Source organism: Megalops cyprinoides, chromosome 3 (assembly GCF_013368585.1).
Source record: "Megalops cyprinoides isolate fMegCyp1 chromosome 3, fMegCyp1.pri, whole genome shotgun sequence".
Taxonomy (NCBI): domain Eukaryota; kingdom Metazoa; phylum Chordata; class Actinopteri; order Elopiformes; family Megalopidae; genus Megalops; species Megalops cyprinoides.
This window is the reverse complement of record NC_050585.1, coordinates 7,014,383-7,086,471: the sequence shown is the minus strand read 5'-3', so window position 1 is coordinate 7,086,471 and position 72,089 is coordinate 7,014,383. Positions and strand designations below refer to the sequence as shown.

The 72,089-nt window shown below is 41.9% G+C and overlaps 1 protein-coding gene across 1 annotated transcript; it reads left to right on the top strand.

Moving 5' to 3' along the window:
• The first annotated feature begins 20,972 nt into the window (after positions 1-20,972).
• kcnj6 (potassium inwardly rectifying channel subfamily J member 6) lies at positions 20,973-70,392 on the top strand. The gene is made up of 3 exons (XM_036524003.1): positions 20,973-21,046; positions 53,686-54,610; positions 69,856-70,392. Exons 2-3 carry the CDS (start codon positions 53,710-53,712, stop codon positions 70,194-70,196), a joined length of 1,242 nt encoding a protein of 413 aa, XP_036379896.1. The 5' UTR covers positions 20,973-21,046; positions 53,686-53,709; the 3' UTR covers positions 70,197-70,392.
• Positions 70,393-72,089: the final 1,697 nt, after the last annotated feature.

Genomic DNA, 72,089 nt, shown 5'->3' with positions numbered 1-72,089 from the left:
TGATATAAAGTGCAACTGAATTTTGACAGGGCCATGTGAATGAAGTAAGTAAGGATCCAATTTTACATGGAAGCCACTGACAGCACTGCCCACAAGGGAATATTGCTCATGAAAATATATGATCTTGGCAAGAGAAGTCATTAACAGCTTGACGACGTTGTCACGGCTCCACGGTGGCTGTTTGCTAAAGAAGTTATTAAGAATTCACAGAGAGCACAGAGGGGGCCTGTATCGAGCAGGGAGGAGAGGGGATCTTCAGAGCGAGGGATGGAGCGGTGCATTGTGGGACGGATTAGCCGAAGACACCTGGGGACTCGCACACTCTCAATTTCAGTCCCGCTGAGGTCCGAAGGCCAGGAAATTTTCCAGGAAATCTGTGAAATACCTCTGTGTCTGAGCAGGCCCAGTCTCAGCGGCGGTCTGTCCATTCTTCATTTTGGACAGGCATTAACATCACCAGGTCTGCGGCCGCAGCGAGTAAGTGCTGAGACTGCAGCCTGTCCCTGAGCTAGAAAAGCTGAGCTCCAAGTGCAAGGGTCAGTCCAGTGGCGCTCGGTTCTGCTTTCGTCCTGCTTTCCTGCAGTTTCGCAGTTCTTTCCCCTCTCTTTCCTTTCTTTGCGTACTCTACAGTCATATATAATTCATGTCTACAGGCTTTAGCCTGGATTGAATCCCATCTGCTCTCCAGCACAGTGCTGAAAACAAAGCCCACGCATCACGCGTGTCTCTGATAAATTCATTCTTTGCATATTGAACATCGTGCATGAATTAACATGCCAATACATACGTATTGATTTGTGAAATTCAGCTGCTTTGTTAGAAGATTTGAATCAGGTGGCACAGTATTGTAGTATTCATCTTATCTGTACAGTTGCGACCTCTGGATATTAAATTTTAAATTTCACTTCGGTTGCCCACAGGAATGCAATGGAAGACTGCCTGTATGTGCTCGTTAAGATTCTAGTGCTCTCAGAAAAGGAAACACAATGATCCCAAAACCTTCCCAAACCTGATTTGTTCAGATAGTAATGTCCACTCAAAAGCAGAGCTCTTTTCTTTTACAGGCACAGCCACTAGGTCAGATTGTGGCTATTTTCTGATGTGTCACCACTTCATGTACACTGGCTGTTTGATGAGACAAGTAACTCCAAGAACCATCCTCTTAGGAAACAGCGATGACCTCTTTTACCAAGAGTAAAGGGGGAAAAAAACCCTTGCAATTAATGAAGAAAAGTGAGAAAAAAGTGAACCTTAATTAAAGTTTGTTACCCACTATCTGTGCCAAGTTTATATTTGAAAAAGACTCTGGGGTGTTTATTCATGACAATTACTAAATATGGCGCAAACTTTGACTGGGGAAAAAGGATGCAGAGGAAGGTATTCCCTCTCCAATACCCTAATGGGGGTTTGATTCCTGTCCATGGGCAGACAAAGGGAAACAGTGTCGTGTCATAGTTGTGGAACTGGTATTATAACTACCGTTGGTTTGTTGGTTTGAATCCCTGTTGGCTCACTGATAACCTTTCCATGCATGGTGCACCATTTGTTTTGTTGTAGGGTGTAGATTACATTACTGGCCTTAGGATCAGAAGGTTGCAGGTTTACAGTCTGATGGTCAATGGTGCAAGGTCCTTAACCTGAATTGCGTGAGCAAAATATCTACCTGTTTTAAGTGGACATGTATGTCAAATGTAAACTGAATGCCTTGAATGAGAGTGGCAGCCAAGCAAACAAGTGATAAAAAAAATTGATTTTCATTTGCTGCTGTCTGTGAGTAAGTCTGACTGAATCATAGTTATGAACAGTGCTGGAGCAAACAGGGCTCTGGTTCATATAGCTGTGGGCTTTTCCCTGGGTCATTAATCCTGACCACCTCAGTGAGGTTACAGTAGATACAGTCAAAAAGAAAGATACTGAGCATGGGTCCCTAATGTGTGAGGACAATTTGACTCACATGTTCATGCGTATTGCTATTAGACTCCCGATACCCTCTTCACCTGATCACAAATGACTTGTTTGGCACATGCTGTAAGTGGTCTGTAAGTATGATAGCCGCCACAAATGGCTCTCTGTCTTCTGTTTAACCCGTCCCAGGAAAGGTCAAATAGAGTGCATATTGGTGTTAAAGGTCTGGGAGAGCTTTTCATCCCTTAATGGAATACTGCATGTTTCTGGAGCTCGTGGATTGTCAGGGTGAGCACCTTGAAGCTGTCTGGAGCAGATAAGGTACCGGTGTGCCGTCAGTTCCTGAATTTCCCCCTCAATGAAAAGCCGCTGCAATTATTAGAGCCGAGCCATTTCCCTCCAGAGTAAGAATAACCTGACACCCGGGCTGGCAGCTTCCTTGTTCTTCATTAGCCGAACTCTCTGTATGGTTTGTTGAGTTTTTTCTTTCCATCATTCACCTGACCCTTGGCTTTTGATGGCTGTTCAAAAATCCCCCCGGTGACCCTGGGTTCCGATCGTATTGGCCTGCTTCTGATTGCGGTGGCCTGGCTGGATTCACACGTCAGGGCAGGGAGCTGCTGGTGGCCGGTGATAGAGGCTGATAGCTGGCAGAGCCAGGTGGGAGCAGGCTCTATCACCCCTGCTGCATCCTGGGAAATGAGTGGGCCACCACTGCCAGCCATCTGGTCCTCACTCTCACACTCCTTCCTGTGGGGGATGCGTGGCACACACACACTCAACACTCGCTCCCCACAGTGTGTGTGTGCGTGTGTGTGTGTGTGTGTGTGCGTGTGTGTGTGTGTGTGTGTGTGTGCTAACACTTACACGACCTCTCCTGCATTTCACATTTCTGCCCACATGCAGTCACTACTCCCCACACCTATATAAAACACACACACGGCTGCATACTCATACATATACATTTACACACATGCACGCAGATTCAAACACAAGCACACACACTTATCTACACAGTCCCTCTTTCATTAAAGTATGAGACAGATGCTCCCACTGATCCCACTGTGGTTACACATGTAATCAAACTTTAATGTATAAGATGCCCCCTTGAAATTTTTATTAAATATACCCGAATAAAAAAATAACATACCTGAAACACAATAGGTGGAATACTCAGTCATGCGTTGTCCTCTTGTAGCACAACTTTGGCTGAATTCTTCCTTTGCCTTCCAAGGATGACCGTCAAACACCACACATAGCAGAAGGATTCACATTTTCATTTGCATGTTTTTGTTTTGTCTCTTAACCAGAGCGACTTACAGATGTGCATTCAATAGAGTTAGGCAAATAGCTGCACTGATACTGAATCATTAGTGCCATCTTTGAAAGGTACCGCCATTTGCCTCAGTGGGTGTAAGTGCTGCCATAGGGCATACAGTGGGGGAAATAAGTATAAGCATTGTCCTGCTGGAAGGTCCGTCCACTTCTCTTCCTCATCATCCTGGTGGATGGCAGCAGATTCACATCAAGAATTTCCCGGTACATGGCTCCATTCATCTTCCTTTCAATAATATGGATTCTGCCAGTACCATGAGAAGAGAAACAGCCCCATACCATGATGCCTCCACCGACAAACTGTTGGTATGGTGTTTTTAGGGTCATATGCAGAGCCATTTCTCCTCCAAACATTGCGTGTGGTATTATTGCCAAAAAGTTTGATTTTTGTCTCATCTAACCAGTAATAATAACCAGTCTTCAATAATGGACTCTTCCGGGGTGAGCGTGCATGGAGGCCATGGCGGTGGAGTGCATTGCCTGTCGTTTTCTCTGTGACAGCTGTACCTGCTGCCTCCAAGTCTTTCTGGAACTCTTTCCAAGCGGTCCTTGGCTCTTGGGCTACTCTTCTGACTAACCTTCTGACTTCCTGGTCAGAAATCATGAGAAGAGCTCCTGTGCATGGCCGGTTGATGGTGGAGTGATGTTCCTTCCACTTGCGGATCATGGCCCCAATGGTGTTTACAGGAACATTTACGAGTTGCGAAATCCATCGGTAACCAGTGCCATTGTTATGTAGCGCAACAATCCCATTGCGAAGGTCTTGGGAGAGCTCTTTGCCTCCACCTCTAGATGTTTCTTGTGTGACAGCTTGGTAACATATGATTTGCATAGTTGCATTCAGAGGTGGGTAAGCCTTTTTCTAACCTATCAACATGCACTAAGCCAGCAGATTCTAATTTGCACAGGTAGGAGGTAGAACTACTTAGTGAAATCAGCTGGTGCCTTGCCTTGCCTTGCTGCACTGCTTTTTCTTAGTGTGTTCAATACTTTTTTCCTGTGTCATTCCACTATATTAAACATAACTTTACTTATGGATTGTAATGTTATGATTTCTTTATCTCTGTGAATTTCTGGAGTTAATACCAATGTCTGGTCAAAGTTTCACGTGAATTGCTGCGTTGGAACTGTGTTTAATAAAAAAAAATGTTGACATGTTGAATACTTATTTTCCCCACTGTACATGCAACCTTAAACTGTCACCTTTTTTACAGCAATCTCCTGCCACCTGGTTTCTATTGCCACAGGTTTGAATTGCCAGAGTCAGCCGATGCTCCCGTGTTGGATGGGGCTTTGGTAGACAGTAACTGATCCATGATATCATCAGGCATTGAGCCTGTGACCCGGCAGTGGCCGGGCAGATGAAATTGGTTTGTGTGCACTTTCTCCTCGATTCCATCTGTACAGCACACAGTGCAATCAGTGAGAGGCACTCATAATTGAACAGCTTCTTTTTGAAAACCAAGAACAGAGAGATTTTTCCTGCACTCATATCCGACACCTGGCTCAGGCTACTCTTCAAAAACATCAGAGAAAAGAGGACTGACAGGCTCTCAATAAAAAACCCCTGAACTATTCACTCCTGCAGCAAAACAGACTTAACCCATGTTTAGAAGTCTTACTGTGGAGTATATTGCAAAAGCATACATTTTCATTATTGTATTAATGTATTTAAGAGGAAAATAGAATGATTATGCAAGCCAAATATGTTAAAGAAAGAGACGAAATGTACAAGAGAACAAAAAAAAATTCCAGACTAAAAAAAAAAGCAAAGCATAAGTGCTAACAAAACAAAGAATTCTGACACAATCATCGCCCCTTTCTCATTCTCTTCATCTGTTATCATTTTGTTCTCACAAAACTCAGTGGTCAGTGTATGAACCAAAAGGTTTTTGATTTGTCACAAATGTACAGCACTCTTCAGAGATGGCCAAGTGAACAAGACTTTAAGCCTTTCCTCTATTCAAATGATTTTGGGCTTGATCATTTATACATGACAAATTTGTTCTTCTATGAACAGTGTAAATCCAAATGAACATAGACACCATCTTTACTTCACTAACTCCTTTACTTGCTATCAATCCCTGTAACTTTCTCTCTGAGAGCTTACAGTTTAGTTGCACACACTGCCGCAATAAATGCTGGTTGTAGACAAGACACTTGGACCTCTGTCAGGGAAGCGTGCAGCAATGAATTTCTCAGGGTGTTCTGCAGGCGGCACGAGTGGGCAATTCATCAGTATGACAGGAGGTTACCGTGGTAATGCTCTTTGCAGTTGAGATCTTTTGTACGTAATCTCTGCTGCATTGGTGGTTGAATTCAACGGTTGAGTGGTTTCTCTGCTCACTAACTCCTGGGTTTTTTTCTGAGAATCGGAGTTGTGTGAAACAGCTGGAAGATAAAGACAAAGAAGACCCAAAAGTGTATGTGTGTGACTGCCTTTTTCTAACTGTGGTATGATGTTAACCTACCAGCCGTGCGTTCTTTATGTTTTTTTGCGATCTTACATTGTTCTGGCAGTTGGAGTTACTTCATCTGAACTGCAATGGTATAGTAATAATTCCATATAGATTTCCTTTTTATTTTTGCTTCTTCCTGTCACTCTCATACAGTTTGTATCAATCTGACATTTTATTGCGGCATTTTAGCAATTTTTTTAATCTTTGGTCATTAGGCCACATATCTTCAGTCAATGTTTTTGCTACTGCAGTTTTTGCTACTACTCTGTACTGAGCGAATTGATCTGAGAAGCTGTTGTGAAGGGTACTTGATTAATTGATTGATTGCTCAGTGGTGGAGCTAAAGAGGTGAATAGGTCATTTACCTTTACCTCAGCTTTTTCTCTGTTTTCACATAGCTTTAAACAGCTGTCCATTTTCCTCTGTTTGGCGATTACATGGTGGGCGGTTCGCTGTGGAAAGTAGCACCACTGATGACACATCACGTAGCGCTCCTAAGCCAACCCTAACCCCCTCACTCATTTGGATGTAATGAACATGTTAGGAATACCACTAAAATAAGAGAAAATAAACCAGATAACACCAAAACATGAAACATTCTGGCCAATTATCATTATATTCTAAAAATACAGTTGTTCTGAAGCACTATGGCTGTGTTGCCCTTCCCTATATCTGTTTGTTATCTCTTTCACTTAGTGTGTCTAATTTACATGTTCAAGACATGTATAACAATTTCCTTAGTAGCACAATTTAACAAGGCATCTCATTTGTAACGTGAAGACAAATAGCTCACTTTTGCCTCCTGATTGATTCTGGCTTCTTCATTGTATTACTTACCTATTGAACTGTCCAGAATGAATCATTTCCAATTTGAAGTTGTTCCTCAACGCTCCTTTTCCTTTTTAGGGGACAGAACTGAATCCTGCATCCTCTCTATTTCTTGTTGAATTTTTTGTGGGGATTCTTTCATTTCAATTGTATGTTATTGCAATATGAACACAACAAACAGCTGTATGGTTGTGGGGGCACAAAAGTAGTCTCTGAATAATGTTCTACAACCAATTTTGATTAAACAGAATACAAATAATTTATTACTAGATGAAAAAAAATGCCTATGCAGTAAAGCTTTCACTTATTCATTCTTCTTGTATTTTGTCACATGCGTGTCCAATGGGCACGGTCATGTTTCTACTTTAAAATTTCTCTGTTCATATTAGCCAAAAGCAGAAAGGAAATACTAGGAAAACCATTTAAACGGCCCTTTAAGAAAAGATAACGTTGATATATATATATATATATATATATATATATATATATATATATATATATATATATGACTCCTTGTCATGTACAGTATGCTTCCTGTACAGTGAGAGTATATATTTGATACAGATACAGAGAACATAAAATACACTGCTAGGGGACGGCAAGTGAACCCATGCATTAATAATTTACACCCATATGTCCTGGTGGCCAAGCAGAGTGCTGCACACAAGGTCATGGTTCACTGAATATTTTCCCTCCAGTTTCCACTTCAAACAGCAGCTGAGGGATGTTTTTGTTGCAGAGACAATGGGAGATTTTCTTTTTTTTGCATTGATGCAATCGGTAGCCTTGCACTGGCCGTCCGGAAATCCACTGCAGCAGAATGCTATGTAGCATGGGCGTTCCTGATCCAGACGCAGGAGAGGTGCACTGCGACCACCCCAGCGCAACAGTAAACACTGTATCGGGGGGCTCTGGGCACGCAGAATGACAGCCTGATGCCAGTGTGTTGAGGAGCTGTCCCCGTTTCATTCAGTGACAATAAAGGGACCAGCCTTCAAAAATAGCTCTCGAACTAGAACATGAAATTGTCATTTGTATCTTTCTTTATTCATGCAGTCTGACTCATTCACACAATGGAGTTCTTGAGCTTGTTCAGTAGAAATTGAAATGTTCAGACATTTTAAAAAAGGAAAGTGAACAACAGAAAGGGGGGAAGCGTGCTGTAAATTGTATTTTGTGTATGTATGTTGTGTTGGCCATGCACAGCATAGCACCTTTGCAGATAATGTCTCTGATATATGTAATCAATCATTAGATACTAGTGGAAACTAAAGTCTTATAAGTTATGCTTTGCTGCACACACACACACACACACACACACACACATACACATAGACCACAAAGACATGCACACACACAATGCACATATTTATTTGAAGACGTGCACAAAGTTAAAATTTATATACATTTATAGTGGCCATCACTGCAATGCAGACAGAAACACGAGTGAAAAGACTGTGTGCCTGTAGGGTTAACATGTGCAAAGCTGCGGAGGTGTTGTTGCAGTCTGAAGGCCAAGATGTCAAGAGCACATCAGGACATAACGGTGGGGGGCGCAGGCTCTACCACACCGCGGGGTTCCCCCACCTGTTTGCAGTGGCCTGTCATTAATCACACATCTACCTACAAGGAAAACTGTAGCATCACATCTGAGGGGTCAACAGGGTAGAACAGGCAGAGCCACATTGGTATGCACAGTAGGTGTGAGGAGGTTCAAGTCTGTGACAAGTTGCATCAATTGCACATTCACTAGGAGCTCACGGGTCCTGATGGATGAGGCCAGGATGGAAATGTCTTTGCCCTCAGCATGGAACGGAGTGTCACTACTGCCGCTTGCTGTACTGGTGTCTGCATCAGGATCTAGTCGCTGGAAAACAACTCGATTCGTCCTCCAGCTCCGCAAAAAAAAAAAAAACTGCCAAAGTTATTTGGAGCCATCTGCACTGATGGCATCCTCTTGATGTGCACTATTAAATGTTATGTAAATTTAGTGGCGGAATACGCCCGCCACCCCCTTGTTCTTCTCACTTATGGGTGAACTAAATATCTGTGTCATACACTCTCCATGGCATTGCACAGTGCAAACAAGAGCAGTCAGCAGGAAATGTGATGAAAACTTCTGCAACCCCTGAATCATCACTGCCCCGAACCTGAGAACGCTGCTACAGCTAAAGGCAACCTATTGCACAGTCACCCAGGGGCTGTCTAAGCTGTGAACACAGGGTGAATGCAGAGGATCTACAGTTATAATCATCCCGTTCTCTCAGCATGAGTAATGTGTGATTGACAGTCTCCTCCTTTGCAATTATACACTATCTGTGCCCGATGATCCCCCAAATTATTGCTGTCTTGTGACTGGCAGCTCCCAGAAAGGTTGAGCTTGCCTGCAATTTGGTGTTTCGTGAAGTCTGAAAGTTTTTCAGACACACTTTGGGGATTTTAACAGTATACTGTGTGTTCTCAGCTGGGGCCTTGTCTACTTTCAAAATTCAATTAGGAAAAAAAAATACATACAATATAAGCACCAACTGTGATGATTCCTCCTGGCACCCATTTATAAACTCCCCTTGCCAGTATCCACTATGGTTGTGACCAGGGCAGGAATTAAGTCAGCTTTTAGATGATTTATGATGTTTTGCCCCCACCCCCACATGAAAAAAAAAAAAAAAATTTATTGGTCCTGCAAAGGGGTGCACAAAACCTGCAAATAACTTGCCTGATTCACAGCAAAACTCAAAGCATAATTTTAGTCCAACATAATTTAACACCATGCAAAAAACTAGCCTCTAAAGTGGTGCTACAGTGGCACAAGCCATAGCAGCCAGTGGCCAATAATACCCAGAGATATAATGGCTTTATATTTGATTATGACTACATAATTAATTAAGTTGACTGTCTGGGGGTATAGTTCCTCCTTAAAAACAGGGCACCGTTGCATCTAAGAAGACTTAAGGTAATTAAGGGGGGACGTATTCCTCCACAGAGATCAGACACTGATGATAACGTATTCGTTTTAACATGTTTGTGCTATTAAAACACTCCATCTAATAATTAGCAGCATCAAACAGTTTGGTTTGTTGTCTTGTGCTGGACTCCGTACAAAATCCCAAAATGAAGTGCAAATGAATTCTTGCCCACAGACTGTCCATGCTTTCCCTGGTCACAAAGCCCCTGTCAGGCTGCTGCTAAATTTTACCCTCCCCCATGGGAAAGATGTGCAAGTTGCTTCCAAGTACAACAAGTCCTCTTCAAAGCATTTCTCTCATTGATGCTCTGGCACCAGGCATCATGAGTCTGATTCAGACTTATTCATCATCTTTGCACCACAAATCCTAATATTTACTCTTTCTGTTTTAATTTTGCCTTTCTACTCCTACTGCCACTTAATTAAGCCTTAAAATGAGTATACATTATTGATTTGCTGAGCACACGTCCCTTCACTGGGTAACTTGTAGAGCAGTGTGTAACTTCTAAGAGCATTGTAACTGTGCCAGGTGGCCTTTTCATGTCTGCTGAATGGTTCGTGCTTTTCAGAGCTGTGTGTTATTATGTGGGACAAGCATACTGTTACTCCAGCATTAACTGGACAAACAAATAAACCTAGCAGCAGGGACAGCTGTCAAAGGGTTATCTCCTACCAGTCCCTTTTTTGGCTGTGGTCATATGCAATTTGGCAGGTTGTGTGTGTCAACACCTTTCTCTGGGAGGGAATGAGCCTCTCTTGTGCTCAGTGGCATCAAGGAGAAAATGAGAATAAAATGCACATCATGGGACATATACTTCAACTCCAGAAGATTTTAGGAAAGCATATTCTGTAAGATTCTATAATCATAATCACTTTATAGTAAGATTATTCTACCTCAGAAAAACAAGGCAATGAAATGCTTGCAATATCAGTAAATTCCAGCCCATGACTTTATTTGCTCAATGTACTCAATAATCACTCAATATGCTTTACATATTTCTGTTGTTTTCTTTTTTGGGGGGAAAGCAAATTCAGGATCAGATAGGATCACCTATGAACAACATAAACAAAATCAGTTCTAATGAATGCATCAAGTCCAAGTGAGAGAGGGAGATTACATTTGATCCAGGAGTAATGCTTTCTAAACAGATTGCCACTTACCAGTCAGACAGAAAATCTATTCAGCAACAATGCCGACACGCCGCTGCAAAAACCAGACCCCATCTTTCGCCCAGGCCTTTGCTGCATTCTAACAAAAGCAGGGAAAGGAATTGTTCTAACCAGCTAACCTGGAGGGTGGTAGCGATTGGCTGCAGTCTCCACAAGGAGAGTGGGATGGAGGGCAACGTTCCTGCGATGCGACTGTGGAGTTCTGTGTCTGAGGGGCTGGCTGCGTGCTGAGGTTGGCCTCCTCATTTCCCTCCTGCAGCCGCTCTCTCTGCAGTGGCTCGGGCGAAGGGCCATCAGGACCGGGCCACTAGCTGAGCCTCCTGCCTCTCTGCTGCCCCACTGCCTGAGCACCACCCACACTACAATGGTGGCAGATGATGCAGGGGTAATAGGACACTGAGACTGGAACCGGATTTTGAGGCACTGTTGTCCTGGGGGGCGGGGGTGGCAGTGGTAGTGTTGTCCCATTCCACTCGTAGCGAAATTACAGACACCTTTTGAACGTGCTGAGTCAGGGCTGCCATGAGAGGAGATGGCAAGAGCCTGCACCGGCCACTGAGGTCCCAATCAAGCTGTGTTTCCTGTATTCTGGGGCGTCTCAATGCTGCTGGCTGGCACAGAACACCCTCACAGGAGCACGAGAGGGCCAGTGCCTGTTCCCTGGTTGTTACATCAACACAGGAATGCTTTGTTGCACGGTGCTAAAGTCCATGCCATAGGAATGGATGAACTGTGTAATACTCAGATTATCAAGTCAATGGAGGGAATGGTACACAAAACAAGCTTATTTGATTTCTGAGCCTGCCTGCTTGTTGTTCCCTTCGGCAAAACCCAAGCTTTCCTGTCCTAGATTTTCCTATTCAATTAGATCACATTTTAATAGAACAATGTGTTCTGTTAAGGCCCTGACATAAACATTTTTATCTCTGCGGCTGTGCAGTTCTTTCTTGACACCTTTCCAGCTTTGTGTATCTCGCTATTTCTTCAGCCTTCTTGCCAGTTCAAAATTTCCATCATTCAGCTGTAGATACATTTTGAATTCACATCCACTCCTGTGCTCTCTGTCAGCTCCAAAGTAAATAAAACCTGGGCAGCCTTAGGAAAGAGTGGCACGCTGATAAACAGGCCATTTACGATCCTTTGACTTGGGAGAATTATTTTCGGCAGTCAGTCCTCGTGCTGTTGAGCCCAGAATTCAGGGATTAATGCTGTCGTCACAGAAGGCCAAAGCTTTTGATTCACTGCAGGCCAGGAAAAATGTGCTGGCAAAGGTGGGTGGATGCCAGACTGTATATGTGTGCTTGCATACATGCATGCGTGCGCGAATGTGTGTGTATGTCTACACTTGTATGTGTCTGCATGTCTGTTCAGGAGGAGTCACGCATGCCTGTCTGTGTGTCTCTGTGTGTCCAGAGTGGGTGTAGATTCTGAAATAATCAGGCTGCTTAAGGTTTGACACATGATGCATTGCAGTCAGAACGATGAGACCAGTTCTTGTCGGGTGAAGGATGGCAAGAGGATGGAAAAACAGCACATTGAGCATTTTCCTTGGCATGTGTAAAACGCAGGAATTGATTTCAGCGCATCTTTTAGCTCACCTCTTCATTTAGTCAATAAACCCCAGGGTCTGAGGCCAACAGCAACAGCTTCACAGATTCCAGTGTGAGATTGCTTTGTGTGAGAATCCCCCATTAAACTGTTAGCAAGCCCATGAAGAGTGCTTGGGCATTCGCTGACAGCATAGGACATTGATGATTCATTACACTTTTAGTATTTATTTTCTGAAGGTGTCAGTAATACAGAGGGTGATTGCAGGACTTGTGGTAATTTTATGCAGAACATACTTCAACATGGCGATGATTGCGATAGTTACATGAATCATTCCTCATCTGAGAGAAAGGCAGCTTTTCTGTCAGCATCAGACGCTCACATATTTGCAAACATGAAGTGTCCACATATTCACGGTAGCAGTGTTGCCAGGGGGTGTGCTGTGAAGTGATTCTGATTACGTTTTTTTCCACGTCAGCTTTGTCCAGTCAGTATTGTTTGCTCCTGTGTTATCAGTGCTGTTGATCTGTGAGACTTGGCCGCCTCGTGGGAGTGCCATGGACCATAGGCTCAGTCAGTGGGTACTCACGAGACCACGTCAAAAGGTGGGGCAACACCGATACACAGGCCATGCATGCAAGACACTGCTGCAGGAGGGAAAAATCAAATGTCTGCATGAGACAAGGCATTTTTTCAAACATGCCATGGTGATCTAGGGGTCTGGCGCAAAGTGTGTGTCCGCTAGTACAAGAACTTACATGACCCCAAATGTGAAATTAAGCTTTTTCTCTGAATCATCACTGAGTCAGCACTTTCCTGTTGGCCAAAATATTTTCTCCATTTGAGCTGCTGTTGATCTTGTGCATAGCCTGCAAGCAAATAGAGTGCTTTATTTCTTATGTTTAATAATGGAATGCACCAGAATGTTAATTAAAGGTTAGAGTTTTGGAGTGTTTATAGAATACTATTCATGTAAATCAATTTCCATTAAAACTGGAAGCACATCTGTTGGTATGGCATTTAATAAGCACATAACTGTATCTGCTGTACATGAGGATATACATAATAATGCTGTAAATTAGTTTTCAGTAATACATTAACCTCATTCAGGCCTTGTTACTTATCATTTGCTGGAAAAAAAAATGCTGATGTTTTTTTTTTTCTTTTTCCTCCAATAATGAATAAAATATAAATCCACCCTACAGTACATGACTACTAGATTGAAGATGAATTATTCATGTCTTTGCTGCCTGTAAAGTTTATTCACAATGATTTTTCTATACATTAAAAAAAGAATTGCACAGGTGGTTTTCTCATTCACACTGTGGTTGTGCTGGAATTGAATGCAGCCATGCTCCTGAAGACTGCCGGGGTATTTACAAGAGACTCAGCCTTAACTGCTAATGGAAGGTATCAGTGTGTGAGTCCATGCTGAAAACATGCTGGCTGAACCTGGGAAATGAGGCATTTTATGGTTGACTGCCTGCCATTTGCACCCAGAGTTGCTTGCATGTTTTCTGGCTCAGCTACAGAGGTCACTCTGTAGGTGGCCATCGGTCTCTGATGTGCACAGCCCACAGATCACACACTTTGACAGACACCCTCCCCATCCCCCCCAACTCCCCAACTCCTCCTCCCCCACAGGGCTGTGTGTGGTACACAAGCTGATTCGCTAGCTCATTCTCTCTGTGAAACCCCAGGGGTTTATTGAGCCAACCTCGTACCTTGACCCAGTGACTCCCTCAGTGATTCCCAGCCACTACGCACACAGTGTGCCTTATTCCAAGTTCAGAGGGGTCGCAGACTGGCCTCTCATACATTCAGGCCTGGGACTGACACGGAGGCATGCATCCGGCTGAGAGCGTTTGCGCACTCACACTGTATTTCAACAGAAGGTACCAAAGCCATTCTTCCATCACTCTCAAGGAAAGCAGCACCTGAATAAGAAAGAAAAAAAGTGTTGTCTCAGCTGTCAACTTGTGGTTACCACCAGCATGGATGTCTACAATTCAGGAAGAGGAATGAGGGTTTCTTGATCAAAGCAGGGAATTTTTAGCAGTGTTTGTGCTGCTGTATTCCTTTGTGACGAGAAGGTATACATGTGCTGCAGGTTCTATCAAACTGATCGAGTGGCTTCTAGCAGACTAATGGGCAGCCTGTACTCGCTATCCCAAAAGCAGCTGTTGGGGATGTGGACAAGCCACGTGCTAATTATGCAGGAGACTATTCATCACTACATTTGTGAACAGGACAAGGATAACAGACTTTCTACTCTTGTACAGTATGTGTGATTGGGAGGGTGTGAGTGTATATAGTACATGGTAACGTTACACTGACGTCATGTTCCATGTAACTGTTTTTGAACTAAAAATTTTACAATGGATTTCTGCATCAACAATATTAAATAATTAAGCCTTAATTAGTTAAATAGTCAGGATTTCCCATGTTTCCCAACTACCGATGTTATAAGAAGGCCAGAATTGGTTACGTGGTTGTAAGATGAAATAATCATGAAGACATAATAATCTGCCAATTAGGATGACCACAGAACATCTGGTAGCCTAACTTCTCTGACAGGGTAAACTTCCCTTGTGTGTACAAGTTGATAATCATTGGATGCAGGTGAACAGAGCAACAAAATGCCACATCTGAGAGTTTCTCCATCTGTAATAAATGCCCTAATTTTCTTCAAAATCAGCGTGTATTTCCCTTAAAGGGTTATTCTGAAGACTACCATAAATCTAATGATACACTGTATAAAGATGTTGAAGAAGGGTGTGTGGTAATAAAAAGACTTACTGCTCTAGCAGGGCCTGACCAGAGTTGGCCCTGTGCCTTTCTGCTCATTAAAAGTGATTGTAGTCATAGCCTGCACAGCCTTGGGACACATTGGCTCCGCATGCCAAGGTTTGTAAAGGCAATCAAAATTATTAGGGTGTTGAACTTCTTCTCTTAGTCTTGAATTACTACAAAAGCAATTCAATAAAAATAGTTGAAGGCTGTGGCCCCTGCAGAAGATGTCTCTGTTACACTGTCTTTGTTGACAGCCAACCTGTAGCGATGTTCATGTTCACATATGCAGCTATTATGGTGTACATCATTTCAGCAAAAAAGCTGTTTCCTGGGAGGATTACATTGATGTTTTGCCTCCACCATAATCAATTTCCATAACAGCCCTGAACAAGCCCTCAAAATGGATTTCTAATTGAAAGCAACAGGCCGCGGACAGGACCTGCTGTGATTTCATGAAGTGCAATTAAGCGGTGATCATAAAAAGGGGGCGTGGCTTTTAGATGTTTCTGCGTCTTCATCAATAGCCATGTGGGCATTTGATCTGATTGATTACTCCAGTCTAGTGGAGTGACAGAGAAGTCTCTATTGCACTTGTTTGTAGTCTGTCCACACCACAACACACAAGCAAATAGCAACATTATTGGCAGAGTAAGTTCAAAAAGACCTCCAAACCTTGTGTACCATTAGGTAAAAAAAAAATAATAACCAGCTTCAGGATATAGGAACCAAAGATAAGATTTAAGATCTTAAGATAAGAAATTAAGTTTATGAGTACCTTTACACAAGCTAGAGCAGCTCAGGAATGTGCAGCTTTAGGAATATTCAGTCAGTCTGATTGATCCAGCACTTGTTTGTCAATGGCAGATGTTGGTCTTTTTGCACAAAGTGAGTCCCTTTAGTGTACCTTTTGGCTATTACACTTCTGTTCAAAAACTCTACCATTCCCCCTCTCCGCTACGGTACTCCAGTCAAACAGGGGCACAGAGTGACTGAATCCCTACAGGCAAAAAATACACATAATGACTGCTGAAGTTTGAAATTAGAGCTCTATTTAAAGTGATGGTGATCCATTCCCCCAGGGCACCAAGAATAGACAGACACAGAGACTGGATGAGTTTAAAGGAACGCCAAGGCAGATGGAAGCCTGCATAGAAGCAAATTCAGTGTAAGATGATGGTGTCTCCTTCGGACAGAACATGTATTTTCAACCCAGAAAGAATGTCTGCACAAGATAGTGTGTTTGTGTCTAAGTGGGAAGTTTGGCAGACTTGGCATTGCAGCAGGCGGAATGTGTTGTTTGTTAATGCATCTCAGGCGGAGTAATCTGGAACTATCTGAAAGACAGAGGTGAACAAAATCAGGCACTCAGGCAAAGAACAGCCTCAGACACAACTAGGAAAACTAGGAAATGTCAAAGTGACAAGGCTGTCTCCTCAGTTTTCACTTTTGGAGTCAGTGACCTCAAAGCTCCACCAAGATCTTTAGCACTAAGACCATACCCTTGCCATACAAATTCTGTACTTTTCCAAGTATATTTTTATACAGACAGAGGGTGTAAAGGTGGGTGTATTAGTACTCTTTTATAGGTTTGAGTGGGTCCGTGTTGCTGCTGTACTTTTTATTGGGGACCTGACGTGAAATATTATCTAGTTCTCCAGCTCTTTTTTGACAATACACCTTTACTGTGCTCTTTTAAATTACACAGAAGTGATGCAGGAGCTGTACTCTACTCTCTACACAAACCTATCACTTCTCCCAGGGGAAGGTGGGAAAATAACGGTTTTGGGTTATGTAACATTTCCAAAATTCATGTCCATATATAATACAATGTGCCTTAGGGGTGCTACCATAGCAACAAATCTAAATTATGAAAATAAACCCCCAAATTATCAATATGGAGTAGTGACCATGGCACTGCACTTGAGATTGCTGGGACTGTGGGTTGGATACAAACCATAAATCAAATATTGTACCCTGGAGCAGTGTTTAATTATTCCCCCAAAACACTGATGCAACATGCAAACTGAATAAATGAATAAACAAGTGAATACAATTTCATTCAGATAATATCAATTTAAGAAATACATCCACAGCTGGGGCTGGTGCACTTTAGACTTTGTATTATCCATTATAATTTAATGCTTCATGCCTATCTTCATTTAGTATGGTCATGATAACATCCATAGTAAGATTTGGTATGTTCTCATTTAGCAGCTAGCAGTAGAGGTGCAGGTTTTTAGGCGTACCAATTCCCCATGCTGCTGTTTCAAGTAAAGATTCTTACTTTTTGATGAACTGCAGGAAACAGACACTGTTGACATATTGCTACCCGAATTAATTGGGAGGGAAAATGTTTTTGACTGTCTTGAAAGCTACTAATTACTTTTTTCTTGTCAGATAATACCCTCAAGCTGCTTTCTGACAAAAGCAAAAGATTAATCATGCAGTTCCCCATGGCCTCTTTGAGACCACAGTTACCACACACAATTCCACTCGTGACATTATTCGAAAAACTACTCGTACAAGGCAAAGTGGGGTTAGCATCTACCCAGTTCATTTCATCCAAAGACCTTCTCCTGAAACTGCTCAGAATCTCTTTTACTAGACTGGACTGGACCTGCAAACACAATTTGCTTCACTAAATTTGGGAAGAGTCAAAGTTGACAAAAATACTGATTGAATCCTAGGTTTGTTTTTATTTTTATTTTATTGCATGCACTTTCCCTTATAATGACATAAACTGAATCCAGGCCTCAATCCAGTTCCTTTTGTGTGGCATGTGATTTCAAGGTTCTTCCATTATGCCGGTGTTGCCTCCAGGTCTGCCAGGCGGTCCCATGGGCTTTATATCACTTGCATCATAGGCGTTGTCTGCCAATGCACGCCTTGTTGCCTCCCTTGGATATGAAAAAGAGTCATTCACAGAACAGCCGCTGCTAATCCATGCATGACTAATGCTGAATTCTAGTTCACTTCTGTTCTGCTAAGGTGTAGGAATTTTCCCCGAGATCTAGGAGGCCAGAAACACTTCTGTATCACATCTCCAACCCACTCCTCCCTTTGAAAACGACAAAAAAAGATTTATCACATTTGCAAGAAAAACTCATTGTGTTTAAGCCTGCTGAATATATTGAACAAAGTCATATCCAGCATCTAGTCTTACAACAGCTTTAATATTGTTAGTGGGAGTCCAATCATGTAAATTACAATTCTGCACAATTAATCAATGATATATGAACCACAGCTAGTAAACCAGTGACTGTTGTAAACAAATGGCATCAACCCCCACCTCCCACACACAGAAAGCCTCTAATTTTGTAAAGATCCTTTAAACACCAATCAGCCAATGAAATGGAACAGATTCTGGACACTGTCTGTCTTCTCATGCTCTTCATGAGTGACTGATGTGCATGTAAACCTATTTTTAGCAGTTGCGTGTATCTTATGTTGTATTAATATGGATAGAGTGTATTGTGAATTGTTGAGAAAAAATATCCAATCATTGCACATGAATATAGACTTGTTATCAGCATTCATATTCTAAAACCTGTTACATTGAAACCTTCAATTTGGATTTTTAAGGCTCTCTCTGCTTTTCATGTATAATAACCACTGCATCCTATATGAGGGTTTACAATGAAACTATATTTAGATATTTGATTGTCATGTTTGTCATTATTTTCCAAATTATATCACTCAGCCATCAAATAAATATGTGGCTACTCATGGGAAGAATTCTATACCCCTATTTTGGCTCAGCAAACTCTTTGTGAATGATGGTTGCTTAGTGTTTAGCTGGGAGTTTTCCACCAGCATGCTATGGTTTTTCAGTTTGTGGCTGAACTTTTAGGTTGGTGCTACTTTAACCATCTATTATGTTTCTGATTTTACAAAATAAGACAATTACTAGCAATATAAAAAAGTAATGAGTGACTGTAACTAATTTGCTCAAATGTCAAAAATGCCACTTCAAAAGGCATTTGACTAAAACAATGCAATTTTTTTAAAATAAAGGTGACTATTGATATTTTATTCCCAACATGCACTAAACAAGGGAACAGAAGATGTAGGTATAGAGGGTGTTTATTATTTAGGGGGTATTACTCTGCATTCCCTCATGGTCTAAGTTAGGATTTTCACCTACTTTTTTATTCATTTAATATTTTGGTCATGGAATGCAGTGAGAGAACTTTATATATATATAGAATTTTCCAATATATTGGAAACAGCACCCATTGTTAATACCAATACAAACATCCTCGGTAGGTATGTCAAAACTGCAGCATCTAGTGTACTTTCAGACATACAGAAACAGTGCTAGAAATGCAGAGTGTGTTTATTATCTGGTTGTCAATGGCAGTGTTATGATAAATTCATGAATCCTTAAAGAGTTGTGCTTAATGTCTTCAACCGCACTGAAATCTAAACCTGATCATGCTTTCTTTTATTACACACCAATATTAACAAAGTACTTTTAAAAAAAGGATGATGACGAAACAGAACGCTGATATTGTACCCTTTGTAAACATGTAAATATTCAGATGTTTCAGATTTCAACAGGCTATTAATATTATATAGAAAGCAAGTGACCACTCTCAGTGCTATAATACTGAAAACATCACATCTTGACTCTGCACCATAAATAGAATTATAATCTTTGCCAAAATATGGCAGTACCAAGCCTTTTACCATTTTCATCATCATTTGAGTTGTGCTACTGGACAAGAAAGGTTCCGAAGCACTAATTATTTGCTCCTGTGCAAATAGCATTTTGTTTGTTTTAATCTGCACATCAAAGGATATCATCAATTTTCACAATAAATACATTTTATGCAATTGTTTTTTTTTTTTTTTTCATTTTTGTTCATTTTAACAATAGTAATCAAATGAATGGTTTGACTAAGTAGTTGCTATTGCTGGATATTGAGTTGCTTGAATTTAGCACAATTGTTTGCCACAAACTGTAAACTACTAGAATTAGAAAGGTGGTCTGAAATAAATACTACTTACATATGCTTACAAGAAATGAGAGGAACAATGAAGCTGAGAGAAGGATTCAGTTTCACCTGCCTCTGGAGAATTAAACAGACATCAGTTCACAATGAAAGAGTAAATATTTATGCTGTCATATTTTTACTACAGTGTTTTGTGGCCCATATTGCAGACTACTTGAAGCCTTTCCACAATGTCTGAGAACACATCAGGTTTGCTGAAAACAGGTATATTTCCTGTGGTGCTAACGTTATTCCTCTGATATATTTTATTGCATACAGCGTATTGTGGTATAATTGTGCACTGCTTACTGTACAGTAGTTTGTATATTAAAACGGACTGGAGTTTCAAGATTTCACATGCCTGCAGTCTCTCTTCCTCTCTATCACACACACACACACACACACAGAGAGAAAGAGAGAGAGAAAGAGAGAGAGAGAGAGAGAGAGAGAGAGAGAGAGAGAGAGATTGATCTTCAAAAACACAGTATCTAAAAACTAGGAGTCGTCCTCATTCCTAGCATTGGCACTGTTTCAGATGCACTCCTCGCTGTACGTAGGCTAGTGGCTTGTAGCGTTAGGCAAAAAAACTATATGGTCTTTGAATTCAAACGGATGACGTTTCCTTACGTGATTCTTGCCTTGCGATGTGTCTCCCACGAGAGTATTTCCTCTGCATTAACCTTCCATGCCGCTGTGATGATCTCAGTAACACCTAACAAACCGTCAACTCTGTCCTTACATCCAAGACCACAGGGATCCAGAAGCGCCTTACTCTCCCTCTTTCTCTCTCCCTCTCTCGCACACACACATACACTCTCACTCGCTCTCTCTTGCTCTCTCTCTCTCTTTCTCTCTCTCTCTCTGGTCGAGCTCAACACAAGGGGACATGACAGAATGACAGGAGATGGATTTTTCCACGAGATGTGGGGGAAATGGTGATATTAACAACTCTTATACGTCGCTGTATGTGAATCACCAACCTTCGTGAACCCTGGCGTAACTGTAAAACGGAGGATCATGAATGAATGAGCGCAGCGTCTATCAATTAGGTATGTAAAATTGTTTATCTGGTGTCTCTCTCTTCTCCTCTACACTGTGTGCTTTGCACATCCCATCGATTATATTTAGGGAATATGAAGAATGACTTAAGAACATCTCCAACGAGTGTATTAAGAGTGAAAGACTCAGTTATATAACACTGGCATAGTCTCGCGTTCTGTTTTATTTGCAAATTTGAATTGTGCGATTGCGTGAGGATCGATGGTAATCTAGGGAAATCCAACCATCGTCAACAGTGTAGTGACTATGGGGAAAGGCAACAACCGAAATAATTTTCTTTGAGGGGATAACACAACAAATGATGTGATTTTAAAAGCCTTATCCGCACATTAAATTATACACTGGAGGTACATTTGCAATAGCGCTTATTAAACTGTCGTATACACTTGATGTGTTCCACCTACTGCAAAGACTATGCACTGTAAGGACTGGTAGAAATACACGCAGTACTTATTCTTCAACTAGCTTTATATTGTAGCAACGTCTTGAGCGTTTTTCAGGACCCTGTGGTCTGTGCTTCCATTGTTTCGGTGACCGAAAGCCTGTCAAAGTAACACATTGTCTTGCGTTTTTTAAGAAAAGTTGGCCACCCCACAGCCACGATAACGTCACACTTGTTTATTGTATGACACCGGGTTCCAGTTTGATTAGCTACACGTAGGCCTAATGCGTTCAGCTTATTAAACTGTTTATATTACCAACAGTTAAGTCCGTTGTTAATGTAATGGGGTGCATAGTGCGTGGGGATGTTTAGGATTTTTTATAAACATGTGCTCAATATTTATTATAATTTAAACATACAGCTGCTCAAATAAATTAATGTGGGTGCCGGCTCGGTGAGGTATTTGCTAATGAACTGATACCTATTCTAGTCTGGATAAGAGCTCCCTCCATCTCCATGGCGACCTGGAAATCTCTCATTCAAAACCATGGAGAGTGCGCGCAGCTCACTCGGAGGAAGGGAGTCGGTCCGGTGTCAGGACAAAGCGAAAGATAGAGTGACGTGCACAGCGAAGCCTGAAAACTGCTGTCTGCTCTTGAGACGAAGAGGGGCACGGTCTAAAACATAGTCTTCTCTTCAGAGAAACAAAGCGGGGTGAGTGAACCGCAGGCGTCGACGCTGAGCAAAGCCTGTTGCTTGCCGACACCGTGGATGAAAAGTAGCCATTTGGGTACAGATTAAACAGGCGCACTCCAGGTGTACTCCAGCAATACACTCGCGGTACTTTCACTCCCGAAAGAAACTATCATCTGATAAAACTCAGTTTCTCAACTTACTGAGAGATCCAATAAACGTTCCACTCGCTAGGCTGAGCACATTGTATTGTCTTATTTGTGATAGGACTTCACCACGAGTACGGCAGACTAACAAACCAAGACAAATTCGGTATTTTGTTATAGACTCTGAAACATTGAAACATGCGGAAGTATATGATGTTCCTTACGCTACACTCCGTTTATTTATATGGCATGTACTGTGTTCCCGCAAATTTCAGTCTAACTTGGGATTTGCAGAATTAAAACCAGCTAACGACGGTGGCTTTTTGCATTAAGACACGGCCTCGCTTTGGGCCAAATGCAATGTGGCAAAACGTTCCCAAGAAGACCAATGGACGAACACGCATGATAAAAGCATTTGATTTCTAAACGAATAAATGTTGTCGTGTAAACGGTTATATTGACTTATTTCAATACTGTTCGTCGATGCACCCACAAGCGTGCTATTTACTAGGGAAGTTCTACGTATTCTGACATTTAAAGCCTGAGGTATGACTTCGATGCCAACTACAGAAAACATTTATTTGAACATCATGGGTTTTCAAATGTCCAAAGGAGGGCTAACTAGAGCACTGGCTTCAAAATGTATCTAGAGGTATGGCCTATTTACGGTTCCGCATGAAGATATGAAAGTTAGTGGTATTAATTAGAATTAACCACAATGATGTATGATCATAATTTAGTCAAGTCTGCAGGCCTGGATATCGGTAACCATTGGACAGCTTTTCCTCGATGAGGAAAATGTTAAGAACTGCGTTCACAATTATTTCATGTGTTCTCCTGAAGTTTATAGCCCATATATCTGAATGGACATTAACACATAGAAACATTGAATCTATTTAAATAATAAATCCCTGGTTAAACACACATTATTTTTGAATTTGAATTTGGAGGTAAGCGCCTGCAACGTATCTCTCAACATGCACCTAAGGATCTCTTGCTTTATGAAAAGTAGTTTAAAGCTATATAATTTCGCTAGCCAGTCTGACATAACTACTTTTTCTATAAGCTGTGTTCAGTTTCTTTGCCGCGAGCATCTTCTGTCATTCCTTTTCGCCATAGTTGTATTTGCTCGGAATCATCGTGATTATCCGTATTCATTTAACATTCAGCGTTTTATTTACGTGAAAAGTGGGATGCTCGGGGTGAGCAGAAATCATCATCATGCTCCCTTGATTTTAATTTGTTGCAAAATATTGAATTTGTTGAGTGGATTTGTTCAGTACCTTGGACAGCGAATGTCTTGCCCGGGCCTTCGGCATTTTAGCACTCTCATGCATAAGAACGCCGAAAAGGCTCTGGCCTTTACATGTGTGTATGCCTGTGTGTTTACTTTAGGGAAAGAGAAAGCATTTATTTTGATGTGCGGTAGATGTCTGGTTGTTTTCTACCAGAGGTAACTCCTTGTAATTGTGGATTTTGTAATTATAGAGCAATTCAGTAGAGGTGTCCTGCTGAGTAGGAGTTCAGAAGTTGCTGTAGCCAATTTTCTAGGGTGTTGATTCCTCTGGTCTCAAGAAGGGAGTCGCAGAGCCAGAGGCCTGAGCACTAAAACTGAAAAAGTGTAAATCAAAGCACAGTATGAATGGCATTTAATTTGGCATCGTTATGTTAAACATTTTGGATGAATTACTGACGCTAGTACATTTCATATGAGCACAACCAATGTTTAGCCAGAGCAAGACTCTGTTTTGAACAGACTTAATTGTTAAATGCCTTTGAAATAACTCATGTTTTGTGAACTTATATAGGACAGTTAGAACCAAGTAAATAAAGATTGAACATGAAGTGATCTTAGGGTGTTTATAATTCGAAATAGACAAGAATACTAGACAACAATACTATTTCAAAAAAGAATAACAGCTTTTTATTAAAAATCTAGATTCATCAACATTTCACATGCTGTATCTCAAACTCTAACATGGCCTATAGTTAACTTACAAATGTCTGCTGGAAAAATAATGATGTTTAGATATTTTATACCAAGCGATTACTGTACCTTGTACTGTACAGACAGACACTTTTCTAACTACACCCTCCATATAATGTTTTTTCCCACTATGCAACATGAAAGTCATGTGGTCACAATACTGATGAAGTAAGAGTTCACAATGCATTATTTTATATTTAGAGGCGAGCAGACTGACACACACTGAGTGTGTACATGTCGGTGTGTGTAGTCCCAATTTCCCTGTGGAGTCGTTATGACTGGAGGGTTGTTCTCTTGGGTGGCCGGTGTTGGATCAGGTCTGTGTGGTGTAGTGGTCAGCAGGGGATGGGAAGCAGAGACATAAAAATAAATCAATCAATATGTCTGAGACCCCAGCGGAATGATGCCACTTCATACACATTGTGCATCTGCCATTGTGAGCGCTTGATGGATTGAGCTGCGCGTTACCATGGAGATCATTGCTGCCGAGCTCATATTCCCCTGGTGAAACCAAGGAATTTTTCCCTCAGACAAACCGCCTTAACGCAGCGAGGGATGTTCGAATATTAAACCTCCTGGAGTCACAAAGGTGATTTATGATGTGAGGGGTGAGGGCCAATTTCTGTGATGTTTCTGAGGGAATGAAGTTGTAATCACTGTAGTCACATGAGCCCATATGGACATTTGCAGATATGCCTTGGCTTTCTTTGAAAGTGTATTCTTTTTCACGTGTTAATGTGTACTAAAGGCAAAGGTTTTTCCATTAATTTAATTGCATGACAGTGTATCGTAAAGGACAATTGCATGAGAGTGTATAGCAAGCTTGTCTGAAATGTGCTGTTTTGAGCAAGCATGGCTGGACATTGACACTGTGGTGTTCTTAATGTAGATACATTCAAAGTAGCAAATGAGGTGACACACAACAGCAAGAGGAGTTCAAGCCCTGAGTGGATCATTGAGAGATCAAACACTGAATATTGTGAGTATGAGAATGGCAGTGAAAGCTGAAATCAATTGCCTCTGTGATTGAAAACGGCAGACAATTTCCGGCTTCATTTTTAAGGAGGGAATTAGCTAGTGTGTGTCTTGCTTACAAGCCGGTATAAAGTCCACATCTCATTTAAAAGAAAAAATGGAGGTCAAGCACAGCAGGGCAATGGAGAGTAGAATCATATTACGTTTGCTCATGCTGATTTATGCTCATGTAAAAAAAAAAAAAGAGCAGTGCGATGGAGTAGCACGAGCTAAAATATTGGATGCCTCGTCACACTGTACAGGATCTAGTTACTGCTGAAAGTCATGGCACACAGAGCTGTGTTGCAGTTCCCCATCGTGCTGTGAAGCTCTCCACTTTCCATCCTGGTGCTGGCGCAGTGCATCCCTCTCCATGCCATCAGTGAACGCATAAGTGGATCTGCTTTGAAAGGGAAGCAGGTTTGGGGTTGGCGAGGGCGACAGTCACGCGTCAGCATGTCTTTAAGCAGGTTCACGCTCCGTCATGAACTCGCTGTGCCGCTGCAGTGCAGTGGGCCACGAGCTACCGTAAAGCTACATACCCAGTGGTCTCCTTGCAGCAGTTCAACATGTCAGCGCTCACTGCAATTGTACTTAATTACCGATCTCCTGCAGGCACTCGTAGAAAAGCGCACTTAATATTTAATGGTGCTCCTGCAGAGGGGCCTTGTGACCCACAGAGGGGAGTGGGGAAAAATAAGGAATGTTGTGGACTGAACAATTGGCTTCATAGTGAGAGTATCGTATGCATGTGAGGAATAAAAAAAAAACCGTACAGTGACACTATCAGCAGACACATTCTGATAGATGATACTCAATTTCATTGAAAATTATAATGATGATTCATGTGCGCGCTGTGGTGTGGGTGTGGGTGGAGGGATGTTACATTGATGGTGATGGTGGGCCATCACTCCTCTGTCATGATGAGGTGAAACAGTAGCCTGGACATCCAAAAGCAAACACAGGGAAAGATACACTTGTGTGTAAACATTCTGTAACATCCTGAAAATGGAATACATTCAATATTTCTGCCCCTGTGGTGGACACTGCACTGCAAGTACATTTTTGCAAACAGAAATCTAAAGATATGTGGAAGAGAGGGGCTATGGTTTCTGGGATAGAAAAAAACAGACAAGTATTTGTTGACTGCATTTCGTAACTAACTGCATTTCTGCTTCACACATTCTCCCTGTCTTTCTGCTGAGTCAAACACCTTGTAGGCATATGTTCAGGACAGTTTGAATTTCATTGTATCCAGTGGTTACTGTCCATACCCAGATGAAAGAGGTGAGGGGGAGGCATTCAGTGCAGTACAGTAATTTAGGTGACCCATGAGGAAGCACTGCAGTGTTTTGTTGCAATAAATCCACAAAAAAGAATGGATCAGTTTAACATAGGTGATTTGTGTAATCAATGAGGAAATGCATAAATCTAATCCAATCTAACTCAGTTTGTCAAATTAATATGAATAGCTGTTCCCCTGTACCCAGTGGTGTTGAGGTGCAGGTCGTCTCAGGTGCAGCCACTCTAGGCTCTCTCAGCATTAAGTGCTTTCCCAGCTGGGGCTGCGTAGGGGACCTCTGTGTTTGCTAGTTTTTGACTTCATTGGGTCCAAGCCCCAAGGTGACATCTGGGACTCCACAGTCATCTGAGGCTTGAATCCCAGGGCAGCCAAAAGCAAGCCATCACAGTTTATCACAGAATTCTCATCCCCCTTTAAGCACAGGACATCCTCTACTTCTGTGACTGATATCTGAACAGTTATCATCCATTCACCTTTTGCATGTCCTTCTCTCCCCTTCAACCACTCACCAACTGAGCACGTATTTCCCAGATTGCAAGTTTATCCTGTATAATTAGATGCAGAATTAGAATGTGTAATTTATCTGAGGCCCAAAGCATAACAGGCATAACAAAGCATAGCAGGTCACCTTAAAGTGACTTCCCTCCATAAAATTATGAGGAAAATGGTTTCATTAGTTTGTAGAAACCATGCAGACATTTAAGGTTTTGTAAATAATTATCTTCAATGGTAAATTTGCCTACCTCAGACAGTACATTTAGACCCAGTCGTTTGAGGCGGCTCTTTGAAGTCAGTCACCCAGAGATTGTTTGAAGCTTCACTATAAGCTTAAAATAACCAGTTTAACAAAATGCTCCTGTGCCTCTTATGTCCTAAGGCCCCCATAATGAGGGGAAGGTCGTATCAATTCATTTCATCTCCTTTGATGTGATTTTATCACATTACATTATGAAATCAAGATCAAAGAAACTTACTGCTTCTGCAGAAGTCTATTAAATAGCCTTTTGTTTGTAAGTCAAGTAGTAATAATTCAATTCAAGTGTGTTAAGTCTCTTAATCAGGGTATGTCCAGGAAATCATGGCTATGACAATGTTCAACTTCAGAGGTCATTCCATAGGACATCAGTTAAAAAGGGGCAACCTGAAAAGAAAATATGTAAAGTGCATAGAAGAAAATATTTAGAGGCATTAACAACTGTAGGACTTCAGTACACAACACTATGATATGTAATAAATATCTTCATACTCATCAAATTCCAAATTGATCTTTGTCAACATAGCTACCATACCATGCCTGAACTGGACCCATCTCTCTCATAGGTAAATGCTTCAATTATCCAAGTGTTTGAAATTGCTTATTATAAGGCTTTGCTATCTGGACGTGTGTATTACGTATCAATATGAGGGCAATATATCCACTGTCCCAGCTTATGTGCCTTGGACAGAACGTTCCACCATGATGAAATATATTTTTATATGCGCAAGCTCTCATGGCCTGGATTTGCCAGGTCTGAAGATTGGCCCCTGCTGGCCAGAGATGATTTGCTCTTGAGCCCCTGAAATGGCGGGCTCCTCTGATTGATTACTTCGGTGACAAGTTATTGATTCAGGGGAGTGCTATGGAAATTAACTTGATGTGAAAGGAGAGAGGGGCATTGAAAGGTTAGGTCAGAGACAGGGCCTCTTAACAGACAGACATAACCGCTTTAATGATTTAAAGGTGTAATTACCACATGATTTTCTTCCCTTGGTGAATATATAGGTGGTCATACTTAAAAAATGGCATTGTAATAATGGCCATTCCACAAGAAACGCTTGCAGCGTCAGCATTGTTTCCTCTGAAATCTCAAAGGCTGGAGAGGCAGGGATTCATCGAAGAGTCCGCTGGGAGAGGAGACCAGCTGGGGTCAGGTGCAGACAGCACACCTGAGCCACGGTGAAGAGGGAAATTTTCACTGTTAAAACTGACGGCCCTTTTATTTCTCGACTCCAGAGCCTGCCATCGCTCTGGCAGCGTCTGACACGTTATGGCAGGTGGTGTAATTTATCTTCCCCAGGTTATTAGTTATTAAACTTTCTGTACTTAATAAAACCTGACCTTCCCAGTCTCGTAACAAGGAAGCAGTACAGCAGTTTGGGTTTAGGTAAAAGAAAGGGCTTTAAATTTCTGTTCATTTTTTTTTACCTTTATCTCTCTTTCTCATAATGAAGGATTATAAAGTGCCCATCTCCTCCTACCTACATGTTCCAGCAATTCATGTTCATGAAAGTCTCTTCATTCCCTCAACTGATTAGACATAATGAACCACAGCTTTAGGTATTTCTCTCATAGTCTCTGATACTCTCTTTGTATCTCCAGTAAAGGTAAGCCATATATGTTTCAATAGTTTTATGTGCTGTCAGTTTTTTACATGTAGTTACATAAAACATTCATTCTTTCATTTGTTTATTTTTTTGCCAAATTCATAAAAAAGCTATGTTTGATATACAGTCTGTGTCTGCATGCCAGTAGAATTATGCTGTATTTGATGCACACATACATTTCTTTATTTAAATTTACAAATATTAAAAAGGTGTGAAAACACACATGAGAGATATATACTCAACAATTTAATCGTCATTCTTTCTGCAGGCAAACATCACATCTGTTTATGCCGTGACATCACCGTCACTTGCAGAATATGATGTGCCCAGTGATCTGCTTAGTTAGTGGTAGAAACATGGTACGGAATCATTGAATGCCATTTCTCAGTCGAATTTAAAGTCTGTAATGCCAACTTTACATTGAGGTCTTTGAAAATCGAAATGAGCGGTCCCCATTCTATGGTTCACAGGGCTTTTGAAAGGCTGCTTGAATCTTTAGAAAGCAAATTAGCCTCCCTTCAAATATGCAGTGCTTGAAAGGTTGTGCTTTTTGCTGCATCTTGAAAATTTTGTGTGCGATGAACAGGCTGTACCGCAGGCTTGACTGAGGAGGCCATTTTTAAAGTGCACAGTAGGGCAGCACTGCCCACATCTCTGGGAGAAAGTGAAAGAAGGGGGCAAGAGATGATTTCAGCACAGCAAAGGTGAGAAGATAGTTAAGTCCTTATTAACGTGCAATGTAATTCTACAGTGTAGAGAGAAATGAATAGGTGAAATTGTATTCTACATTAAAGACCAATGCATTTGTCTATAGTCTCGAAGTGCTCAATTCCTGTTCATGGCATACAATTTGACTCTTTTCTCATTCACTGTATTTAGACTGCAGCTGCACCATATACTATGTAACAAATAGTACTCTACCTCTGGACACTGGTTTCAAGGATTCAGTTGTTCCCACTGGACAGCAGAAGGTATCTTATTCTGAGGATCAGTCTAAGCATTTGCAAGCTAGATTTGTGATGACATTATAACATGACACATATACTGTAAATGTGTGATCTGACATCAGTAAGCATGTGTGTCCCTTTGGAAGGTGACACGAAAGCTGAGCATCTGTCATTTGTTGCATTTTCTAGCAGCATTTGTTTGGTTGCCTTATGACTGGTATAGCCGGTAGAGGAATTACAGAACATTATATATGCAGTATAACAGTATATGCATATCTCTGAGATAAAACTTTTATGGTGCTTGGTTATGTGGGGAGATTCTTCAACTAAAGTAGCCCAGAGAAAGATTGTTTCCACTGTTCCTGCACAGCACTGTTGTGTATTTTGGGGTTTTTTTCTACTCTTGGTTTGAGAAGACGGGGAAAATTGGCTTCAGGCATTTTTCTAGGCAGCAAGCCATCAGTCGGACAATGGCCTAAATACAACAGCCTGCTGCAGAGACAGCGGAGATGACTGTTTCCAGTTCAGTTTCTTAATTATTTCATTGAAAGTGATTCAATGTTTGTCATTATCAGCACAATTGCAGAGTCCTTAAACATGAGAATTACGCATCTTCTCTTCCATTACGGATAATTATTGTACCCTTTTTTTTAGGCTGACGTAATTAAGTGGGTTCATTTTGCCTCTTTTAGCAACAAGAACAAGTTCTGAGGGGGGCTTACAACAGAATCCGTGTGTGGTGTCGATCCGCTCGGGGAGCACAGTATCTGCACGGCTGGAATAAAGACCTGCACTCCTTGTGCAGCACATATGCGTTCTTATTATACAGAGTCAGCCGTGGACATCTGCACCGCTTCAATCTGAAAACAATAAAGTTGCTCCCTCTGCACACAACAGCTATGGAAATGTGGTCATTTATATTGGACGGAGCATCTGGTTATATCTTTGGAGAGGCTTCATGAATATTTGGATTTTTTTTTCATGCTGTCCATTTGGAGAATCTTCTAATGCAGTAATGCAGCATTGCCAATGCTACCTCTGCATTTGATTCAGCGCGAGTATGAATTTAAAATGCTTGTAACAAACCGTGAAAAAGCGGTGCTTGTTTATTCAGATAGGGAAGACATTTAGAAGCCCGCTATTAAGCAGCCAAATTGTCCAGCTGTAGAAAGCGTGCCGTTCTGTAGCTTTGATGGAGGGACGCTGGCGCACACACACTCTCACGCACGGGCACGCGCACACACACACACACACACACACACACATATATTTACACACATACTGTACACTCACACACAGATTTCATACCTGCATCTGCACACATACTAAACACACAAACGAACACACATTTTACTCAGACACACACACTGACCAGCATTTAAATATCTTGATGCAGAACATGCACGCGGCGTACACATAAAATAATGGAATATGAGGATTGTGACTCAGCGTTGGTTTCCAGCTTCAAAGAGGGAGAGAAGCACAGGTGACGTCAGCATCAGGCTCAGGTGAAGGCCCCGTAGAGAGGGAGGGGGAGCTAATTAATTACATCAACAAATGTTTACACATCTGTCTGTGCGATATGACCGTAAAGTTCTCCTCTACAGTCAGAAGCAAGCAGGCCTGTCTCTGTGCTAGCTGAAAATTTCCTGCTCTTTCAGGACAAAGCTATGAGTACTGTGCAAAATACCAGTTGTAGTACTACTAGGGACTTCAGTTGCATGGTGCACAGAGACACACAATCACTAATATTTTCAGGAAAACATTCTTTGTCTGCACATTGGAAGGGAAAGTTCATTAACCATATAAAATGGGATGTTACTGTTTTATACTTTTCTTTTATATAGTGTCAGTGTCAAAGAATACAATGTTGTTCAGCAGCGCAAATTGGTTCTGGATTAAAAAAAAAAAAAGCTAGCACAATTTCAGAATTATGTCAAGGCAAAATGTCTCCACCATTGATCATAATAAAGTGGATTTGTCTGTTTTGTTTTGTTTAGAGGTACATATTAGATATTATGGGAGCAGTTTAGCTGGCAGAGTGAAAATATGATACTGACAGCATAAATACAAACACACTGTACTGTAGCTTCACACCCCAAATGTTAATTGCACTCAAAAGATAAAGTCTCTTTCAAAAAGTGATCATAATGTCATATTACTGTGAGCAATGCATATGCAGATTCTTGTGGAATTCCTGTCCTTTTGAATTTGTTCCTGCTAAAAACATAAACCAAACTCTGCTCTCTCCTGGGGGTTCGACAAATTGTGGTGGACCACTTGCCTTTTCTCAGTTGGTAATTATCACTTGTGGCCATGATCATCAAAATCTATGTATACAGACTCTAAGATGTAAATGGTAGCTGTCCTGTAATCAAAAACATACAGTTTTTGGTAATAATCTTATTATCAGGAGCGCTTATATTGGAAAAGTATCCTTAACTTTGGCTAAAACAGTTTGACTGCTTATTTCAGTGACATATTTATACAGGTCTGTACTGTATGAAGGGATAACATGCTACAACAGTGCAGTGATGATCATCTCCATGAACAGAGTGAAAGGCCAAACGCTGAGGCCAATCTGTGTGAGATAAAGAGTAAGGCTCAAGGGAAGGGGGTCAGTTCTAAACATTATGGCTTATTGGGATAGATAGAGATAATGTCTGAAGATACTCCTATTTCTTTGGTGCATCAGTGAGGATAAAAGCTTTGAATGTATTGTAAGTCCCCCCCCCCAGAAGACTGTCTGCAAAGCAAGTGAGTATTGCAGTGTAAGGCAGTGGACAGCTGGGAAGTGCAGTACATTGGCTGAAATAGTGCAAACCCGAAGCCTAGATGGCATATGCTGTACAGTGTTAAATGAACATAGTGTAGCAATGCATGACTAGTGGCATCATCAGAGCAGTTTCTTTGTTTTTAAGAATATGCTTTGCTAGGTTGGCATGGGAGCACCCCTCATTCCACACTGTGAAAGGAGTATAGGAATTTAATGGATGGTACCCTTTTCATGGATAATAGCTGATATCATTGGCTGGGGGACTGTGACAGATTTCCTGCACCTGCGGAGTAGTGGCAATGATAATAACTCGAGAAATAATGGTCACCCCGCTCCGTGATAAAGCTCCGGCATCAGAACCGAAGGCCTAGAGACGGGACGAGCTGCAGGAGCAGCGAGGATGCGCCTTATCAGCGTCGCCATAGCCCCAATGTGGAAGTCCACATTTATATGTTAATATATCTCCCTTTATTTATATATGCTAGGCTGCAGAGATATGCACGCACACACACACCATACACGCACACGTACTATATGTGTGCATGCACGCCTGCGTGTCTTTGTGTGATATACAGTGTGTAGTGGCAGAGTGAAGGCAATGACCACAGAAAGGCATGCATCTTTAAGAGCAAGCAGGTCATTTTTTGGGGAACCACAAAAAGACTACAGTTCCCAAGGATACATACCATCAGCACCCTGGCAGGCACCTGGTGCTCATGATTGATAATTTAGGCACTGTTTAAAGTATGACTCCCGTGGAAATTTATCTCTTGTTTCTTCAGTCAAACTATTGGAACTGAGATTATTTCAATGTGGTACACAGAACATTGTTGATAAATCAGTAGATTAAAACAAGCTTTTAAAAATGCTCCCTGCGTAAAACATTATGCTTCGGGATTTTCTCATCAGAATATCAGATCTCTGTGAGTCTTCTTTAATTCAGGTTGGGATACGGTTACCAAGGCCATAGCAGCAATGACTCAAGATGTGGGGGCAAAAGTCAAGGGGCCAGGGAGAGGCAGACACAGACAGAAATAGGGGAACCTACTGAAATTTGAGTGCGGTCCTCACCATGGGACTTTGGTAGGTAGACAGGGATTTGTTTAAGTCTGTAGAGTTTCTCATTGCCGTTGTCTTGTTTGCAGTTCTGTGGCTGTGTTTGTTTAATAAATTAGTTTGTAACATCTTATCTCTGCCTCCGAGTGGTCATCAGCCCTCAAATCCCAGCTGATCTCTCCATGGCATAAACTATATAAATATTTACAGCCTTATAGTTAAACTTTATTGATTGGAATATGCTTGGTTATTATATTACTGGAGTAGTGTGGTCTTCATTACTTGACATTAACACAGATTTGCAATTTGCTTATTCTGAACATCTGCGTATGATGAAATTTTCTTAAGTTTTAGATAAGATTCTAGATGCTAACAAAGCTCTTGTGAATCAGATGTCCTGCCATGCATCCTGTTAAATGATCGGCATAGAAAAATGTTGGAAGAGCAAAGCCGACTGTGATCTTCTCCTCTGGAGAATCTGTCAGTAGATCAGGTTTAGAAATAACTATATTATTTGTGTTTCTTTGAAGTACGCTCTGTGAATGTGCAAGCAAATAGCCTGCTGTTTTGACGGAAGGGCAATATACTGTAGGGCAAGGGCAAAATAGTACAGTACATTCTCCTGTGAAGGTCCTACCTCTGATGCTGCAGTGCTTTCTCATTTGGGGTCAGTGCTGCAGATGATAGGAAGTTTTAAATAAGTGACATGCTAAAACAAAGCGTAGAGAAAGTAGAATCTAGGGCGAAACAATAAAGGAGATGAATCATCTAAAAAGATGAAGCCATCAGACCAGCTTCATCCGAGGATTTGAATCCCTACTTTGTCCTCAGAATGGCCTGTTTATGCCAATCTATGAACCCCATAATTTCCTGGGTTCCTTTGCTTACAAAGAGCCACCCTAGTCGTGGGCTTGCTGACCGTGTGAAATGATCAGAAAAGACCCTCCTGTTCAGTTCTGTGCCTCTCACAGATTACACAGTTTGCTGATGAATAAGTAGGAGGCCATTCGACAAAGTCTGAGAACATGAAAGTCAACAAAATGTAATTGACAGAGTTCAGGTAAGTTCAAAAAATAATGATGTGATTTTTCCCTGTTTTCGGGGTGCTTACAGTCAAAGGCCCCATCAGCTGACTGTCCTCCTCGATGGTAGAACCAAATGCAACCTGACTGGGGGCGCTGGTACAAAAACACTAGCAATAATGAAATTAAAAGAAAATCACGTAAAGCACCTTACATATATCAAAATTTTACCAAAGCCTCTCTACAGTACCATCATTGAATAAAGGTATTTCCATACAAAGCTTAATAAATCCCATAGTGTGCAAGGTTCAGCAGCTGAAGAAATGGACACATTACAGTTCATCCTTGGGAAAACAGTGCACTATACAGTGAAATAAGGTTGTAGAAGTTAAAAAAAGTGGGAAAATTCCACTCAGCAGTTCAAAAAAACAAAAAGTCCTTCTCAGGAAAACAGAGAGCACTCAGGCAAAATAAGTTGGTCCTGTCTAAATGCCTAAATAAATTAATTAATCCTCCATTCAAACTTGGTATGTTTGGTGGACTTGGAAAACAGTAATTCCCTTTAAAAAAAAATATTTTTTTGAAAATGAGATTTTTGCCCAGATTTTAGAGCTACAGTGCATTCAAAATATGACATCCAGAAACATTGAGCCCAACCTGAGCTGAATGCGAACCTTAGCCAATAATAATGTCGTTATAGGCCCAAACCTGACATGTTTCGTTAGGTCCCATTGGGTTCAGATCGGGTTGCAGGGTAGATCCATTTATATCAAAGGCAAACCCAGGAAGTCCCAGACAACTCCAAGGCCATAGTTCCAAGGCCAGTGTAAAAGGGGTCATAAAGGGTTCTCTGGCATCTGATATTCTATGAGAGATGGGAAGGTTTCTGTGATAAAGTCAATATTATATGTATGATTGAATTTAATTCTAGATCAGACCAATTAAAAACTACAAAAAGTAAGGAAGATGTTGTGCTTTCATTATTTTATGTCATTATTTTCTTTATTTAGTATATCTAACACTGTGTCAAGCCTTGTATTGAGCTCTTCATGGGTCTCTGCTTCCGCTATGAGTCCTGGTAAGGTATTTTACGCATTAATAGCTATCTATGTGAAAAAATATTTTCTTGTTTATGAGAAATTTACCTTGAACTAATTTCCACCTGTGCCCTCTTGTTCTGCTGACAGACTTGAAATAGCCTCTGTAATCCTCTTTATTAATCCCTTTTAAAATTTTAAGAACCTCAATCAAATCCCCCTGAGTCTCCTTGTGCTGAGACTAAAGAGATTAAATGTCTGATTTTAATGGTGCGAACGGAAGCCTCTAACAGTGCGTACAATGGTCAAGCCCAGGTCGAAAGTGATGGTGCCAGGTCATCTGTGATATGTTGACAGCACATATATCCTGCCACAAAGGGCAGTGCAATAGCAAGTGGGAGCAGTACCTAAGTAGCTGCAGATGAGAGGAAAGGGTCATTGTCTGTGGGACAATGAGGATATAGCTACATCGCCTTTAAAATTGCACTGTGATGCAATGGATGAGGTCCAACAAAGAAGACGGCATCAGCATATGAAAGATAAAACGAGCGAGTTGTTGAATGCCTTGTGTTAAAAACAGCTTGAACATTTGAATGAAAGAAGCTGTTGATGGAAAAAAGTTGCATGTATAGAGTAGTTGTGTGGATTGGTATGGATGGTATTGTGAGCTACATTGAGTGAATGGATCCCTAGACAGTAAATATGATTACATGCACACACTTCAGGTATTGGTCCAGACCCTCGATGTGGTCATATTTGGAATGTTTACATGCAATGTAAAATGTGACCACCACTAATATTCTTGTGCACATGGTAATCAGATTATCTAGAATATGCCCTGTTAAAGACAGGTGCCAGTTTTTTCACTAATTATTATTTGGGAGAACACCTTGGAAGGTCATTATCCTGTGTGTTCTTAGCAATATTGTAACATACACTATATGGACAAAAGTATGTGGCCACACCTGTTTTTCAGGGTTTGGGCTAGGCCCCTTATCTCCAGTGAAGGGCAATCTTAATGCTTCAGCATACCAAGACATTTTGGACAATGCTATGCTTCCAACTTTGTGGCAACAATTTGGGGAAGGCCCTTTTCTATTCCAATATGACTGTGCCCCAGTGCACAAAGCAAGGACTTTAAAGTAATGGTTTGATGAGTTTGGTGTGGAAAGTATATGTATTTGAATACAATGTCATTACAGTCCCTGTTGGTGTAATGGTCAGGCATCTGAATACTTTTGTCCATATAGTGCAGCTTATGGTGATAAAGTGTCCCCTTGTTGTTAGTCATGACAGCTAGCTAGTGAGTGAATTCTGACCCGAGATTCCTTGTAAAACATTTAACAAATACAGATGTAAGCTTATAAAATGTATCCAAATAAAGTGTTTACAATATTTTGCTAAAAGAGAAATACCCCATATTGTATTAGGGTATCTCATAACAGGAATATCTTATTCAAGTTATGGTTGTCAGAATAAGGTGTTTAAATGATTCATGTCACAGAATACTTCAATATTCAGGTTAACATCATAATATGAATGTACCTGTAAACATAAACATGTAAACGTCAGTGACATAAATTTCACTGTTAACTGGAACTTGGAACTGCATGTGAGTGTGGTTGATGTGACCTCAAGGGGAGCATATGTTGTTGCCCATTTGGAAATACCCCATGACCTGTGTCAAGCCACACAAACAGCTAATCTCCATTTTAATTTGCGTGTATTCCATAATGTATGGTTGGTTGATAGTGTTTAGTACTCTAAATGTAGTCTGAAAAAGGCATTGCGTAGCATTGACATTGCAACTTTGATTTGTACACACTGCCTTCTGATATACAGTATATCCCAGTATCTTATTTAACATATTTCTTCAGCAGAATTTCAAATCCATACAGACTTGGGTCATTTATTTTACCCAAACCAGTTTTCATTTTGCACACATTCTAATTGAGTACTTCCTGTAAACTAATCCTGGCTTAAATTGTTATTGCCTTCATGTAGGACTTTGTATTTGGCAACATTCAATTTAATTTCCAGGTGTCTGTCCAGTTCTACATTCTATTTAAATCTTCTTGAATTATTGTAAGTAACTTCTAAGCTGTATACTTTGCATAATTATAATTCACTAATTCACTCTGTCAGTGGCATTTTAGTGTCTTTTCCTCCAAAAATTACAAGTTAAACAGACTCTTGTGGTTCACAACAGAGAGAAAACAACAAACCGTGTTATGTAACCAATTATGTCTGTGACACACAACCAGCTTACTTTCACTCCCTCATAGGAGGCTAGCAAAATACGGGTCCAATAACTTCCCTTGGCCAACTAATACAAAACAGCAAACAAGCTTTATTCTCAAAGGTTTAAGATTCCTTTCTACTGATGCACCTTAGTTTTATTTCTGCCATTCTAAAATAAACGATTTTGATTGTTTGTATTTTGGCAGATTGAGTCTTACCTCCTGCTAATGTGCTGCTGATTCCAGTACTACTGTAGGGTTTAAGTATTTTGGGACTGAATGCAACCACAAAATCTGGACTGTAAATAAATATGTGAGACCATTTATCAATTTTTTGAGCATTGTCTTGGTGGCTGATGATGCAGAAGGGAGTCTTTGTGTTTGGAGGAAGAAATCTCCATTGCTCCTACACAGCACAGGACATAAATGTCTATAGACAGGCATGTTCTATGGATGATACATTACAACGCAACACAGTTTTGCCCTTTACCCCTAAGCACATCATCCCTTCAGCCACCGTGCTATACGTGTTATATCTACAAGTGCTTGAGTTGATTTGTAAAATGCAGCTAATGGTACATGCTGATTAAATCAAGGGTTCATATGTTTCTGACATGTAAAAGATGCAGAGGAAGGGATATCACTAAAGCAAAATCTATGCGATTGAACATTAAAAGACAGACAGTAAAGTGTAAAACTCAAGAAAGTCAGTATACAAAATGAAAGAAATTCATCTTTTCTCTCCAATTCATATTTATTGAGGATGATAAAAGCAAAGAAAGTTCTCAGTACCAGTGGTGCCTTTGTCAGTATGGCATGTTTTTTGCATGAATTGCATTATTAATACCCGGCACAAACATGCTGTCAAACAGGTATAAATTACATAAACAATGTGTCAATTAAGTGACACAAATGACAGCTGAATACATTACATTCAGTCATTATGTTAAATCATTGAGTCCTCCCCTCTTCAAATAACACAGGATAATTGTATGATTGCATTCCATATGGGCACATTCTGGCAAAGGCTGCTGCAGTGAAATGAGCTGTTTGAGCTGAAAGCCCCCCAATTAAATTGATCTCTAACCAAGCTGCAATCAATTTATACTGAGTGCTCATTAATTTAAGTTTGGAGTCTTTGCATGGGAATTGTGCGGTATTTTGTGATCAGGTCTTCACAGGAGTACCGCCTCTGGTTCATGCTCGGCTTCTCTTGGTCAGCATTTAAAAGGAGTGAATGTATTGTCAGAATATGAAGAATATATAAAGCAATGGCTACAAGATTATGTTCTGAGTTCTTTCAGGGATGTACTACCACGTATAGCAGCAAACTGTGATTCCCACTACCTCTTTTATACAAAGTCAGTCAGGCTGAGATGGCTGGAGGATCAAAGCTGAAGTGGTACTCTGACCAGAATGAAGTCCTTCTGCCCTCCACCATCTGATTGCAGGGTCATCATGATTGTATCACTTTTTTCCATTAAGTTACAGACATACTGCTATGCGCTGCTGTGCTGTCATGGTACAGCCCAAGGACACCAGGTCAGCTTCAGACGTTTGCCTATTTCTGCTGTGCAGCTGATGAGGTTCTAAGTCTTTGTCTAGTGTTGATTGTGCAGGCACACCAAGAGTGGATAATTTAAAACTGAGGACTTGACAGGTCCTCACTGGAATAAGTACACTAGCAGTACCAGGCATCTCGAATGAAGGCTGAAGTTCATTGAAGTTTTTTTTTTCCTGTAAATCTTGTAATGGAGAATATTAGAATGCTTTTCCTCTGCAGAGGTCAGGAGGATGGAGGGATGGCCCTGCCTGTTGTTATTTCTGCTGCCAGACATGTACAGATCCAGGACTCTATGTTCATTAGCCTTGATGCTTTTCTGGATGCATCTGTCTGGGCCTCAGCGCCCAGGCACACTGTGTCACTAAGTGCAAGACACACATTCATTCTGAGGCTCTCTACCATTATCTCTCTGCCTCTTATCACTCCAAATGTGCCCCCCCCCCCCTCGCTACATCTGTCCAATCCCATTCTGGTGGGACATTGACACACTCACCTTGGCAACCCTGGTCCTGCTGAGGTCTCCTGGGTGAATTTTATCGGACTTCTTCCCTGTCTCTTTGGGTTTACATCACTAATCTTTTTCTGGTTTCAATTGCTTTTTGCCTTATCTATCTGTGCGTGTCCCTGAAACATTGCAGAGGTGCAGCCACTGACGCACACCAGCATCATGCCACTTCAGCTCACATAAGATTACAAAGAGGTGCAACTGTGGCAGGAATATTATTTTAACTGAGCACATATTTCTGTCTCTGTCTCTCCATCTATCTGTCTGTCTGTAATAGTGGAGGAGGGGTAAAATGGATAGGCTGTCATCGAAGTTATGCATTTATGCACAATGGCAGATAAAACAAGCTGCACAGAATTAAATTAAACAGCTGAAAGCCATTTTGTTTTTAATAACACAATTACTACCCACACAGATTAATGTACCGTGCAATTATAAATGCGGCCCATGAATATAAAGAACAGCCATTAAAGAGTTGTCTCTACTTGTATCATTATGGCTAATTTTAACACGGACCATCCTTTTTCATTCAGTCTTTTTTTCCGGTTTACGGTTGACAACAATGGCAATCCAGAGGTCAGAGTAATAAATCACAATTTCACTCTTTGTTCAAGTGTGGATTGCCTGTACTATGTTAATTACTTAAAAAATCATTTGTATTTCAGCAGCACTACGATGTTGGGTAATTAATAAGCTGTCATGTCTTCCCCCTTTTGCTGCAACACTGCTGATGAGCCGGGCGAAGCATGTCGCGTGTCATCCCATCCTGCTTCACATTCATCATTTGTTTGTGCTCTGTCCACGGTTGACTCATCCACATGGAATTAAAGGGTTGTTAAATGTCAGCGTCCTGCGCTTTGGCTGCTCCACAGTGCCTCCACGGTGTCTCCCTTGTGCACAAAATGCCACATGCTGCACTTTCTGGTGCAGTACAACGGGAGTGTAGGATTTCTTTTTCCTCACCGTGTACACATGTGTACCCAGGAAGGGCACAGGTCCCACCAGCTTGAGCCCTGTGACCGTTGTGCAGTGGAGTAATACAAGTCATGGGCCAGGAGAGTCATCATTAATGGGTTGAGGTACCCCAGAGTACACCAGTCAGAATCAGGGTTCCAGGGATCAAGATAAAAAAAAAAAAACAGTTAGACAAAACTCACATGAGTGATGACAATCACATTTATTACATCTTCTGCTATCACTCACACAATATCAATGCAAGTTCCCAGGCAGATTGAAGCCAACTGTCAAGTTTGTGAGAGAGACGCAACTTTGAGGGAAAGCGCTAGGCTGTTCTGTCAGCCATGCTGTGGAGAGTGTAAGCAGCATGACGCGCCTTTGTTCTGTATTGACAGACAGTGGTCTTGAATCACCCTTTTTCATCAATTGGCTGTCAAGAGCGGTTGATGTCGATTGTTGTACAAAGTCCGTGTGGAAACTGGAATGAAAAGCCAGGAGGAGACCCGACTGCCTGCGGAGAGTGTGGGGAGGATGACGGCATCTGTGCTGTTTCTTTCAACCAGCAGGGTTTCAGGAAGGTCATTTGGGACTGTCACGATTTTTATCCCGAGTGGAGGGCTGGAAGCGGAAGTGGCCACAGAGAAGCTTAGAGATACGCAAGCACAACACTGCTGCTGCTGTGTGCTGTCAGAGGGCTGGGTTTGAGATTCTGTTTGTAGTGGGGTACACAAGGGCTCCCAGCAGATGTTTCATCTCACAACAAAATGCTGTAGAACCTCAGACCTCAAGGGGACTCCTGACTGTTCCTCAGGCTAATGAAGGGAAGGTTCAGTCTGGCCTCTGAGCCTCAGATTCATGGCTCACACACTTTGATGAAAACACTGGTACAGCACCATTGCTAACTTGGTACCGTATGCAATGTTGCTTATTAATACCACACGGTGTTTCACCCTTGGTGCTGTAACTGACATGATCATTATATAACCGTAATGCTTCTTGATGTCATATTTTACTCTGTTATTGTAACTGCAGACTGACGCTGCTGATGTTGGCAGGATGGTTGCAGAGTTGGATCTCTTTTTTTTCCCCAGAGAGGTTTTTCAATCATTAAAATTATTTGCAAGCCAAGAGATAGTGATGTATTGATCTGCACCAAAAAAGATTGTTAGGAAATCTACCAGGAGCAAATTAACAAAATATTGCCTGTCAGTATGAAATATTTCAGAGATTTTGCATCCTTGGAATATGTACTGTATTTCATATGTCAGCTCTGTTCCAAGCTTTAGAAATGTTTTGTATTAAAACAGAGATTACAATTGGAAGTGTAAAGCACATTAATAGCAGTTAGTTTCAGCTATGTCAATGACCTGCTCTACTCACAATGCCATACACACTACATTTATCAGATATGGATAAAAAAAATCTTGTTAGGGAATGAAACAGCAGAGAATATATTAAAAATAGTTTTTTATAGGATTCTCTTCAAGAAAAGTAATTTGACTGGGTCCTTTATTTAATTCAAGGCTTGTGTTTGTTTGAGTCACTGTCTCTCATTTGCCTTTAGGTTTTCTTCAAATGTGGATTTTTTACTTTGTCCCCTCAGTTGAGTGCCTTCCTAGTAGCAATAAAGTACTTTGCAAACTCTGGAGCTATGTGAAGACAGTCACTTACTTCTCACAGGCTTGCTGGAGATGAATCATGATGAAACTCTCCAAAATAGGGACTGGTAATGGGAACATATTGAAGTAATGGGAAAGAAATGGCTTTACTGTCACATATATTTCCCTTTGTGACAGTCACACATTTAAAAAAACATACAAGTTGAAGAAATATTCAGCACATAGATGAGTGGAGCACACATTCATATCCAAACAGATGGTCTGTGTCGGGAGGTGCGGAGGACTTCATTTGAGAAGGCACATTTATTTAGGGTTGTAAATGGACTGAGCTGGCAGGCCACAGGTTGTGTGAGGGTGGGTGGGATTCTGAGGGAGCTGGTATTGCTTGGAAGTGATATTCAAGCACAATGTTACAACCAGGGTTGAGTCAGATTACTTTGAAATGTAGTCAGTTACTGAATACAAATTACATGCCAATTTTTGTGATTAGTAGCATAATCCATTGGATTACAAAAAAAATGTAATCTAATCTGAATACTTTGGGATTACTTTTGGATAACTTCAAAATCAAACATAAATCAAGCAGAAATCAAAATCAAAAATGAAAATATTGCACCTTATACTAGAAAAATGGATGCAGCCACAAAAATATATTCTTTTTTCTCTCTAAACATCTCAAAACATTTTCAATGCAAATAAAATGCATTTTGCATATTCAACATTTACAGTTGGTCAAATCAAATTACCTTTACAAAAACAATACTGGCACAAACTACAGGTATTCTACAACATGTGGGATGCTGTTTCTTTTGTGTAAGTTTTTGTTGAAGCTGTTTTTTAATCAAAGGCCACATGGAAGACTTTGCTATTGTAATGCAAGAGGAGCACTTACTCAAAATGTTCTTCTTCCATTTTCAATGTAAATAAAAAAGAATAAAAACTCCATTATCCATAAATCATCATTAAAAAACAAAAACAAATACTAGTTAAGTTACACTTAACAAAACTGGCAACCTGGCAACCTGAGAGGAGTAACCTACTTTGATGTACAGTAGAACATGATCGGCATTTAGAATTGGTCAAGTCAAATTACTCTGACAAAAACATGCTGGCATAAACGTCTACAGGTGTACTGTATTGTTTCTTGTATAAACTCCGGTGTCATCATTTTCTAAAATCAACTTGTCATATGTTCAGTTTAGCTAGCCAGGTAGCTAGCTAACTACCGTCGAAATGAGTGATCACAAGCTCCCCTTCAACATTCTATTTCTAGAGGAAAACAACTGAAAATTGCACACAGCACAGCAGACTACAGCTAGCAACAGGAGTGCTCTGACTCCATACAATCGTATTGGGTAACATTATGCAGTTAGATCCATAGATCCATATTTTCCAGATCCATATTTTCCAGATCCAATATCCGTAATGTTCTCGGTATTATACATTACGTTATAATGAGCTAAGCCATCGCTACCATTATCAACCATACTACTGTGGCAGACGCAAATGAGCTGATGAGCACTGCGGTGAAAATGTTTGAAACAAAATTCTATACCCAAGCTACGTTTTTCTGTTAGCTAACGTTAGCTAACGCTAGCTAACTGAGAAGGAAACTTACCTCTAAGTGTTTGTTCAGATTTGAAGTTGATGTCTTTGCGAATGACAGCAACTTTATTTTTGGCTTGCCCAAATTGCACTGGACATAGACGTCCTTGTGTTGCACATTTTTGAAGTCGAAGTGATAGCGATATTGCCAGGAATGGAAGGCTATTTTGGAGGGACTGCTGCTGCTTGAACTTTGAATCTTGACTCAACATCGTTCTTTTTTCCCCCAACACAAAGTGGAGCATTTGTCTAAGAAACCCCGTAGGCCTATGTGAGATGTGCTTTTCATGAGTTAATAGCATTGGTTATCATGAAAAAAAGTTTCATAATTTTAAAATGGCCATATTTTAAAGAGCTAATCAAAAATGTAATCAAGTAATCCTTGACAATGTAACTGTAATCTAATTGCACATTATTTCAAATGTAATCTGGGCTGATTATAGTTACTTATTTTTGTAATCTGATTATGTAATCCTGATTACATGTAATCCGTTACTACCCAACCCTGGTTATGTCTATTTAGAATGCACCCGTCCCCCTTAATGATTCTATTTTGAACCATGGCCTTGTTCTCACTGTACTCAGTACTCTCATTGCACCCCTAGCATTCACTGACACAGAGTACAGTATTACAAACATGAATAGGTACAGCTGTGATTGACAAAATCAATAATCACATTAGTAATTCCAGGCCTGCTGTGGTTTCCCCCAACTAATGGATCTGTGTCATAAATCGATTGGCCATGTCTTGTACTGTAAAGCTAGCGAATGGCAGTCAGTTTCTGGGAACTTTACCTTTAAAAAAGGAAGTCTGTGCTTGTCAATCACAGCAGTGGGATTCTCAGTTTCCTGCTTAATTATTGAAGAACTCCAGGGTTCCCAATGAGCAACATGGAGGTCCCCAGAGACCTCAGGGCAAGATTGGGGAAGGATGTGAGACAGCCTATCAGATGAGGAGCCGTTGGTAGCATGCCACATATGACTGCTTTTATTAATCTCACTGCCGCAAATTAACAGCATTGTCTGAAAATGAATTATCCTTCACTCATCCTCTCCGGTGCAAATCCTCTGGTGCACGTATTCTCATGGTGGATATCACAAATCCCAAAGTAATCAAATCTGTTTACTGCAAACAGATGGCAGCTGATGGTGAAAGCTTGTATCAGGTTGCTGTGCCGATTCGCCAGATTCAATTATCCATGGGAAAAAAAAAATCTGTAATCCAATCGGTACTACTTCATGGCTCAGAAGTCCTGATATTGAACTCTGAAGGTAGTCCACGCCTTCAGTCCTGTGGGTGGGTAAAATGATAGTGCCTCAAAAACACACGGCCCTTCCGAGTTTAGCTTGTATTCCAAATCCCTTTTAGATGGTGACAGAGTTTGATTAGCCAGGCATCTTCAAGCATGAAATGTTAAAGTCAGGGTCATCTGCTGGGCATTAATTGGCTGACAGATGTTGGGATAAGAGCCTGAGAAAGGACAGTATGTACTACAGACAGTGTAAGGAAATCAGGAATATTGCCAGGCAGGCATGGTAATCCATCTGCCTTGGTCCCAGCACGGGTCACTGGAGGAACACACAGATCAGGCTGCTGGCTGTGTGTGTACCCTAATGCTTGATTTCACCTTTTTTAAGGAAATAGATCATGATTAGATAATAAGTGGTGCATGTTCATTTGGCTGGCTGTTAGTTTCACTTAAAGCTGTAGGGATATGTTTTAATACATAAGTTCCATCACAAGGCAGCACACTCTTAAAGCCGCCATTATTAATCCATTCTTACTACCACATTAATGGCATGGTCTTCTGAGGGATGTCAGTTTTTCAGAGGCCGCAACAAGCTCATCCTTCTTGGCCAAGATGGCATTGAAGCTAATGTGTGTATTTGTATGTGAGCATGTCTACATGCATGAGGTGCATACATGTGCATGCATGAGTGTGTGACCTGAAGATGTGTGTGTTGAAAACAATCAATAGAAACAACTGAAACAATAAAAAACAATCAATTGAGTAACATGTGAGTACACTGCACCACACTCATGTGAAAGCAACACAGTGGTATTTTCAGGTCTTGATACACAGTACCTGAGCGGCTGTTGATGTCCCTACCTGGATCATTCAGTCCGTGGTTAGGCAACCTGTGCAGACACCGTGTGTCTACAACACCATCTGCAGAAATCAGCAGATCACCTCCAAAAAAGGAGCGCTCCACGAAGAGTTTCATTTTGTGGAGAGAGGGCAGGCAGTGGCACTGCTGGGACCCGCCCGCCCGTTTGGGGATTTTCCATGGCTTTAATTAAAAAGGCAAATAGTGCCAGCTGCCGTGCAGAAACAAGCTACTTCTATAGTGGATAATTGCATGAGGTGTTTCGAATGTTTCGGCCTTGGTCCTCAGAATGAATTCGATAGCATGCTCCAGATTAACTGTGAAACAGGCCAAAAAAAGCATGTTGCCACAGCAAAAGAAAAAAAATGAGTTTAATTCCCTCTAAATACTTGTTTGATGGAGCAAAGCCTGAAGGATATTGTGGGAAGTCTTACATTTCTGTATCATTTTACAGGCCTTGTTTTGTACGAGCTGTTTAACAAGTCTACAGCAATCCTTATCCTTTGTCTCTGAAATTTGCACGGATGGCTCCCAGCCCCAGTATATGGATTTCACCGTTGTGTTGTGTTTAGTGGCGAGATAATGCTCAGAGATGGTCTTTGATAGCTCTTGGTTTGAGTGTGTGAGCACTGCCTTGATTCCTGACAGTGGGATCTCTGTGTGTCTCCCAACTCTGTGGGGAGGGGCGGGGGGGCGGATTCCCTCCTGTAGCTGTGGGTGTGCATGGTCTAAAAAGCATGATAGTTAAGGTGCAGCCCATCACCAACCAGTCTGTGCTGTATGTTGACAGTCATAATCTAGTCCAGTTATCCTGATGCAACCCCCTACCCCGTGCTGTGATTATCCCTGTTCTACAGAAGAGTCAGTTTCCTCTTTCATCATGCTTTAAGATATAATTGAGATTGCTCAGCTCCATACTTGAAGATATCCTCTGAATTGCAATGAAAGGAAGGGTGACATGCATTCCACTGCACATCTCAGCAGAAATCTGGTGTTATTAATATCTCATATGAATATTTTACACTTTGATAGTGACTAATATAGAGACATTTAGAAACATTGCTGGAATTACACTGACGAAGACACTGAAAAGCAGTAGTCTGCATTGACTGATGTACCAATTTAGGTCATCTGGGAGTATCTTGTTTTTAATTTGATCTCAATCAAGAGGGTGGCCATGCGTCATTGGAGCAGGAGACATTATTATGCTTTATTTTTATTCAATTGCCTTTCTCTGAGAGCAGAGCTAAAATTATAATGAAAGTCTAAAAAGGCTAAAAGTGAGGTATTGTGCATTATTTCTGGCTTTCGTTGCCATGCCAGGAATTGTTCCCATAATTGGCTCTCAATGCCAGCTCCTTTAATTGGTCTGGAACGTGTTTCCCACTTACTTCAAGGCATTGCCCAGCATTGGATCTTGTCCATTACATTGAATTGGAGCACTCCATACTAGTGTGACAGGTGACTGTGGAGACGTGGTCCTGCTCTGCCAAAATAAATAGTTTCAACAGTGGAGGAAAAAATGTCCATTGGGGTGGGGGATGGGGGGAGGGTGGAATTTAATGAAAATTGATATACAATGCAATACGAAGAACCAATCTCCAAGGGTCCTACCGATTGGATTCTGGTTCAATATTCAAATACATTTGTCAGTAACAGTCTCTATGGCATCGCATTTGGCTCACCTCTTACCACTGCATCCACTGCATCTTCCTGCTTCCTCTCCAGCTTCCCACAAACAGGGGGAGAGAACCTTGCTGGATGTCTGTGTTGCTCCCTTACTCCGTCTGGGTAACAGTGGCATGTGTGTATCCATGCAGATTAAATCATTTAAAGGTCAAACGTGTCCCTTTTCATTACGAACAAAACACGAACAAAGGCCTCTTTTCCGCCTTCCTGGTGTTGTGGTTGGGTGTCGCATGTACAGTTGATCTAGTCCGAATGTGGATTATGATAAATACAGGAATGTCAAAGGCCTGAGCGATAGGCTGTTGGTTTACATGGAAACAGTCAGTCTCAGGAGATGTCCAGCTGACCACACCATACATTTTAACCACTGTATCCTCATTGTGTCATGCGTGCACCATATTTAGGACTTTATAGCCCACAGAAAAAAAGAAGAGTAGAGTGAACAAACGCTGTAAGGCACGGCTAAATAGCAAGGTGTGATAAATGACACTTTCATCACAGGAAATTCATGATTGATTGATTTAAATGTACCATCTCATAATCTGTATATTACATCATGCAATGATGTGGACCCTCTCCCCGTGTAGAGCCAGTTTATCGCCTGCCCACAATGTGATTAGTGTTTGACTATCCAGGGTGCGAGACCAGCAGTAATAATATCAAGAAGGTGTTGCACAGCGCTGCAAGCTGTGGGACATGAAACCCTGCTTAGGGGCATGTCCAATGGACTGATGGCTTTGCTCTGGTGGCCTGTACTGGAGATGGCGGTAAGGAGCGTTGTAAATTAGGTGCTGTGACCAAAAGTGATGAGCATTGCTGCACAGTGCTGTTTCCATTGGATTACTTCTTATCTTAACAGTTTTAACTCATTTTTACTGTCGCTGTGCGAGGGATATTACACAGTGAAATCCTATTGATTTAACTCAATGGAGAGTCATGGAGTCGGTTTCAAACAAGAGATAGTAAAGCTCCAAGCAGTAACAAACAGGGGCCATGCAGAATAAATAAGGCAGAGAATGGGCACACAAAAATCAAATGTGCAATCCAAAAGTGGAGATCAGCCACACTGATAATGAAGCATTTATCAGAATTATGTAGCAGGTACTCACTGAATTTAGATGTTGCACTGTTCAAGAACGATGAGACAGAGTGAAGGCAACAGAAATGGCAGCAGCTGTGGAAAGGAACACGAAATGCTTGTAACTGGACAAGAACAAACGCTCGCAACGTGATTTGACTTACGTTGTCCTCAGGCAATGCAATAGATATTGCAGGTTATAGTGTCTATAGCCAGTACCATTTGATGACTAACAGAGGCCGAATTAGATGTGTTTTATGCAGCAATCTTTTGTTTTCAGGGATAAATAGATCTGTTCTCTGTTGAAAAATCAACCAAGGAAAAGCTTCAAGCCAGCAGGAAGAGTAGTAAGGAATGATGAGCTGGCATGCAAGAGCTGAAAATGGCTGCAATGTTTGTGCTTCTCTATTTTGGCTCCTGCTGAGAAGGCTAACCTGTAAATGAGCTTCCAGTCTGCAGTGTCAAACCTGTATTTTAGAACAGGAGCAGACATAAAATTATTCACAACTATCCTACTTGTGGGAGGTAAAGATTGTTGTTTAAATGCTAAATAACACAAGCTGGTCTGATAGTGATGTTTACTGCTTTATATAGAACCACAGGTTTGGCCATTGGAGGCCCCACACAGCGTTGTCAGTCTTGTCACTTCTCATGAGGCCAAAGCTCCATTCACTGCATCTTATATAGAGTGCCGTAGCAAGTGAGTGAGTGAAACATTATCCTCATGGGACGATGTTTGGAGTTTATGGGTGGTTTCAAGACTGGAAGTAAAACATGCATAAAACAGCTTTGCATGTAAAAAATAATAATAACATGTAAAAATGGAATTTCAGGAGAGGGCCCCTCCAATTGCATGTAGATTTTTTTATGTCGATGTGAATTGCTTTGCCATCCTGTATCATTCTAATTGTATATAACCCACCACAGGCATTTTAGGCTCCCGTTTGTTGTCTAGCAAACTTGTATTACTCTATGTGAACTACAGCAGGGAAAAAAAACCCTCACGTACACACTGGACAAATAGTGGCTCTGATGAAGATGACAAAGCCGGGGGATGAGAGAAGGAACGAGCGAAGCAGTAATAATTGAATTACCTGCCTCTTGTCTGTATTGCTGCCGGCGTCCTGTGACACAGGGATTAGTCATACGAGCTGCTCCCCTACACTTTCTGTGCAGGAGGACCCTGGCTTTATAGGGCTTCTTATCTGATGAGCGCTTAATATAAGAAATGGGGTTGCTTACCAGAGATGAACTGTACCTCTCTTTTGTTACTATCTGTAATACGATCCCTATTATCATCCCTCTAGTCGAAAGCCCAGGTGGAGCACATTTATCGAAGGGTTGTGCGCAGTACTGAAAATGGGAAAGAGCATGGGGATGTTCACCTCTCTGCGTTTCTGTGTGGCGGTCCCCCTACCCTTCAGACTGCCTGGGCGCCCATCTCGGCACGCAAGTGTGTAGTTTATCCAGGCGTGACGTGAAAATCAAGGGCAGGATTGGGATCTCGTCGCTCCGTCCCTCAGAGGGGATTGAGGCACAAACAGGCGTAAACAGCAGAAGGGCCCGGGCAGTGCAGCCCGACAGGCTCAAAAAACAGGGAGCGCACGAGTCTCCTCAGCTATCCTTCTCTGTGTCCCATGACCCTGTCTTGAGAGTCTGCTGTAGCGCTAGTTGTGTTGGATTTGGACATAATATGAAAAAAAAGTATTTGTTTTCATGAAGGTGATAAAGTGCACGAATGTGGAGAGTAGCTGTCTCCATTTCCCCCTCTCTCTCACTCTCTCTCATATACACACACCCACACACACACATACTCAGACACACACACACAGATCAGTCCCTAAAGAACATCTGTTAAAAGCTCAAGTCTGTTCTTTTGTGCTTCAGTCAGTCTTCATGAGAAATATTGAACTCTAATGAGATACTACTTTACTTGCATTATATCATTTGAACTACACCCATTGGACATAAAGGCACCCTTTCTGTAGTGAAAAGAATAAATCCTCCTCTCACAAATGACTCAGTCCAGCCAGTCGAAGCGACCTTGTCTTAATTACGAACAGCAAACATTACTTCCGTCTGTGGCCATTTGTCCTGAGAAACAAAATCTGCTCTGACAGTTTTCCAATCCGGCTGTATCCAAAAACTCACTGAGTGAAGGTGGTCATGGTTTAAACTGACTGATATTAGTGGGAGACCTCAGAGGACCCCAGTTCTTCCTCACGGCAAGACTTCTGAACTCATTTTGACTCATTTTTCTCTTCAGCTCACAACCATACTGCAGGCTTCCCAGGGGCAGGGTGACATCTCATAAAGGCCCTATTAGCTGACAGTGAAGTGTTATGTACTTGAAGTACCATTATTACAATATGAAGCCAATAGCAGAAATTGGTTTAGACTGCATCACATAAACATGACTGCACTTTTTTTTTTTTTTTGCCTGTTCCATCTGTCAACACTTTGCTTTGGTGTGGCGACGCACAAAATGAAATGTATTTGAAGGGATTCATCGGAATTTAGGCCAAATGTTGAATTGGCCTTTGCCAGTTAATGCTTTCTGTGTGGTCGGGTTTGTACCTTTCTATTTTGAAGTGTGTTGCATTTATGTGTAATTTTAGCATCAAATGTGTCAGTTCATTGGCTGCAAGTGCTGTAACTACCGCTGAGGTTTTGAGCTGTTTGATCAAAGCACTCAAATATTACATTTTCTATAAAAGCATGTTCTATAAATGTATGTACAAATGGCACCCAAACCTCTCCAAGGTTCTCTAAAGAATTTTGCTCATTTGATTACCATTTCAGCTTGCTATCCTGTGTGCAGTACTTACATCATGTATACATGTTGCGATCCTGGTATTCCATAGATCATTCTGGGATAGTAAGAGGCAGTGAGACACCCCGGTGTTTATTTTTTTGAAAAGAAAGATTAATCAGATATGAACAGTGTTATCATCTCAAAACATGCCACTTGAACAAAGATGGGGTTTGTGTTGCTAGTCTCCATTTTCAATCCTTGTTTTTTGTATGTTACGTATTCTTATTTACATGCAGATATCACAAGGGAACATATTCACAATGGTTTTTCAAGGTAAGAATTCAACATTTCATCTTTTAACACTTTGGCCCTAAATTTGTACTATCACACAAAATAAACAAAATTAGTTGTAGTGTGTATTTACACTGACTACCTGTAAAACAGAGGCTGACAAAAACTGGATTGGGTTAGGACAGCAAGCATCACCTTCTGTGTAGATTTCCTCTTTGTAATAGACACTGAGTTTTGCATCAGTGTATGTTTTTTTGCATTTATGGAAATGCAGCAGGAAATGGTATTATAAGTGCCAAATAAGTGCTGAGCAGAAGGAGTTGTTTGTTTTGTTTTAGCATATATTAGTCTGTTGAAGATAACTAGAAATAATTTATAATATTGTAGGATTTAGATTGAAAGCTTTCGAACGATGTGGGGTGTGCTAAGAGGTGCTTAAGACAAATAGATATAATTAGATTACAGCTTTCGGTGGTCCGGGTGAGATTGTGAGAAGGGTTGCTGTTGTTCAGAGTGAGAGCAATAAAGCATTGTAGATCACTGAGCAAAATTAGTTGGTGAGCACTGAAAGAGAGAACATACTGAATATAATTCACTATACATTCATGGACTTGTCAAAATTGATAACACTAATGTTAAATGGTGCCATTAGACAACATAACAGCTGTGGACAGGGTATGCATTTTGCAGTTGTGGGGTTTAGCATAATGGATAATTCAACCTGCAGTGGCCATTTTGAAAAAAGATGGGCAAGTGTCCAAGGGACTGAGAGGTTATTTATGATGGCAATTAAGGATAATTCAACCTCAATTTTATACACCTATGCTTACTTGTAGGCATTACTGAAGTATGAATCCACACAGGAGAGCTGTGAATTTTTTTTAGAAAGCAATAAATCAAGCTAATGTGAAATCCTTTTGTGGTTCCATTTGCAAACCAACAACAAAAGCTTTATAAAAAACCAAGAGAGTATCTTGGCTCTCTCTTTATCGGTGGATGAAACAAGCTCACATTGCATGCTGGGAACTGGAGGCAGGAGCAATGTTAAAGATCATGATAGTTGATGAAACAGAGGAAAACTAGTGTCCTGCTGTCATTTTTTCCCAAATTGCTAACATTTTTGTCATTTAAAAAGGATATTCCTCTATGAAAAGGTGGGGGTCACCTTATGATTAGAGTCACCATATGTAAAATCAATAAGGCATCTCCATTTTAAAAAGTCCATTAGTTGTCTGTTTCTAAGATTGAACATTACGTATCTTTGTATGACATCAAAAATACACCGATTTTTGTTTTTCCTGAACTCTTCACAAGACATTTACTCTACCAAATTGAATCGACTTTTTTAAAGTTGGGGTTTATTTCCATCTGTCCGCCTCACCCATCAACATGCAGGGGTTAGCAAGAGCACAGTGTTATTTTTGATGCTGTGCCACCAGTCACTCTGGCCTTAACCTGAACTTTGGCTTTGTGTATCTTCTCTCCCTCAGGCTCAAATCCTTCTAGAAGCCCCAATGGAGCAGGATGTGGAGAGCCCAGTCACTATCAGACAGCCTAAGCTGCCCAAACAAGCCCGCGAAGACCTGCCAAAGCAGCTGATCGACAAGGACAGAGCCAAAAGGAAGATCCAAAGGTACGTGCGGAAAGATGGGAAATGCAACGTTCATCACGGGAACGTGCGGGAGACCTACCGCTATCTGACGGACATCTTCACAACACTGGTGGACCTCAAGTGGAGGTTCAACCTCTTCATATTTGTCCTAGTTTACACAGTCACCTGGCTATTTTTTGGCTTCATGTGGTGGCTCATAGCTTACATCCGTGGTGACCTGGACCACATAGGAGACAACCAGTGGACTCCCTGCGTCAATAACCTCAACGGCTTTGTCTCCGCATTTCTGTTCTCCATAGAGACAGAGACTACCATCGGGTATGGCTACAGGGTGATCACCGACAAATGTCCCGAGGGTATCGTTCTCCTCTTGGTGCAGTCAGTGCTGGGGTCCATTGTGAATGCCTTCATGGTGGGCTGCATGTTCGTTAAGATCTCGCAGCCCAAGAAGCGGGCAGAGACCCTGGTGTTCTCCACCAACGCGGTCATTTCCATGCGGGACGGCCGGCTGTGCCTGATGTTCAGGGTGGGGGACCTCCGGAACTCGCACATCGTGGAGGCCTCCATCCGAGCCAAGCTGATCAAATCCAAGCAGACCAAGGAGGGGGAGTTCATACCTCTCAATCAGACGGACATAAACGTGGGCTACGACACTGGCGATGACAGGCTCTTCCTGGTGTCCCCACTCATCATCTGCCACGAGATCAACCAGCACAGCCCCTTCTGGGAGATCTCCAAGGCCCACCTGGCCAAGGAGGAGCTGGAGATCGTGGTTATTCTGGAGGGCATGGTGGAGGCAACAGGTAAGAGGCCTGGACCAAGAGGTCACTTGATCAACAAACACTGCACATTTATGACAACACAATCACATAGCCTTTCTATGCTGGGTCTTAGATAAGATCTACATAAAACTTTCTTAAGAAGTGTATAACATTTTAATATGTACTTCATAAACACTGACATAGACTCACTGTGTGCTCTATGTCATCATAGATGTTATAAGTCACATTATACAGACATATTGAATCTAAATGTCATGGTAATGACACTTATGATACAGATTTTCTTTGTATAAATGTTTACAAAGGACTTATGAAAGCTTTATACAGCCTTTATTGTGTTTATTTTCTCCTGCATGGTGTTTAGGATAAGATATCAGATATCAGTAAACTAAATAGGTAAACCAGAGTAACAAAGCAGGATTTGTTCACCCATGCGGTGTAGGCCATAAACAACAGCAGAAAGGTTTTGTGTGAAGCAAGAAGCAGACACACAGCTGGCTTACGTGAGGTCATCAGCTTCATAATAAGGTTATTGTGAGGAAAGGCAAATAGAATGAGACTTCATTATCAAGGAGAAAGGGCAGGTGCGCCCTGAGTTGTATAACCACATGTGCCTTTGTAAATATTGCCTCCAGACACTCGTGCCTGATTGCAAAAGCAGTAAAACCCTGTATCTAAGCCACAGGTGGAACACAATCCTAGATCAGGGATCAGTCATGCATTTTATCAGGTTACAGATTTCACATATGCACTGTCTGACTCGTTGCACTTAGCGTACAAACACACATGCAAACACGCACTCCACAGATAAAAGCTGCACTTTTGAATTTTCCATAGTGCTGAAGCTGTCTGTCAGTTCATGTTTGGAGCATGGAATTCTGTGAAATTCTCTGTGTCAATGGATAATTGAAATCGAGCACTCTGCCCACTTCAGTTTTGCAGCCTAATTGCTTTCAGGTACCAGATTACTTTTTTATGAGGTTACCAGCAGAGAGTTATGCTGTGATGTAGTATGGAATACAAATGATGTATCATTAAAGGAGAATACAAGGGATATTTAACCAGAGAATATACTGTAGACTCCCTGTGTGTTTCACACTACTGCATTGCTTGTCTCACAGACCATAATATCCTAAAATAACTCACTCGCAGAAAAGTCAGTGTCAGAGTACAGCAGCAATTGTTCTTTTTCAGAGATTACAAGCACTTCACAAAGTAGCAGAAACAAGGAGAACATTGCAACAGTCTGCATTGCCTTTTCAGCAACAGCAAAATAATGAGTAAACAGACTCCGGAGGTGGGAGGGGCACTTGGCAGGTCACAGCGCCTGGTGTGGGCTGTGAATTTCCATGTGAGGTTACTGAAGTAACAATAATGCAAGTGAGTCACTTTCTATCAAGAGGAGAGGACTTTCCATGGCTTCCCAGCAGAACATCAGAATAAGGCTGTTAATCGGCAGTGACTGAGAACAGCACAATCGAATTTGTCAGAGGGCTAATATGCAGACTTTGCTGCTTAATGTGTACCGGTACAGTGAATAGTTTTGAGATTAAATGAGTGTAGGATGTTTCTTTATTGGCTAAACGTGGAGCGCTCATCAATATTTAAAAATGTGCAAAATTAATCCCCAGTATCATTTTTGAAGCACACCAGGATATATGATTTTCTACATATGGGATATCACTGGGTGATGCATGAAATGCATTTGCAGTCAAGGATGAATTATTTGTTGCACATCATAATTCAGTGCATGTAGTGTGGTGTACACTCCCTTTTTGAAACGTGTTTGCAGTTGAGTCTAAACCTTTATATATTTTATTACTCCGGGTGCAGTGAGAGTGTGTCTGGTTTTGAGATACATTGCACCGCAGTTTCATAGTCATGTGCATTGTTTTCAGTATAACAGAGGAAAAAAGCAAATGACATTAGTGGCTCACGTGATAATGTGTCTATTAAGAAAAGGCACAGAAATGTGATGCCAAAGGGTCCAGCAGTGAGCCTGATCAGGAGGAATTCTTGCAGCGGCATGACATTCCCGCTTTACTTTAACCACATTCCAGCACAGACTGACAAATCGCTTTCTGTCCTAGTCAATTTCTCTCTTTCTTTCCTTTGTGTCTGATATCAGCTGATACATGCAAATTAGTCAGATGAGCTCAAAAGCAAGAACTATGCCACGTTTTGAAAGTGTGGGCTTCTTCGTCTTTTACGCTATTCTTTTTCTTCTGTAATTTTCAATTTGATTCAGCTGAGGTTGGTTTGAAGTATATCAGCACTTTGTAGATAAAAGTCAATAAAGTGCTAATGCAATTGTATTTGGTGTAAAATGTGTATTATCATCTGTACTGAACAAGTGTCTCTTGTGCCTGCAGGCGCATACAACAATAGATGTCTCAGGAAATTATGATAGGGAATCATTTAAAAATGAAAATGGAAATTGCTTGATTACTCAGTTTTCTCAGTCTCTAGCCTTAGATAACCATAAGCAAGAGGACATATTTTTCTACCAGCACTAAGCCCACAAATGGACCCTATCTCCCTCCCTCTGAGAGGGATGACCAGTGCACTGAGATAAAAAAAAAATCTAATGGCTATATGTATCATATTTTCACATTGTCTAGTAACTGGATAATATGGATGCTCAAAATAGTCTGCCCATGTCCATTAAGATATTGGACGGATGTTTGTGGTTGTTAGCTTTTTTTAAAAGGTTATTCTCTATTCGTGTCATTAGAGATATTTTTGTAAGGACATCATAATATTTTTCTTTGTGCATAGATGACGTATTTAGTGTTGAAATGACTGATTCATTTGCATAAATGCTATAGCTCTTTAAACCATTTGTGCTGCTAGATTGTGCCTACCTTTAACATGATTTTGAAGCTTCAGTAGCTGGACCCTGGAGGAAGTCTCCAGAGAAAGACATATCACAGGCTGTAAGAAGGAAAGACAAGCACAGTCACGTGTAAATCAAACACAGAAACCTTGGCTGATAGAGGAAGACCACTGATGAAAAAATGACCAATGATCTATTTGTTTTTGTAAGAAAAATGTGGGAATTATGTAAACCGGGAAAATTATGGAGTGTGGCAATATTATACAGTGCCCCAAGCAATTCAGGAAAATTCTGGAAGGTACTATGTTTGGTCCTGAGAGGTTGGTTCATAAAGATAGGGCTTAAAATAGCATTAAAGGTGAGCAAAAGGGTTTAGATGGGCTTGCTGCTGGTCCCACAGATGATTGGACCTCTGCCAACCTTGTCTTTGGTGGCAGATTTCATCATTCAACCTGACCAACATCACCCCAGACAAGACTGACGACCTTGAAGTTACTTGTATCCAGATCCACCAGGCTTACAATTCAGCTATGATATACCTTCTGTATAATCTAGGTGGTAATTTTTCAAGTGTCATGTACTAGAGTCCTGTAATGTCAGTAACCTCTCTTTAAATGTTGAAGTGATATCTGTATCTATATAATATGTAAATCTTATAGTGTGTTGACAGATACGAAGTTGGATAAGTTTATGACTGTTTCAGATGGTAAATTGCAACTCAGTGTTCGATGCCTAAGGTGCCTTAAGGGCTCAGTATTCAGTTATAATTATGGTGTGAGATTGTTCTCACAAGTGCCAGAGCCTGGCTCTGTAATTATGTTTTACCCAAGCAATGAGCAATAGAACAAACATCATTGATAATTGGAGTGTGTGTGTGTGTGTGCGTGTGTGCGTGCGTGAATGCATGCATGCATGCATGTGCATATATATGTTGTGTGTAGGTGTATATGGTTATGTGTGAATCAGGTGGTGGCACTGGGGCATGCAAGATCTGAAAGCTTAATTAAGTGCTTTTTTATTATGTCTTGATTAATTCCTATCCTCCCACATTATCTCCAACACCATCCAGAGGGAGTGGAATGAAACACCTACTGCCTAATGAAAAGGCATCCTCTCCACCGTCTCTGTGCTGTCAGTCTTGAAATACCCACATATCCACCTCCTTTTTTCTCATCCACCAATTGTGAGGGAATGATGTGACACAATGCGAAGAAAGAGAAACATGCTCTTTTAAGCTGAAAGGATTGACGTGAGATGCTTCCAATTGTCACACCAATGTCATGTGATCCAGTTTTGGCTTCCGACTGGACATAAAAATGTAAAATTATGCAGTTTTATCCAATGTTATCAGGTCTGAACACATTTTATCTTACAGTTTAGAGATGTGTAAGAAATATGAAGTATAGTAGGAAAATGGAGGCAGCTGTCTGCATGAGCACCTGACTGGTTGCTGACTCTTTGTGGGATTCTCACACTGGCTTTGATGGAAGCGGTTGGCTGATTGAGGGATGATGAGGTATGGTTAATGCGGAGTGTTGAGCATGGCCCACAGCAGCCTGCTGCGGTCAAACCACACTGCTTCCTGACACTGCGTAAAGCGGAAGAGAGAAATCCCTCGTATGTTCTAGAAAAGACTGTCGTCACGGTCCGCTGAGGCAAATTCAGCCTCGGTGCCTCGGGGTCAGAATCTCTTCCAAGAACACAGTGCGCAGGGTGTGCTATCTCAGGGGGTGTTTGTCCAGGGGCCGGGGTTGCAGTGCAGGTGCGAGCGGTGATGGAGGCTGGGTGCACTCCTTCAGGATCACGCACGCTGGCGTGTCGTCTGCACAGAGGAGAAACCGCAGCCACGCAGCCAACTGGCAGACATGCAGTACTGGCTGGACTGTAAGGGCCTCTGACAGAATGGTGTAAGGTCATTGCGGGGGTACACAGTGACTAAACAAGATGTGAAAGCACTGGAAAACGGGCTCTGGCCTTTTCACCTCAGATTGCAAAGAGACTCTTACAAATACATTTAAACGTGAAAGCACAGTTTAAAACTTATGTGACCGATATGGCACACCCAGTGCGTGCTTCCGTTTCACAATTTTTGCACGCTGTGCACGTTTCTCCCGGTTTCTTAATGCATAGTTTCGGTAAGAGAGATACAGCATTTCAAGGAGCAAGGGCTGAATTTCACATCACATCTTGCCAGTACTTTTATGGAAGAAATGGCATTCTCTTTAAGCCAGTATACCCTTGTTGGCAGTGGTTTGAGGGGTTGCCATAGCAACCATAGCTGCTGCGTGAGAACAAGCAGGGATTCATCTTTGTTAGAACCAAAGTGAGCAGGCAGGAAAGCCCACTGTCGTTATGTAAGAGGTATTATCTAAAAGGCAGGGCACACCAGCCAATGGGTATCATATTATTATTAGCCATTCGGTACCAGCAATTTCTGCAGGTGGGCGGTTGCGTCTTTTACATAGTGGACTTTATTTTATACAAGAGCTGGTGTTCTTTTATTTTGATAAAGTACTTTCCAGCATATTCTCTGCTGAGATAATGCTTTGTTGTCTGCTAGCGGGCTCATGTGTTCATGATGACTTGGAACAGCCTCAGGGCAGTGTCCCAGCCAGTTTGACCCGCAGTAATGCAGGTGTTGGGTATTACCACTGTGGATGGCTATGAGATCAACAGCAACAGAAAAATGTACCGGTGCTAAAAACGGGAAAGTACTACACAATCAAACCTGCACTATATCAGAGATGTTTGTGTCAGCTGGATTCTGTGCATTGGTGTGCCAGAGATAGACGGGCTGTTTTTCCACCCCATTACGCCTGCTGAGATACAGTAGTTTTTTGTTTGAACAAGTGCTGAGCGTGTTACTAACCTCTAATATGAAAATCAGAGAGAGATTTATATCATCACTGGGGTCAGCTGCCCGGTGCTCCTGTGTCACTACTGTGTAATTCGTTCAGCTCAGTTCAGCATAGTTCTGTTACTCATCACACACTCGCTTCACGTCCCCAGCGACCGCACCTGCTGCTTAGACTCAGGTAAAACGATGTTCCCGGGGACGATGAGAAAGGATTAAACTGCTCCGAGCCTAAAGAGTAAAATAAAGGAATGCTAATGGATTTCTGAGTTAGCTTTTATTAAGCAGACTGAAGCGGTAATTACTCAAGCCCCCCCCCCCCCCCACCCCCGCCCCGCCTGTTCAGTGTATCACCTTGTCGGGTAGATGGAAACTCACACTGTCCTGCCTGGCCCCGGGGGAAGCATGATCCGCTGTTCTGCTTTATTTGATAATGACTGTTTGCATGCGCCTGCATGTGAGAGCTGTGTAATTGTCACATTGCTGGTTCTGATTAGCACCATTGTATTGAGCGGATGTGAGAGGAACAGTGTGGAGGGTGCCAGGCAGACCGGCTGCAGGTGTGTTGGGGTGTGGTGGCTGGCGACAGAAGACAGATATAGGACGCTGAAGAGAGGGTGGGGTCCCAGAAAGAAGGACTTGGGGTTTGGTGGCATCAGGGAGAGGGATACTCTGTCACTACAGACATGTGTCATGTGACAACTACCCTTAGGTTCCTAGAATGCAAAAGAATTGCTATATCACTAAGCAACAAGGCCTTGTCTCTCCTTCAGGAAAATTAAATAAATAAATAAAAGCACACTTGATTACACACATTTCGTGAGCAGCAAAAGAACAAGTCACGTCACATCGAGTCATCGTCAATGTCAAGCTATTGCCTTTATCATGTATCATCTTGCCTTGTCATACAAGCACTACTGTAGCTCCTGGATGCCCATGACGATGGTGCCCTCTCCACCCCCCTCCAGTTGAGAGATTTTTACAGGCCTGCAGTGAGAATGGTTTACATAGGGACATGCAAGGGGACAGGGACTGCCCATGGCCTGTCTCTGCTGACCCATTCCTGAGGCTTTCTCTCTGTCAGTGCTCATGCAGGACCACGGCATGTTTCCCGACTGCATGACGGGCTTGCTCGTGCGTCCCTGCAAGCAGCATATGTGCCAGTCCGCGTGTGCACAGTACATTATTCATCCCAGGGCAGAGACTCGCATGTAGCCTTGCACACTAAGAAAGCAGGTTGCAGAGTGATGTTCTCTCAGCATGGGAGTCGGATTCAATATTTCATGAGAGCTGAGAGGTTCTCTCACTGGAGGCCCCGAAGGATACACGCCAATAGGAAAGAGCCATAAGCCACGCAGTAAGCCATCCTGCAGACCAGAAGAGCTACGGGCATTTCTATTGGCCATCCGATTGTGCAGGCCAATTGTGAAGACCCATTGGCTGTTCTACAGGCCATGCTGGAGCCCAATGAGAAAGCGCTAGGGGCCATTTTATAGGCCATGCAGAGATCCAATGGGAAAGATGTAATTTAATGCTCAAGGCTGAAGGATGTGTTCAGGCAGCCATTTCTGCTGTGCCCCTGGGCTGACACACTAGAGTTATGGGGAAGTTTGACCGGAGCCTGCTGGAGGCTGATAACAGACGCAGTTTGAAACATAAACGCCAAGCTCAAAGATGTATGGTCTCACAATTTTACTTCTGCAGTGGTTTTCATCTCAGAGAGAGAGAAGCCCGAGCACAACAGTGTATAAATCCATGACCAGGAATCAGCTCCCCCGAGGAACTTTCAAAAGTGTGAAAAAAGTACATTAACAGGGCCGCACGGAGCCCTGAGCTGTATCTCACAGTGTTGTTGTGTACAGTCGCATTCAGACAGGACGCAGTGATGTCATAGTGGACTGCAGTTTTATGATTTGACACAGACACACAAGTTGGTTGGGAAGAATGGATAATGCCTCACTCCCCAGTTATAATCTATGCCATTTGCACAGACCAACCCTGCCAAAGCTATCTGAAGCACATTAAAAGATGTCATTCAGTGTTCATTGTATTGTAATTGGTATATTGACTGAGAAGCTGCTCACAGAAACCAGTTTATCTCTTGTATTCCAATCAAATAAACGAGCAGAAAGAGAGACGTCCACAGAGTTGCTTTATGAATATCCATTGCTCACCAACTGGTCCATAATTTTGCTCTCTATTGATTCTTTGTCTCTTGAGTTTGACCTGTAAAGCAAAGTGTAAGTTGCTCTGTGTTTTGCAGGAGCTCTCTTTCCTGAGAGCAGCCTAGGCCCCTCAGCACTGCTGCACATACTGTGCCAGCATTCTGTCAGCACTGATGTTACTGACCACCTCAGGACTGCTGAACGTTGGAGCAACAATCTGTGAACTCTTGTGCCTTATTTAAAATACTCTGTTATGTTCAGCGGTGCATAAAATTCAGGGCAGGAGTGATAATGAGTGTGTGTTGGTGTGTGTGTTCGAGAGGGAGAGGGAGTGTGAAGGGGCAGGGAGAGAGAAAATGTGTGTGTGTGTGAAAGAGAGAATGAAGGGGGCAGGGAGAGAGGAAGAGAGTGTGTGTGTGTGTGTGTGTGTGTGTGAAAGAGTGTATTGTACGCGTGAGGAAAAGAACCTGAGGGCACATGGGTGAGATCAGAATGTAAAACACACTCTGCTGCTGCACAGGTGGTCCCCACCAGGCCTGGCTCATCAATCACAGCACCACTGATCCTCTCTCATCACAGGGGGCACTGGACAATCCCAGCGCCGGCAGGGATGCAGTTGGGTTTTATCTGGGACATTAGAGCTCCACTGCTCATTACCCAAGGGTCAGATGTCTGGCCGTCTGCCACCGACTGTCAGGTCATTGCTGGGTGGTAAGCTGAAATGGGACCTGCAGGTAAATCAGCACTGGAGAAGGGGCTGCTTTACAAAGATTGAGTTAAAGCTTTCTCAAGCAGCTCTGTCCACATCATCTATACCATCGCACCAAGGGGCTGGCTATTCTCCCTCTGCTAGCGTGCTTTTGACACAGTGCCCTCTACAAAAAAGGAACTTACCGTTTCAATATGTGGCTGCACATGGCTCGGGGCCAGTCTGCTGTTCAGGGTGGCATTCATTTCAATGTAATACACATTCGGTAAATATGTGGTGTCATTCTTCAGACGACTCACACTACCTGAGAGTAGTTTTAAAACAAGAATAACAAAAATGATTTGTTTCAATTCACTCATTCAGTCAGGATGTATGTACCCATTGTCTGCCTGTGCAGACGTGCCCAGGGCAGGCGACAAGGTGTCTCCAGGCATTTCCCCCTGGAGGGCTCTGCAGTCTCATGGTGCCATACCTTGAAGCCCCCTGCCAGGGACTGGCATTCCAGCCTGGCCCTGTCTGTAAAGCAGCAGTTATATAAACATGCTCGGGTTGGACTGTGTGGGTGTCTGCCTCTTCTATCTACCTCTGGGCTGTTGGTGTTATTTTAAATCCCTGTTTTGAAGACTGAGTGTTTTCAGCATTTTGCTAGGAGGCCTCTCTATAAAGCATGTTAGACAGTAATCAGCTGCTCGGTCACCAACTATAACAGGGCTTCAGTTAATAATGTCCTCCTCTTGTGGCGGCCTTCTCATTGCACAAGCAAAACCCGTCTCCTAAGTTCTGATGGGCACAAATCAGCTATAAAAACCCTACACCTTGAAAATGGAAAATAATTACATTACAAATAATGTCCTCTTTGCTGTTCAATAATTAAAGTGTCAGGGCACAGGCAGAAACGCAGACCAGGCATATTCAGGTTCCAAGCGGTTTATTCAGAATCGCAGGGCAAGTTCATGGTGGCAGAACAGGCAGGGTCAAAAACCGGGAAGGCAGCCCGAGGCAGAGCAAACAAGGAGCAGGGATGAAAACAGGAACAGGCTGGGTCAAAACCAGGCAGGCAGGCAGATCAGGCAACCAAGGCAGGCAGTCAGGCAGGAGACAGCACGGGATCAGCAACACGAGTGATCAGGCAGGTACACAACAGAGAAGACACTGAGACAAACTGGCAACAAGACAGAGACAAGCAGGGTATATAAAGGGCTGGGCTGATGAGGAGATGGGATGCAGGTGGGCAGGCAGGCAGGTGGAGGTGATCTGGAAATCAGGTGGGCGGGGACAGGGCGGAGAGCGGGGCAGGGCTGGAACACATGGGAACTGTAAACAAAAGCACATGGATGACACCGACAGGAGAAACACAAAAACAACAGCTAGGGGGCCGAAGCACTGACATGAAGGGCTTTAGCTCGTTGAAACATAATGTTAGGATATGAATTATGTCTTCTTGGTAGAGTTTCCCAATACACATTGTCATGCAGTTCATGTATATTTGATTCCAGTTACATTTCATGCAGTGAGGAGCTGGCCCGCTCCCTGGTGTGTTCCTGTGGAGCTTGAGTGAGGCTGCAGGGGAAGGGGGTGGGATGTCCTGGGGCAACAGCCCCCACCCCCACTACATTCACATCAAAATTATAGCTCATACAAGGAGCCAAACCCCTTACTTATCCCACTCTTTATATTACATTACATTATTTATGTTAACCATGGCTGTTCACAGTGCTTTCAGTTATATATCCAGTACATTCGGTAAGGCATTCATGCAGTTGGACTACAGCTGGAGAAATTGAGGTAGTAACTTGGTCAGAGACATGACAGCAGCAGTCTGTGTGGGATTCAAACCTGAGACACTAAACACCTTTAAGAAAGGATAGCTCCTTTAAAAACCTGCTGGAAGTTGGCCACGGAGGACTGGAGGAACCAAGAATATGGAATATGAATATGAATATGAAATGTGATCGAATGGTGCTTCTCAAAACCTAAACATATGAAGTCGGCTTCCTCTATGTGGATTTGTAACTATACAATATGCAGGTGGTGCAACAGTGTGGAACGGTGGTCTCAGTACATGTGACCACAGGCCAGTGGTTTCATGTCCCAGGAGGAAAAGTGGTGTTTTACCCTGAAGCAAGACACCACATTGCTCCTGTAAGACACCAGCTGTTCAGCTGGGCATCAAAATTTGATGTTGTATGCATCCAAATGAGTAAATGGTTATAAGGAGTGGGGGCCAGTGTGCTACAAATAGATGAAGCAGAAAAACTGACCTTAAAAATTGTAATTGTCCCAAATTGTTTTTTTTTTCTTTTTCAATTAACAAGCTTGCCAGTTTTATGAAGGATTGACTGAGATTTGATTACAGTAACTACTTTTAATCTAAATTAAATCTAATTCAGATCTCATTCTTCCCATGATAACCACATGTGAGGTGCAGAGAGGCAGGTATACTGTACCTTATAGTTGCAATTAAGTAAAATGAATCTGCAGTTAATGGCTGATCTGTACAGTATTTAGCATGCTTCTTAATTGTACAAAACTATCAAAAAACAGGTTGGGGACAGTTACAGTACCAAACTACCTCACGTATTTGAAACTCACTGGCCTTCACTAGTTATAACTAGACACTTGCTCAATTGTAGTGCAGTTTAACATCTGAAAAAGGTCTGTCCAATCACAAATAGGACACTTTCTGGTTGCCCATAACCAGAGGTGGACTCCCCGGCTTCAGAAAGTAAAAGTCCTGCCACGTATTTGTTCCACCCATGCACTACACCAGCTGAATTTAATTAGCACAACTCTTCAGCCAGGTAGAGGAGCTAATTAGTGAAAACACCTTGTTTAGTGAATGTCTAGAACAAATACATGGTAGGACTTTTACTTTCTGAAGCCAGGGTGTCCACCTCTGCCCATAACATATAACAAGTGTAGAGCATAACACAGGTACCCATACCATTATTTGTTAAAAGGTAGCATCATCTTGTGCAGTTGTTTGTTACCATTGTGCTAGTTGTCTGAGATGGGGAAACCTGTCTGAAATACATGCAGTTCTGTCTTCCTCTCACTTTTTCTTGCAGAGTTCAGGGTTGCAGCTTGTGCAATTACATGCTCTCTCCTGCATCTAGGGACTTCATTAAGTAGTGTGAAGTCCAAACAAAAAAAGTGGGGCTTGACTTAGGCCAAAACCACACACAACCCTTAAAACGGTTCAGCATTTTTAGCTGTTGCTGATGTAACGGGTGGTCTCTTGCGTTGTGTTTTTAATATGATGTTACGTGGGTCGGCAAGCGAGCGGGTTTCGAACCGAGGTTCTTACTGCTCGCTGCCAACCCCTTAAAGCCAGCGTCGTTGCCAGTTGAGCTAAAGGCAAATTGCCCTTAGCCTGTCGGCGACAACGCTACTTAACCAGGTCTCAGGGGGAGTGACGTAGCCGCTGCAACCACTCGGCTACCTGCTACCCGCTACCTAAGGCTTTACGCAGGACTCACACGAGCTAATCACTTCAGCTCCGCTACACTGACTCTAGATGTTATACAGCTATAGGCTGGTACACGTTGTGTCAAGCCATTTTTAAGCCAGGGCATTTCATCTCTTGCAATGCTTTTCATTTGACTTTTCATATTAGCAATTTTATGTTATGCCTGATAGCTGTGTAACCGACACAGCAAAATTAAAGGTAATTGGCCTTATTTTCAGTATCACATAAAGGAATTAAGGAAGGAACTAACATGTTAATATGTACAATAACTCTGACTTATTACACTAAGTTACATTAACTTTAATTGTACAGGAAGTATTGCAAGTTTTGCTAATTTTGCAAAAATAGACAGTTAAGTAGGTCATTAGCAATAACTGTGACCTGCCTTAGGTCTTTCTCTTTACATAGTAATTCATTTTGCATTCTTCCATTTTTATGCAACCTTTAATGCACTGTAGCATTAACAGAAACATGAAACATGAAAACATGCTCAGAAACATGCTCATTGTAAAGAAACATGCTCATTGTAAAGCACTCACCTCTCAGTGACTTTTGATCCTTTTAGTAGTGAGGTCATTCTAACAGTATGTTTTTGCCTAAAGAAGAACTGCCTTCAAGTCAGACGGAGACCAATGATGACAGTTTAAATCAAGGAGTTAATCAATCTCCTTCACCAGGTATTTCCTTTCCACAGAGTACTGGTGGATCAAGCCACACTCAACCAATATAACAATAACAGCAAGCCATTCTTCTTCTTCTTCCGCTTTTTGCATTACTCAGTTCGTGGCATTTTTAATGTTTCAGTTTTGGGTAACCACAGCTGTGCCACACACCATTTGGTTTACATTGTGTGAGAACTATTGAATTAAACCATTACTTTTCAGAATAAATCTAAATGCATTTTTGTTGGCTGAGGCTCCCTCACTAAGGAAAACTGAAACAGAATTGTGCGACTTCCTCACTCTGCAAGGGACTGATCACAAGTTTACTTACTGAGTATTACAATACTCTGTGGTTTCTTGGTCCTGTGGCTTCTATTTGTTCGCCTATTTTATTTCCCATCATTTTCCACCTGGGTCCAATAAAGTGTGGCGCATATGCACAGGGGAACTGTACAAAATGTGTTTGTATTTCATCTGACATGGCCACCTGCTGCCTCAGTCTATCACATCACACCATTCCATTGGGAACAGTTAAAATGCTTAGTTTAAGACTTCGTTTAAACAAAATGGCATTGTCCTCCCAAGCCACATGAACTCTGTACTGCAGCCCATTAGCCATGATAGGAGCTTAGGAATTATGAGAGCATGTTTTGGAAAGTTGTCCACCATTCTACACACTCACCTCCATTAGCTCAACAAGATGGGCCATGTCATTAGCATGAAATATGCGGCATGCAGATGATTTATATTTCAGCTTAAACCTATTTGCTTCATCTCTATTTCAGTTTGAAGTTCCAGGCTGTGACTGGAATGACCTGAGTAGACAGTTTCACGGTGGCAAAATGGAATGAATTTGGAGACTCTGTAATGCCTTTTCAAACACCAAGTCCATACAGATCACTATGAACCATTGTGACATTCAGTAATAAGTTTCTATCACGAGGTGCAAATTGTTTGCAGGGTTAGGCAAATGTGCCGGATTCCCTTGGGTATTCCTGTTAAAGATGGCTCAGTTAGAAGATAATGACTATTATGAAAACTTTCAAATTAATAGTGTGTCAAGACAGGAACTGAAGCTGTGCCATTCCCACCGTTCTGCATATTGCATATTAGTCCCCATTGAAACCTGGCTGATTAGAGTCAGATTGCACACCAGCATTAGAATTCAACTTCATCATCTCAGACGTCAAGATGTTTCAAATCTGATGTTATTCGAATATAATAAGAATCTGTGGTTATTGCATGTCTGTGATAAAAGTAATAAAATATCTTTAAGCTGCATGGTGATTTAAATGAAGTAGTCCCATAAGTACACATCTAGAGAGCAATTACATCAGGTGTTGATTCATTTCATGCATTTTTGATTGGTACTGTATGCACAGTTTGCACAGCATGTCACCATTTCACTGTCATTTCCTGAATTCTCAGCCCAATTCTCTCAATCAGGCTGCAGTCTGGGGTGTTCAGAGGGAACAGTGGCCTCTGGCCGCCATGTTTGATCAGAATTATTGTAACAAATTATCCAAAGGGTAACAAGCAGTGTAATTTTAAACAGAAAACACCGGTGTGATTCAAACCCTGCTAAAGACAATTAGGTCATGCAACCCTAATAACAACCTTGTACTTTCTGATAGTACATGATAACAATGATTTTATGTGGTTTTAGGTTTATGGATTATGGTAGGTGTCTCCCATTTACAACAGGAAGACCCCCACCCAATCAGTAATAGGTAACAGTGCAGTAATGTTCATGTTGCATGACTGATAATAAATGGCACCAATCTGAGATGCCAAGGGTTTCCTCACCAGGGGCCCTTGAGTTTCATACTCAGACAGGTCATAAACATAAAAATGGTTTTATTTATTTGCAGAATTGTTCATAATTTGTAATATTGAATTTGGCTCTTAATGTGATGCTTGTACTTGTTTTAGTTTCTTTTTGGATTAACTGCTTCAGATACCAAAAAAGACAAGTGTCAATTACAGGATCAAACTGCATGTCCTCAGTGGGCCGGTTCTCAAGGGTCTCTCCCCTCTTGTTTAGATGATAAATATGAGCAACGCCCCACTGGCTGACATGTGCACACTGATATTCTTTGGATTTACATTATGCACTGCTTTGCATTCAGGGACTCATTCTGTGCCCACTGTCAGTGATTTACACCCTATCTCTCTGAAAGGGCTTGCGTATATTTAAGGTATGAGGTTTACATAGTGGAATAATACATTGAAAGGAAGCAGTGCATAACCAAAGACAAGGTTGAAATATGTGTTTATTCAGCCTTGTGAAACCACATAAAACACTGTGAATTAAGCGGCAATAAATACCACCAGTGCCTCCGTTCACCAGAAGCGGTTGGGACAGTGTTTACACGATTCACCCTGAGCACTACACAGGAGAAAACAAAGCTGAATGCCTGGAGATGCTGTAGCATCTGCAGGTTCATGTTCAGCCGAGCGATTGCATAATCGATGCTATGCTACATATCACTTGCAAACTGCATTAGCTGTTAGCATGTTATGGATGACAGGGCACATAAGACCTTTGTTCTGCTTCTGCCCGCTCCGCAGGAATGACCTGCCAGGCCAGGAGCTCCTACGTGACGAGCGAGATCAAGTGGGGCTACCGCTTCACGCCGGTGCTGACGCTGGAGGACGGCTTCTACGAGGTGGACTACAACAGCTTCCACGAGGTGTACGAGACCAACACGCCCACCTGCAGCGCGCGGGAGCTGGCGGAGATGACATCCCGTGCGCGCCTGCCCCTCACCTGGTCAGTGGCAAGCAAGCTCAACCAGCAGGTGGCACCGGAAACCGAGAAGGAGCAGCAGGAAAAGAGCGGCCATGACGGTGAGGACCAGACAGAGAGGAACGGAGACATCGCCAATGTGGAGAACGAGTCCAAAGTATAGGCGGAACGGTGGGGCGGCCAGTGAGGTCTTTCCTCACATTGTCTCTCAGTACAATGGACCTGTGTGCAGGGAGAAGGGGGAGGAGCCCTGGAAGTTAGGTCCAATAGAAGAAGCAGAACGCCCAGGTTCTGCAACGCTAAGAGCATCAGATCATTGCCCCACAGAATGCGGAAACAGCCACCATGGGACATGAAAGCTGGGGCAATCGCATGTTTTGGAAACAACATTTTTTCTTAAAGATAAGAATTGATATAATTTTCTGTTTTTTTTTAATTCAAAGATTTAACCTATATAAATATAAATATATATTCTAGGGCATTTGCATTTGTATTTTTTGTATATACTTCAATACTTGTACCTAGCCAATGACAGTGGGGTTCTGTTGCAGATGTGTGAATATTTGACAGAAGGTCGTTTGATACAAAGTCAGGTAGACAAGGGCAAAAGAATCAGTTCTGTACATATGCCTTACATAATAAGCTTTCTTTACTTTAGGGTTTTTAAAAAAGATAAGCATGTACAAAAATCTTCTGTTGTTAAATTATTCTATATAATGTACATAAAGATAATGTAAGTAGTCATAGACAAGACAAAATAATTCTCTTCAATACTGGATGCAAAAACTATAGAGTAGATTCTGGGATCTGGACCCAGTTTGTGGAGGTGCATCTGACCCTGGCTGTGCATGTTTGCTCCACACTACACCAAGTCTCGTGACCCCTTGCCTATAATCGTCAAGATGTTAAATGGCTTCATTACCGAATACCGTTCCTCCCTTTTTTCCCCCCAGTGTCTCTCGACTCCTGTGTGTTCATCTGCTTTGTGCAAGGCCCTTTAAATTAAGAGCGATGCCTGGGAGAAGTGAACTAAAGTGGGGTTTTTTTTTCTACTGCTGGCCACAGGTGCTGGGAGCGTTTGTCTGTCCCTGATGATTCGCCCTTTGTTGTTATTGTTAGCGTTGTCTGAGCGGCTTTTAACGCGGCCATTGAGGAAATGATCTGCCAAAGTGAGGACTGCCATGCAGCCGATTATGAAGACGGTGTTCTATTTTTACCCCAAGCAGAACATAAAACCGACAGCACAGAGGAAAAAAAAAACATAAGCAACAAAATGGCTGTTTCCCATTAATATTGTGCTTTGTTCAGCATAATCACAGTAGGCGTGGTTTTAGCACAGGGGAGACCTCTAAGGCCTTTCACCACGAACATGAGGGACATTGACACCTGACTATAAACCCTTTAATGTCCCTCTGTGTGATTGGCAAACAGGTGTTCAGTAATGCAAACAAGGCCATGTTGCTCAGCTGTCAAAGAAACGTTGCTCACGAATTGCACCACCTGCTGGACACTTGCAGAAGTGACTTAACTCTCCAGTTAGTTCCACCACAACATCACATAAGCATGGGACAGCTGGGGTGTAGGCTATAAAATTTATTTAAAAAGAAACACTCAATATGTGTGAGCTATGGAGAGGAGAGATGCGTGGCTTCTCCAGAGGACAGGCTCAGCAGGCTGGAGCATCTACAGCTGTGGTCTCTCCCCAAGCCTCTACTTCAGTTGCACTGACCACCAAACAGAATTTACCAAACTGGGTACCCTTACCAATCTTTTACCTATTGGGGCATATCCCAGTAAGTCCAGCGAGCACCAACAGTCATGAAACAAACAGCTTACTGTAATGAGTCTTGAGTTTTAGAATCGCATGGGGTTTACAGCCTGCTCAGTGGAAATTAACATCTGTTCATTAAGCCTGAACACAGAGGACTGTTGACAGCTGAATTATGCGTGTTATTGGATAAGTATTAAGAAAATACTTGTTTGCAAATGGGCTGTCATAGCTGTAAGGAGCTGTCAGCACGTGTCCCTTGAAGAAGGACAATGTCTCCCGGGGATC

What these genes read in the sequence shown, in the direction of transcription:
- kcnj6 (XM_036524003.1), top strand. Translation starts at nt 53,710, where the DNA reads ATGGAGCAGGATGTGGAGAGCCCAGTCACTATCAGACAGCCTAAGCTG. An exon ending in GGGCATGGTGGAGGCAACAG is followed by an intron (nt 54,611 to 69,855) that starts GTAAGAGGCCTG and finishes CCCGCTCCGCAG; the next exon opens with GAATGACCTGCCAGGCCAGG.